The following is a 53,076-nucleotide window of genomic DNA, read 5'->3' on the forward strand; positions in this document are numbered from 1 at the left end:
AAGTAAAATACCACGTACTTAAAAGGCCAAGGGCAACGAAGGGAATAGCTATGCGGAAAGGGAGACTTATCTAAGATTAACGCCGCTTGTCAAAGCATGAGAAATGTAGGATGCCAAGGTAGATCTGGACAGAGAAAATTGGTGTTCTGCTTCGGGTGAGCTGAGTCGCAGTCTGAAGCGTTCCTAAACCAGCGCCTTGCCAGGCGACCTGGCGGACCGGCAGCTTCTCGCCACGGCAGGGAGGAAGCACGGGATCGTCCCCATGCCACCCAGGGGGTGGCAGACCCCAAGCTAGTGTCCTTCTCCTCCAGGAGAGGCAGCACCACCACCCGTGGGACTGCTCGGAGCCTGCCACCAGCAGCAGGCAGTGATTCCTCACGTACGTGCGCTGTGCACCCTCCGGGCCTCTTCATGCTCCTGCCTAACTCTTGGCCGGACAAAAAGCTCAGGCAATGCGTTAGCCCAGACCCCAGATAGTTACGGTGTACAAAACCGCGTTATTGAAACTGCTGTCTGTTCGCTCGGGGATGCACGTGCACCTTAAACTGGAGATTTCTTAAAAACTTTTGGTGCATTCATAAAAAAAATGTTTTAATAGATGTGGGAGTCAGAAAAAAGAGGAGGGGGTGATTGGAGATGACTGTAGCGTGACTGCTTCCTGCCAGTAATTTCCAAAGTTATTTCTTATACAGTATGAAAATGCTTGGTATGTTAGCACTCTAAGTTAAGTGTCTCAAATGTGCATTTAATTTGGATTTAATAACAGCATTTTTCCTTACGAAAACTCAGTCAATTATTGAAAGCATTTCTTGAGGTTTAGCAATTATTTAAGAGGTGCATTTACTGTAAAGTAATTAACTCAAATGGCATGTTCATGGAAATAGTATATTTAAAACAAATTTAAATATTTGTTAGCAGAAGGAAATATTTTATACTACTGTAATTTGATAATCTTCACATTCATTGTCTTTAAAACTTTTTAGTATCATTTAACAACTTTATGGAGAATTCTCAAGAGACCTGAGGGAAAGACCCTTGGGGATAAAATAATAAGTGCTTTTAAATATGACACAAGTGATAGAGAATTTGAAAAAAAAAAAAAAAGTGACTGTTTTCAGTTAAAACCAGCTGTCCCTAGCTTCTTTCTAAACAGTTTATTTCTTGCAGAAAAATAAATAAATAAATAAATAAACACAATAGTCATTAAAATTAAAAATTATGAAGGAAAGGCAGGAAAACAGGAAAAATCCTGGTTATTTATTTTCCAACTATTTTGATGCTCACGAGCAGACAATGGCCTTTTTTCTGAGCTGCCGTTTTCTTTCATCCTCTCCCAGCTGTCTGCCTGGTACAGAAGATGTGGCCGGGGTCACGCAGAAAAGCCGGGGTGGCTCCCTGAAGCCTCTGTCACTGAAGATTTCAGCTGAAGCCCTGTGGAGGACAGGTCCCCTCTTCATCGCCTCCCGTCCCGCGCTGGCTGGGGCAGGGAAGGTCCCTCCCAGGACCACACCGAGCATCTCCCTGTGATGCAGCAGGACCGAGGTCCCACCAGCTTTTGGGAAAAAACATTTACTGAATTTCAGTCAAGAATTGAGAACACTGTAATGAGTCCTCCTTAATCACCAGTATAGATCAAACTCCTCTACAGAGCTCACTGCATGGAGCAGGATGGGCAGCAGTGACAGAACGGTGATGCAGTTTCGGTGTGACAATTAGATGCAATTAATAAATGCAGACGTGACCTGTCCTGGCACTGCCTGCCCCACTGTGGGCAAGAAGTGCTCCGTGCTGGTGGTGGGTTTGGCCAAGCCCCATTCTCCCTTCTGTGTAGGCCTTCTGTCCTGGCTCACTTTCTCCCATCACCAGACTTTCTAATCGTTTCATCACTGCTTTTCGCCCCCATGCACCACAAGTCTCCTCTCCCTGCCCCTTGCCCAGCTGCCCCAGCCCCCAGCCCAGGAGGGCAGGCCGCCGGCACCTGCAGCGGGGTCAAACCCTGGCACCAGGCTGGGATCGGCCTTTCCAGGCAGGTGATGCTAAGGGCAATGCTGGCTGCGTGCTTCTGCCAGGACGGCAAGAAAAATATTATTAATTTTTACTAATGCTATTAAATACAAAGGACTGAGGCACGGGGAGAGCCATTTTTAAAGGACAGTGTGCCCTGAACGAGAGGGGGGGCAGGAGGGGAGGCTGGCTGTGGTAAAGCAGGCATGAAATGACCTATTAGGGAGATTAAAATAAACCCACTTCAGCACAATGGGTGTAGTTACATCATTACATTTATTGGGCTTTACATTTATTATTAACACAGATATTTCTCATTACTGCCTGCAGACCTAAATTCATTTCTCTCCCTTATCCTTTTAATTCTGTCATGCTCCTTCTTACAGCATCTGCTGCTAATTTAAAACAAGGAAACAGACAGGACTAGAATAGGTGCCTTGGAAATTGCCCCCGGACAGCTTCCATTGGGCGGGCAGGGATGCTGAGTTTCCGACGGAGCTCCGGTGCCAGCCCCGCAGAGTCCCGCACGCGGCAGCGTCGGGAGCGCTCCAGCTGTGCATCGAGGAAGCCCAGCGCTGCCTGTGGATCGGCTCCCCGGGGGCAGGAGCTGCCTTCAGAGCACAGTGTCTGTGCGGCCCATTCCCAGGAGCAGTGACATAAAGCAAGTCAGCCTGCCGGCCTGCACGAGGCTGTCCATTGGGGCGTACCCAGGTTTTCAAGTCAATGGGCTCTTACGTTAAACTCGGGTACGCTGCACCATGGAGGGAAACCCTGGGCAGCAGGCGTGCTGGACACTGCCGTGCCTGCTGAGCACCGTGTGGCCACCAGCACCCGTCCCGAAGGTCTTGGGTGCAGGGGGCTCCTGAGCAGCTTGCCCTGCTAAACACACAGACCAGCCGCATCGCCCGTGCTGTGCCGTGCAACCCCGGGGGGTCTGGTGGTTCTGAAGAGAAGGGCTACCAATAAACTGTTGTCTTCTTCGGTACTCATTTCTAGTATCTGTAGTACAGTGCTGCGCGATACCTTAGGGACACACAAGGCAGAAGGCACAAGGCAGAATACGCGAGCGGTTCTCGTGCACGGGCAGTCGGTGCCGAGTCAGTGAGCTGCCCCTGGCAGGGCGTGCGCCCAGCACCCAGCTCAGCACCCACCTCTGCTGCCCGTGTTCCTCCTTTTCTGCACCCGCTTTGCAGAAAATAAATGTTTGTGGGGTTATCGCAGCAAGGAAACTCATTAATTTGTTCACGTGTGCGGTACTAATTACAGAAGATGCACAGAGTCCTGGCTGTTCCCTTACCCTCCCTGAGGGCTCGCTGGCAAACGCAGCATTGTTCGTGGGGGCACTTACAGCTGTAACACCCAGCGTCTGTCCCCCCGTCCCCCCGTCCCCCCGCCCCCCGGCGGTGCCGCCATGAGGGCACGCTGAGGGGCGCTCTTGTCACAGCGATGGCGCGGCGCGGGGCGGGGACATGGCGGCGTCCTGCCCGTGGTCGGCCCGCGGGCCTGTCGGAGCCACCTGCGTGTTGGTACGGCTAATTCTGCAGGAAATAGGGCGGGTTCTTGTTTGCTTGCTTGTTTTTGTTTGTTTGTTTGTTTGTTTTGTTTTCCTCTCCTGTGGTGTGGGGTCAAAGGGCCCTGCTGATTGGGAATTCTCAACTTTGGACGACGCAGTGGCAAATGCCGTGGATCACCCTGCTGGGGTCCCCCCGAGCAGGGGCTGCACAGAAATCCCCATGGCTGTGCTGCACAGGTGCAGTTTTGCTGGCTGTGCCCCCTCTGTGCATCAGGGAGGGAGCAAGGCTGCTCTGCCAGAGGCGTTCCTGGCTGGCGCTGCCCGTCCCTTGAAGCACCGCTCATAAAGTTCTTTCTTTTGCTCGGAAACAGAGTGTGCTTCTGCTAGGGCATGTCAGAAAGGCCCTTCATGTGTTTTTGAGGTATGGACGACGTGTTTGTTTGCATTTATGACGTGCAATATCTGCGATAAGATGCAGCTCTTTGCTCGCTATGAGAAAAGTAAATGAATTCCTGCAGAGTTTTAAGATAAAACTGAAAACTTCTCCAACATATTCGAGTACGTGTAGAAAGAAGCAGAAGAAAGTCTGCCTGTTCACAGGCTGCCTGGCGGTGAGGACACGGGGTGTTCACAGCGCACTGCTCCCCTCCCAGTGAGCAGCCGGCTGGTGGTACCTGTGCCAGCATTTTTAAGGCTCAGGCTTTGAAACTGGCCAAGCATATCCCCGCTAGCACCTGAACCTTTCCCAGCTGGAAACACCATGCTTCAGGGCGTTTGTTTCTTCTCAGCACACACCTACTCGCAGGGAGCAATTATGAAGCCAGGTTTTGGGGGGATGCTCCTCTGCAGCTCTCCTCCATACATGCCCCATGGGGCTGGGTGGCAGCATGGCCCCCGGTGCCTGCCCCCAAGGCACAAAGCAGCCCCCGGGGCAGAAAGCAGCCCCCGGCACAGCACTGGGGTCACTTTTGCCCACCTGCTCCAGGTGTTCAGCAGAGGGAACCAGGTAGCCTGCTGTCTGAGAGTGGGGCAGCTGATCCCCAGCAGTGCAGAAGCCTGGCCTGCCTTCCCTCAAACATGGCTCGCTGATATGTTTTAATGCCAAACTGCGTCCCAGCAACCTGCGTGTGAGCTCCAGCAGGAGCAGCCTGTGCCTGTGTTTGGTACCAGCGTGCCAGTGTGCATTTTGCAGACCCTATGTGGGGCATGTGGTCGCTGAGCAGCAGCGCATGCTTTCTGCCTTGACTTTCAGCATCATTTGTGCAAGTCTTTGGTGTTGGTACGTGTACCGCTTTGTAAAACACACCGGTACATTGCAAAACCTCAAAATTCCTTTGATACAACATCTGTTTGTTCCAAGGCAAAGGCACAATCTCATCACTGCTAATTGCAAAAGCTACGAAAGCAAAAAACAAGACATGGATCCACCTCACGCAGTGAGTGGCGCAGCGAGATTCACACTGCTGCTGGTGATGCTACAGGCTCACTCCCTTAGCTTACCTGATACTAGAGACTAAATTGCAAGCCTGGTTATCTCCACCTAGTATTTAAATAATTAGCAGGAAAAAATGTGCTTTGTTAGTTGAGAGAGAGATTAAGTGCACAATATCACTGCTAACTCAGTGCCCCTGGGCTGCTTGCCAGCACTTTTGTTAGTAACCAAGCACAGGATTAACCTGTAATAACACAGCCGGGCTCACAAGATGATAATTTACGGATTTGCTCTGAATGTTAGCAATTCGAGCCGTCTGAAAATTACAGAATTTAACGTGTTTAGGAAAGATTTTAGAAAATGCTTGGAAAAGACAACCAGGTGAACATCCAGAGTGTATGGCTGAAGAATGAGAAGGATTTAAGGAAAGGAAAGTGTGAGTAAAACTGAAGTAACAGGCAGTGAGCAGCCAAGTTTCCCAACTTCTCTTAGTCCTGAGCTTGTTTTCATACCTTACTCTCCAGATGCCAAACAAACCCCATTTCTAACCTGTTACATAATGTTTTAGCTCACAGCCAGATCCGTATCTTGTTACATACATGTCATTTGCATGTATATGTGTATATATATACATACACACATATTTTTCTGTATACACACATTGATATATATAAAGGAACGGATATTAGGGGGGCAGAATAAACCAGAATAGATTAAGAAATGCCACATTAAAGTCATCCGTGCATCCCCTTGTCCACACTGAGCACGACACCATCTATATTTACCAGCTCTCACATTATCTTTCCTACGTGCAATATCAGTTGTTATTTGTTGCCCGGCACAAAGTGGCCTGGAGATAACAGGTTGGATCCTCCACACGGGGGATGTCTTGCCGTCAGCGCTTGGCCGGTGTCGGGTGATCTCTCTTGGCCTTCAGGTTAGGGACAGAGGGGACGGGGTGTGAGAACATGTCCCGCTTTTGTGGACCCCCTGGCTCGTGCCGCCACACAGAGGGTCGCTGTCTCACAACAAAGGGCTGGCAAACGCAGGTGAGCCTCTGCTGTCATCTGGTGGGGGGACAGGGCTGGAAGCCCCCGTGGTGGTGCCTGCAGACACGAGGTGTTCTCAGCCCCTGGGCCCCATGAACATTGCAGCGGTCAGGGCTGGGAATTACATTTGTTCCAGTGACACAACTTCTGGATATTGGGGTCTTTACTCTGGTTCAGGGGCTTTTCACACGCTGAGAATTTATTGTTTGTTTTCCAGGGTCGTATTTTGTAAGAAGCAAGAAATGTTTTGTTCTCTGAAGAGCAAACTTTACTTTCATTTGACCGTGGTTCCAGTCGGGTTTGGCCAAAACAAGGATCTCTGTTCTCAGCCAGGACCAACCGAGGTGGCAGAAGCTACATTCCCCTTACTTTACCCCAGGTAATGCCTTTCTTTTAGGGCTCGCTATTAATTTTAAAATTTTCCATTTAAAATTTCAAGGTGGTTGTTCTCTTCAGCCTTGAGCATTTCACCTTCCATCAGCAAAAAATGAAATTCAGCAAAGCCAGAACAGCTGGGTCTGTCCCCCAGCCCCAAGTACCACTCTGCTAGCTCAAAGGGAACATTGTGCAGGCAAAACCCATCATCCTGAAACATGACATTTCCAGCTGTAGTGCCAGGTACCTAGGGATAGGATTTGGCCCTAAAGTACTTGAATCATCCCATGCTAAAGACAGGTTTTTGTTTCATTACCTTTGATGGGAGTTGCATCAGGCTCTGCAGGAGCCAGAGCTGCCCTTTGCATCTTCTCCATTTTATGGTAACACACTCGTAATTAAATCTTATCTAAAGTGCTCGAGAGCAGTTCTTGAAATTATTTGTGGGATATCACATGCTTCTTTATGGGCTATATTTGTCATTGTTATCTGTGTGCAAGCAGTTTCCAGCTCTGTGCATGGCCTGCAGCTGGGGTGGCAGCAGATGCCTTGCAGGCAGCCCCACGCCACCGCGGAGCTCAGCTGGGGACAGCAGCACGGCAGCAGTGCCACGGGACAGTGGGTGCTGGGTTCGGACAAAGCCCAGGACAACAAAGAACAGTCGCCCCACTAATTGTCTAAGTCCTCCCAAACTTGCTTACCCAGCGGTGAGTCCCCATCCCGCTGTTGTTCACAGTGGGAAGCTGTCAGGGCTTGGCTTCCGAAAGACAGCAGCAGCGCTCCGGGTCATGCGGGCTGGGACGGGGTGAAGGATGCTCCACGTCATGGGCACCGGGTCCTCTCCTCTTCAGCCCAGACCCTGACCCAGCACGGAAGGGTTACCTTCATTCTGGGGTGAAGGTAGAGCCTGCAGCTCAATCCCGACCTGCTGACCAGTGCTTTTTTACCAAAAATCAAAGTGCTGGAATTAGAGAATATTTTGCAGTGTAGTAGTTTGCCAAATATAGTTTTTCTCTAGTGAGGAATATTGATGAAATTTCATCTGACTGCGATTGAAGTAATACTTCAAATGTGCTATATATAGGCCTTTTTTTTTTCAGTTACTAACTAGAGCAGTGATTGCACAAAGGCCTGGTGGAAGGAAGCTGGGGCTGTTCAGCCTTCACCATAAGCTCCACGCTGGTGCCTGTGTCCGTAAATCACTGAATGTATGCCCTGGCTGAGCACTTTGGCGCTGTGACACCAAGTGCCCATGGGACGACCAAGCCACTGGGAAAAGCTCTGCACTTGCTTTGGCCCGTATTTGTAAAACCCAGCAGAAGACAGCCTTTGTGATGTGATTAATGCAGCAGCGTACGTGAGCTGTGCGGCAGTCACTACAAAAAGGCCATTTAAATAATAAGTTTTCTGAGAAGGACAAAAGGGGTAGCAGCACTTCATCTATATTTATGCTGCCACAAATGCGTGGCAGATGGCAGTGCTTTTGTGTCTTCACACTTTCAGTGATGTTTAATTACATTTCTATAAATAGCCAGTTTTATGACTTGCGGTCAGATGCTCTTTCATCGTGGTGGGAAAATAAGTAATAACAAGCACGTCGAGAGAGCTGGTGCATTTTTCCCCTCCCTTCAGGCAAGCCCCCTGTAATCATGGCAGAGGATTTTCAGAGGTCAGGGTTTCTGCCAGGTTTCCGCTGTGCTCTGTGTTTTCCCAGTGAACTATGTGGAGATGATGTGCGAGCGCGGTGCCAAGGCAAGAGCTGGTGCTGGTGAGTGTGGCAAGGAGCACGAGGAGCACAAGGAGCACGAGGAGCACGCTGTGCCCACCGCTGTGGGACGCATCTGGGCGCGAGGCCGAGCCTCTGCCCTGCGAGTGCTGCCCGTGGGGGGAGCAGAGGTCGCCCTCCCTGGAGGGGCAGTGCTCCAAATCCTGCTTGGCAGTTTCCCGCAGGTGCCAGCTGGCTTTCCTATTTATATAGCTCCCCGCCTTTAGTTGGAAATACCGTAACGTTTATTTTATCAGAGATAATTGTAATTCATTCCCTTGGGATTTAACTGCAGATCGAGGTTTGTATGCTAACCCCAGTATTTATCACCCAAAAAAGGGCTGGGTTTGCTGGGCCAGTGGCCTGTGGCTGCGTGGCCCTGACTTGGGGGCATCCCTATATCATGGCATGTGTGTATAGCAGACAGGCATGCCTACAGACATGTACATGCATGTACAAGTATGTTCATATGTCTATACTATGTATATATAGGTATCCATGTATATATACACATATATATTATTGCCTAAGCATGGTAAGTCTCACTCAAATGAAATGAATACTGGCTTTTTAAAAATTGAAATTGCAGCCTCCTCACTATTTTGAAGGAAAAGTAAGTAAAATAATAATTCACAGCTTGACACATGCTGACTGTCATGTGGAAAATATGGTTTTTCTCATAGAGAAACCTTGGGACGGGGAAGAGCGTGACGGTGGAAGCAGATTTCCAGGCTGAAGAGCACACAGAGGGCAATCGTCCCCAGAACGCCTCGTGCTCCGCTTTTACTCCTTCTTCATTAAACACTCTGCCGCGTGAAGATCAAATGGTTGTAACGAGGGGAAACATGTCAGAGCCACGTCTTCTCGAGAGGCGCCTGAGCTCTGCCAGAGCCCACACTGGTGCTCTGTGCGGAGCACCTGGGTGAAACGAGCAGGGCGTGCTGTGGGGGCTGCAGGGGGGAACCGGGTGTCAGAGTAAAGGCAATGTACTGCTTGGTTTTGAAAAACTGGGGAGAAAGATCTTGAGATTCAAGCTAAATGGGAAGCGAGCTGCAAAGCAAATTGAAAACCAGCATTTAAGCTTTTCAAGCCACTTATTTCTCATTTATGTGTAAATTTTTGACTCTGGGAAGAGCACTTGTAAAATCAGCTGTTCTGCTTACAAGGCTGCGGCTCTCACCACGTGCAAAAGGCATTGGTTCAGCAAGTGTCTGGCTAGAGCCAGCGGTCGGGCAGGTCGTCCCAAGGGACACACCAGCATCTCACTGCCCTTGCTCTCTGCCCGAGGGCTCAGCCCTGCGGGTTTCAGCACGGGGTAACAGTTTGTGTGAGCAGGAACAGATAACCACAGAGAGGGAGATTTGCAGTTTAATGAAAATGTGCTCTGAACCATGAAAGGCAACACACGATTTTTGAGATTATGAGTTTACCAGTATTTATTAAAGTATCAAAACCTGAAATAAAAATAATTGAATTACAGTTTCCAAGAAAGCTTCATTTTATTTTCTGCATTTCACTGCAGGTCACCATGAAATGTTTCCAAATGCGCCAGGAGCATGTGCAGGGCATAAATTACAGAAGCACATCCATCTTTGCTGTGTCTCCCGCAGCTGGGCGGGCTGCTGCCTTCCTTGTCCAGGCACTGGGCAGCCTGCGGGGTGGCGGGGAGGGCTGGGGCACTGCGCTGCCCCCAGGAGCAAAGCCACGGTGTGGTGCTGAGCTCCAGGTCTGCCTGCGCTGCGCAGGTCGTGTGTGCCTCATCTGGTCGGGCAAGGTATCTGTCGTAGCGTGTACTATTGGTACAGAGCCGTTGTTTGGCACAGCACTGTTTCTGTCTCGACATAACAAGTCAGTAGTGCTCAATAAATGCAGAAGAAAGTTGATTGGGGAGCTCAGCATTTACGGATAGCTCTCGAGTTCTTGTAGGAAGGAAAAGCTGAAGCTCTGCTTGCCGGTGGGCAAACGCCATGGTGTGGCCTCTTGCAGGCTCCTCTGTTTCACTGTCTGTAAAACTGGTGGTTACACCATCAGCTCACGGGGGAGATGGGTTCCTTAATGCTTGGGAGCACTCGGGTACTCAGTGGTGAGCAGCAGGGAAGACCACAGGAGAAGAAACACTTCTCCCACCAGCTCAGGACAGCACGCCGTCGGTAAGGCACAGCCCCCAGGCAGGACGATGTACCTGCAACGTGCCGCGAGGCCATGGGGGCACCGTGTGGGGTGGATAAGATGTGAGGTCCCTAACCACACCTTCAGAGGGACGGTATTGCAAACCCGTGGGCTCTTCAGGGGAGAAGGCGTGAGATAATTGACGCTGCTAATTGCTTAGCGAAGCACAAGACATTGGCTTAATTTGGTGGTCAGGCCTAGCCAATACTTGTAGATATTGACTGAAGGATAATTATGCTAAATCTTCATCAGAAGCAGGAGGCTGTAATCATAAGTTATTGGAAGCTGGCTCTGCCCACGGGGAGCCCCACCGACAAGGGAAGGAAGATCTCCTTGTGCCCTACACGTCTGCTCTCCTTCCTGCAGTCACCGGTATTAAAGATCTGACTGTTTTTACAAGATCAAGTAATTTATATTATTTTGGATTTCCTTTTTTTTTTTTTTTTCCCAGATTTTTTGGATGTTGTTTTAGTGTCAGTAATCACCTAGCAGCCGGTGATTAGGTGACTGTGACCTTAGTTTTCTGTGCTTAAGTAACGATGTCACTCCTGCCCCAGAAGAGGAACCACTTCACCCTTGGTCTGGTGCAGAGCGCCCAGGACTGGTGGGGCTGAGCACCTTGCAGCCACTGGTGGCTCCTGATAGTCCTGGGGACAGACAAGGGCACCTTCCCTTCAAAAATGAAATAAATAAATAAATAGGAGAATAGTAAATGTGCCTGCAAAGAGGTCTGCAGGTCTCTTACTGTGAGCTGCCAGCCATTTAAATAAAGGGGGGCGATTGATGGTAATACAGTTAAGTATACCTGTACCTGTTTGTGGCAGTGGGAAGCGCAGTAATGATCCCACAGGGATGCTACAACTGACCTCAGCCTTGAAATCCTGCACTGGCCGTGTCCCCTGGCCAAGGAGCCTGTCTTGTGCGCATTCCTCGTCCTTTTGTAGCCCTTCAGTCTCGCAGCCCCACGGCAGCCCTGACAACCTCGCCACAGCAGCCTGGCCTTTCTTCGCTGGGGACGCTGCTCTCTTCTGTGAAGCAAATTAAAAATTTCAGTGATGAAGTTTTTATTAGAATCTTGTAAGAAATCGTATGATTCGTGCCACAGGGAGGAACAGATAAATATTTGAGTATTATTGTGTTTAGTGAATATCTGGCTTGGGTAGCAACCCGCTGTGCAAAACTGCTGACTCCTCACTTGGAGCACCACGTCTCCGTCACGGACACAGCCATCGCCTTGCAAGGGCTCGCCATCATTTCCACACGCACTGCTTGCTCCTGCTTATTTAGACAGGGCCTAGCAGCTTGCTATCATGTCTTTGTTTTCCTGAGAATGCAGGAAAAAGTGGCCACCACTCTGCTAAGACAAAACCCGTTTAGATGTCGGTGTTCTGCCTTGTGCTCCCCGTTGGTACCCGGCCTCTGATGACACAGCAGCAGTGCAGGAGGGCGGGTTTCTGACCGCCTCTAACACACGTCTCAGACCAGATTTCTTCCATTTCGTTTACAGCAGAGCAGCGTGACTCGCCAGAAAGGTCATGCCTGAGGATGGGCTTCAGAGGAGAACCACAGCTCATGCATAATATTCTCTCTAAGAAGAAATAGAAATAGCTGAAAATGCCTGAAAGACGGGGGAGCGAACATCGATATTTGGTTTGTAGTTTAATGCAATAACGAGTTCTCTGCAGAAGACTGGCACCCATAAAAACTAGCCAGAAGTTCATCAGCCTCCCCAGTGCAGTTTTACAAAGCCAGGAAAGAAATGCAAGGCCGTTACTGTTTCATCTGAGCCCGGTCTGCTCACTCGGGTAGCTCGGCAGCCCTCGGCTTGTGTCAGCGCAGACCTCAGCAAGCAAGGGCACCGGCGTGGCTGCGTAGGGCACAAACTGCAGCAAGGCAGCAACAAAGCCAGCACTTAGAGGAGCGCTCTGTGCTGATTAAAGTGACTTCGAAATCTTTGAGTAGTCTCCTAGTAATTACAGGAGGCCATTAATTGCGTTGGCCTCCAAGCTGTAATTCAAAGAGAGAAAGCATTCCCGGGGATGTTCAAGGCGGCATGAACTGGAATATAATTCACCGTTCACAACAAAGGAACTTGAAATAGACGTGAAATAAGTATGGATATATAATATATGACAAACATGCAACACGCCATGAAACAAAGATACATGTGACATAACTAAAGAATCTGCTTCTGGTGATCTTGCTTGAGGACTGAGGTGTTTGTTGGTTGGGTGGCTGCCCTGTAGAGGCCAGTTTTCCCAGAAGCTGTGCACACACTCCGGAGCCCCAAACGGCCATGCCAAAATACAGTGCCAACTGCTATACACAGAGTAAAGCAATTCTTAACAAGGGAAACTGCAAGCTTTCAAAGAAGATTAAAGTTTTAAGAGTAAGGTATAAATGAATTACTAAAGACTAGAGATATGTAAGAAGACTGGTGATTTTAGAATATGTTTTGCATGTAACTTCTCTGTGCTGAGCTATTAGAGTGTCATTCCCTAGCAGTTATATTGCCCTTACAGACTGCTGTACCACGCACTCTTTTTGACAGGACTTTGATCGAGTGCAATGCTTTGGGAAGTGGAGAGGAGAACAGTATGGATGGACGGCTCCGAAATGCAGAGAGGTCGGGAGAACTCCCGTTCAATATAGTAGAGAGGTTGCTTTAAGAAATGGTAGAAACGAAATGGAAAAGATAGCATTAATAGGATAAATCAGTGGTTAAAAATGATTTTTAAAAGAGAGTGTTTATTGTTTGTTAATTCATAACATAAAGTGCAGTCTCTGCTGTAACGTGAAGGGGGGCAGCATCCTATTCTGCATCGCTCTCCAGCAAAGTAACAGCTCAGCATTACTCAATAGAGCTGAACTCAATTCAGGTGAGACAAGAAATTGCTGGCCACTGTGAAAATAAATGAGTGCTCGAGCCATGAATTGTACATCCTCGGGGTGAATTGGCGCAGACCCCGGAGGTCAGCGGAGACGTCGAAGCACATTGTGGTGACTGAGACCGCTGCGGCTGGTAGGGCTGGAACGGCCTCCCCAGGCCCTCCTCCTGCCCCAGCGTGAGCTCTGGGGAGGTGCCGGTGCCTGAACCCGAAGGGTACCACGATTAAAATAAAGGCAATCAGGGGAAGGGGGTGGGATGCGTGCAACCAGCCCAGCACCACCTCCGTGCCATCATGCGCCACGCTGACGGACGGACTTGTTGGTCAGCGGGTTTGGGGACAGTAGGGGAGAGAGAGGATGGCTGCAGTGTGGTATACAAGATAAACCACAGCTGGTTTATGCTCACGTACAACTGCTGGCAGATGGCTTTCTAGTCATTTGAAGTCACATCTTGCTATGTCTGCGTGTGCCAAATTGTTCCTGTCATTGTCTTCTGGCTCTCCCCTTCTTGATCTCTTTCTGAAAAAAATGCACTTTATTACAAAAAAGATGTTAGACCTAAATATATATATATAAAAAAATCTGTTACACAGCAGAGCACTCTCTCTCTGACTGGGATTTGATTGATTTATTCTGCTCCCTTAGAGAAACTCTGTTAATTGCCTTGTTAAAATAATTTTGAATGGTAATTGGTGAAGTTTTCATATTTGGAAAGCACAGCCCAAACCTGTATGTCTCACTGTCAGAGCCTATAAACTGATCTTTCTGGCTCGGCAGCATTTCAGGGCCGGGGTGTTTTGGTTAAAGAAAAACAGTCTGCCCCACTTTTCCTAGAAAAAGCAGACTTGTAATTGCTCTCAGAACTAATTACCATGCTGGGTTTGTCAGTGTGGCCAGTTGACATTTTAGCTACGGCGCTGGATCTCTGGCTTTGACATTAATGACATCTCATGAAAATGCTAATGTGTTCAGAAAAGATGATCCTGCTTATTAAATATATTACACGGATTTGCAGAATATGTTGTTGAAAACATGTATTCCCTCAATCAAAGATAAGTATATCTTACGTGCTTTATATGACACTTCTGCTAATCTAAATTAATCAAGGCCAGATCTTTGATTAGATCTTTTGCTGTTGGAGCTAAAATTAGGCTAAAGAAGACACTGTAGTTTTTAAAATATACATATTCAACGTATGTAAGTTTTAGGAGTGTTACTCCCAGATGAATATGGCTGGATTTTCCATGGCTTACTTTAGCAAGGAATCTGGCAGATGCAGCCCCTACAATCTGCTGGATGAGAGCTGGGATCGCGGCTGACCCACGCATCGCTCCACATGTACCGGTGCCAGTGCTGGTGCTGGTGCTGGTGCTGGTGCCTCCATCCCTGCCAGGAGCAGCGGTGCCACAGCCCATCCCTGCAGCCCCTGGGCACCGGCACCCTGTGCCTGCTGCCTCCCCCCCGCAGCCGTCACGCTGCCTCGAGGTGGGCTCTGCGCAGACCAGGGTGTCACTGACAGTGTCTGCTGCCAGGGATGTGCAACCAGGCACGGAGCGTTTTTGAAGGACCAGACCCAGAAAACGCACCACGATATTGTGTAAGGAAAAAAAAGATAAGCAAAAAGAAAACCAAAAACCAACAAAGCAAATTCCCACACTTCAAAAGTCTCGCGGATACAAATTCCAGCTTTAGCAGGAACAGCAGCAGCTGATTCCCAGCAAGATTTATCAGGTAATTTGCCAAAATTCAGCACTTCAGAAGTGCAAATACTAAGTCCAGGAAACTACAAAGTTAAAAGGCATCTTAGGATAATCATAGGCTTGCAGAAAGTGGTGAGAATCAGAACAAAGCTACCAAGTAAATCTTAATTACCAGTAGATCTTAATTACAAGTAGATCTTAGTTACCAGATTTTACTTTCAAATTAGCCTTGGAGGTAAATTCAGTTGTGTGAATTCCTAGATCGTCTTTAAAGGGTCGTGGTTGGGTCTGAGAGCAGGACTGTGTCATATGCGCATTAGTTTAAAGGGAAACGTGACACATTCAAACAGCCAAGCGTTGCCGTCAAATCTAGAAGAAAGCACGTACCAGAAGACAGCACCTACCATTTTGTGCATACCCTACCATGTTACGCATAGCGTCACACCAAAAGTAATTACAGAATTCGGCATACTTGCTCGTGGAGCAAATTACAGTTTCTTTCTGTCCTCTAGACTTGCAGCTTCTCAGCACGAGCGAGCCATGAAGCAGCTCAGCCCACGCCAGCTTTGTCTGAGTTAACCTCACCACCGCCCTGCCGACCTGGGCGATGCCAACGCTGCTTTGCACTGCAGGCACCGGGCAGAGACCTCCTGCCTCCAGCAGAGGGTGGACACGCTGCCCTGCTGCAGGAACCTGGTGGTGCTGGGCATGAAGTCATCGATTTTTATTGAGTCATGCAGCAAGGTGAAGGGTACTGCAAGGATTTCCCATGGTTCAGATATTTCGCTCCTACTGTTCTGTGCTAGGGAGGAATTAGTGTAGTGCGTAGTGCGTAGCCGGCAAACCTCCCAGCAGAGCCATCAACAGTGCAGTTGCTCCAGAAGAATTTATATCACCAGATCTAATGAAGTGGTCAGGGCTCACCTGAAAATTAAATATCTATTTTTTTTTCCAGTGAAATTAAATATAATTCACTAAAATGTTTTGTTTGATTAGGAATTTTCTGGATTTGGATTATGTTTTGTCCTATGAATCGTATTATAAAAAATAAATTTATAGAGAGATTTTCGCTAAATATCTGATTTTATTGCTCCTGACACATTTTGTTGCTTTACTAAAGCATGTTCTGAGTTTTAAAATAATTGGGTTTTGAGATTTTTTTTTCTCTCAGCAACAACATATTCAGGTGGCCATTGTATTTTGCACTAACCACTAACTCCACTAACACAATGTATAGAAAATGAAAACCAAATAGTCCTTACATATACATATAAATTAATATATACGTTATAAATAAATATCCTACCTGTGTAGAGGGATATCTCAGGGGCAGAAGATGATGGGGCAGTGCCATGGAAGCACGGTGCTGTGTGTGCCATGGGCATTACTAGCTCCTGGTGTCTGGCTGCTACTTGCAGCTGGTATGGCCAGCTCTGGCATGAGAGATTTTGGTAGGACCAGTTACTAAACCCTGCCTGGGAGTAAGAACAATACCTGAAAATTTCCCTTTGCAATTACACTCTTCCCTGGGTGGCGAGGTGAGATGAGAGAAGGGCAAAGGGGGCTCTGGCTGAGCGCGACGCAGGAGTCAGCACTCATAGCACTTGTACGTGCCCAGGAGGAGCCCCTCAAAACTTCTTCCAAAAAGACGTTTCACTTCTCAGGAAACATCCTTCTTCTGAGTGGTTAGTGGTTGCGTTCAGATTTCATCATCTTCTGCAGAAAGGAAAGGAACTTTAGAGGCAGAGCAGACAAAATGTAAAAGGTCCACGGGAACTTTCTTCCTTCCTCTTGAAAAGAACGTTTGAGGTTCAGAGAAAATGCCAGAGCTTGGGAATCAGCACGGCTGAGCCTTAGAAAGGGTCAAGGGTAACAGAGCAGTGAAATACGGCTTGTGTCAAGAGTTTAATTAAACAGGGAACGATGCAGAGTCCCTCAGATCATTTTATTAGCAACTCAAGGGGGCCTTCTCTTATAACGGGTAATTACCAAAACATTTCCTTTACATATTCTGAAGGAAAAAAATGAGTATACTCATCTATCACCTGGTTAATACCAAGGATTGTAATAAATATGTACAAGCCATTATCAGGGTGAAATATGATTACTATCTTCTCAACTCTTTAATCGTAAAAATGACTCTTTCAAAAATCAATCTTGTTGCGTGTTTCCAAGCAGCAATACAGTAAAATGTTAATTACCTCACACCATCATAAAAGCATCTGAATGGTAAAGCTACAGCTCAGAAAGGAAAGATTGGCATCTGCTGAACAACACCGGCAGGGCATGGCCCAGCCAGCCTCGCTTGCACCGCTTGGGTCCGAGGGAGCAGACGTGCTGCATCTAACGGGGAGAGGCTGCAAAGTGCAACACATCCTTTTCAAACACAGCTTGCACAGGCACTGGGGACTCACGGTGTGTCCTTCAGGTGCTGAAAAACGGGGGACTGCAGGTAAGAGCATTATTAATTAACCTGCCCTTCGAATCCAGCGAGTTCAAGTCCCTTCTGCCTGGCACTGCGACCTGGTGGCTAGTGTTTTTTTAAAGGTTTCGTACTTGTTTCCTATGGCAGCTGCATAACCCCTATCAGGCTGCACAAGAATTTTGGGTCTCATGGCGATGATGAAAATTGAAATGTACCCAAGAAAATATTAAACAAATTAATTTTCAGTGGCAACTGGAAGAATCCACATGGCTCTCCTGTCAATGAATGAGATTTATCTGGTAATCTGCTGGAAGTGTAGGTGAAGTGCAAGCTCTGTTGACCTCATTCAGGTATTTTCCTATGTGATACAAAAAGTATCTTAAAATGTGCTACAAAGTACAGAGAAGTGATTTTTAAAAAAGTTATTTTTGTCTTTAAAATAGAAACACCTATTGGGCAGAGCATCTCATTACTTTAATTTGAGGGATATTTAATGTAAATTTAAGCTAAGGTTTATAAATCCTTTGCATAGACCACAATGAAGATTTTTACATGTGGGTATTTTCCCAAACTATTGTATCTGAAAATTTATTCCCCTTCAGTGAAAAAAAGTGGCAATATAAAAAACACAGAAGTCCTGAAATCCGTAGTCCTGGCCTACTATTTTGCAGAATAGTAACATTTTACGTACATTATATACTGTATTGCACTATATTCTCTACTGCTTGCTTTACTGCACAGTGACATGACAACAGTCAGGTGTTCAGCTGTCACAAAAGCACATCTTATTTTTATGTTGCTTTGCAGAGAAAAAATGTGGAGGAAAATGTTGAGCAGTTTTTCAGCCAAATCTGTTTTGTTTCCATATTAGGATGTAACAGCCTTGGGATCTTTGACTATAAATACCATGAAGCATGCCAACACCTGGAAGCACAGGAGCCCTGGGCACAGTGTGGGTGCTGAGCACAGCAGCGCTCCCCGCACGTGGCCCCTGCTCTGGCAGATGCGACAGAAAGCCAGAACTCCCCATGGGACCCCAAAGCTCTGCCGTAAGGACTTTCAGGACACCGTTGTCCTTGTTTTGTGTTGGATATGTCATCAGTAAAGGCAAGGCTGCTGCATTCCTGATGTTTAATATTTATCCACGTTTCCTTGCCCCCAGTGCAAGGAATGCAAGGGGGCTGTAGTTAGAGGGCAGGTGGTTCTGCAGGGTGAAGGAAAAATGTGTCCCACAAGACCCAACACACACTCTCTAGGGGCAGGTACTTTTCTCCACTTGGGTGATGGGTTTCCTTTGGGAAGCAGGACCGCTATTCATTTTTGTATGAGTCATCCATATGCAATAAAACTCCGGAAAGGTAGAAACCTCTTATTCTCATGCATAGGTAATGAGTAAAGTTATAAATATCTAATAATATTTAGGTATCTCACGCATTCCTGGCTTAGCACTTCTTAGGTCCTGCATTCTCTCCTCACAGTACTATCTCAGTCTGCCTTCCGTGGAATACAGGGATTGTATTTTGAGAGTATGAATTTCCTTAATTAATAAGATGTCAGCTAAAAAATACCACTCGGGATTGCTAGGGAAGGTCATTTAATTTGTGTATCAAAACTAAAGAATTGAAAACAGAGGGAAGATGACTTAACAGTTAATTCATTCAAAGACATTTTATGTAATAGAATTAAGCTAAGGCCTGTCAGGAGAAAGATGTCAGGAAAGATTACAAAACACTCGGCTATCTAAATTCACAGTTGTCTGTAATTCATAAATCAGCTCCCCGTGATAGAAGATGTATTTCAGGATTTCTCTTTGCTGTAAAAATGTAGGGATGACATAATAAATCAGGCCATGGATTCACAAAGACTGGCTTGTGGTACTCATTTCGTGCAGGGTAATTTGTCCTAGAACACACCGCGTGGAGCTGAGGGTGCTGTGCAGAGCTGCTCCTGAGGGATGCTCTGACCCAGCCACCGCCCCAGGCCGGTGACCACCTTCAGCACCCCTCCTGCCACTGCCTGTCTCACGTCTGCTTGCTCAGTTTTTCCTTCTGTTTGGGCAACTTCAGAAAACCTGCACATGCCAAGCTCCCCTTATACCTTCCAGGTTAAAATAGTGCTAGGCAGCTATTTTGGATACAGAAGGCAGGCAGAGCAAAGAGAAAGCATAGCAGAATGGTGTAAAACCTGCACAGTCGTTAAAAGGGTTCTTGCTGATTAGCTAATTAGCTCAGCTGGTCCCCCCTAGGCTTTAAGACCAGGCCCAGGGGGTAGGGGAGGCCTGGGGCCTGTGATGCTGTTGCTGTGGGGTCAGGGAGGTGCGTGGTGTCTGGGGGGTGCCCAGAGGTGGGCTTGCTTCTCTTTGGCACTGCTGTAGGGTTAGTGGTGGCCTCGTAGCTAGGCTGTTCCTGGGGGACCAGCAGACAGCTCAGTTTTTGTGGGTTTTCTATTTCAGAGGTGCTGAGGGAAATGAAACTTGGTTATGGCTAAGAGAGACTTACAGAGCAGCTTTGGATGCAGGCTTTTGCTCTGACTCTGCACGCCTACTTCACAACCTCATTAAGTGTATTTTTTGGTAGTGATTTCTATTGTTTGGAGCATAACTGGAGCTCTATGACAGGCTGAGCTAACCCAGCTAATGAAGCTCTGCCCCTCCAGAGGAGTTGGCAAGCGGGCTGGGAAGAGAAGCCAGGAGACCAGGCCTGTGCAGCACGAGTGGCTGTGTTCTTAGGATGCTGATGGAGGCTCGAGGTGTGAGCAAATAACTTCTGAGTTAAGGGGAGATCCCTTGGCCTCAGCCCTTGGGGCAGGAGGCACGGCCAGCAGTGACCCTGCAGCCTGCCCGGCGGGGCTCGTGGCAGGAGGAGAGCAGGCAGGCGCTGCCAGCTGAATTCATCTGCCTGGGTCAGGGCACAAGGCTGGTTCTTCAGTTTTGGGAGGCTGTAGGTCTTTCCTTTTTATGCTAGTCTTTTTCTGTTTTAAAACCAGACAAACTCAAAAGCTTTTTCTTACTGCATTCAGTGAGTATCTTGCAAGAGTTTGTGTTCTCAGCCTCCTTGTCTTCCAAACACTGCTCAGCGCAGTGTTTCTCCAGAAACTCCCAATTTTCAGACAGGCAAGTTTAAAAGCAGGAACAGTGTGGCTGTGGGTATAGCTCTGTTTCCTGCAGCTTGAGGGACAGCCCGTGGAGTGCCAGGCCCCCTGTTGTGCCCTGGGGCACAGGCTGCTCGCAGAGCTGCACTCAGAGGTACTGAAGAGCTGCCTAATCTTGCACATAGAATTCTTTCTTAAAAAAATTAATTAATTAAAAATTCTCTAATTTGTAGCATATTTCTGTTAAAACAAATGATTCCAATCAGAATATCTTGTGTGGAATATTTGCTGAAATTTCCAGGTATAAGTGGAAAATATAATTACCAGCTTCATGTAAAAAATGAAAACACTGTTTAGGCTAGAGGAGATTCAATCTGTTGAAGTACATTTCAATCTCCATCTGATGCTAAATAGCTATCTGCATTGCAGATAAAGCTATATTTGCATGCAGACCTGGATGTTGTCATCTCTTTCTGCAATTGTTTTGATTTGATGTCCCTTGTACAGACTCATTAGCCACCTAGAATATCTTAGCATGTAAGTATCTCTCTGGAGGCAATATTCAAGACCTCTTGAAGACCTCTGATTACTTTGTACAAGTGTTTTTCCTGCTTTGATGGAGCTTACTGTCTTGGTCACTTTGATTTAATCTGGAGTGAACACAGTCGGTGAAACTTAATTGAGGGGCTGAGAAAAGGAGAAGACAGGGACTGATTGTAGGCTTACTTTCTAGGCAATGAAAATACTCTGGGATTGTGAATAAAATTGCTTTGGAGAGTTTACAGGTTTTAAAATCAAACGGAAGAGCTCTCCTTCATCTCTACAGAAATCATGAGCTTTCCAACCTATGTTTCATTATTTATTATTTCTTAAAAAAAAAAAAATCAGAATCCACTTGGACTGTAATTACTTCAGTCCAGAAGGACCTTAGGCCTTTACTGTTAAGGCAGATTACTTCCAAAATGTCAATAAATGTGTATATAAGGACCTTTCTGAATACCAAATGGAAACTATGGAATGATTTTCTTTCAGTAGCAGTATTTGGGCTTTGGTTCCTCGGTCTTAAGACTCACAAGAACTACAGAGCCTTTGGTCTTGGATAAACCTCCACTTCTAAAATGAGTGAGTGGAGGTGTATTGCAGCCAGTTTATTCCACTTTTCCTGTTATTTGGTGTGCTGTGTACATGTATACTATCATTTAAAAACAAACTAACAGCTATGTGTGTAGACAAGAGGGGTGGTTATTACAGGAAGTGGATCACTTCTAAATTTAGTTTATTTCTGTGGTCTAGGCTACTCAGAGTAACAAAACGGGTGGATAGCTAGCTTCCCCAGCTTCAGGCTGGAACCTCCTCTAAGCTTTTTCTCTAGCGGGCATTTTTCCCTTGTCCTCCCCAGTGACTAGCTCTGAACAATAAGTGTTGCTTGCAGGTACCCATGACACAGCCTTGCTCATTAATTTGGTACTGAACTACAGCGTATTTCCAATTGTTAGCAGCGGCACGCGGCACATGTACACAACTGTTGCTGCAGAGCATCAGTAATCAGATCAGCCTGGAAAATGCAGGAAGGGGCCATGCTCATTTGCATGTAGTTCTCTAGCTGAGTAATTAAAGAGTCTGTTTGGTAGAATTGCGCTTTGATTCAGAGGATGATGATTCCTGGTGAACATCTCGTACACAAATGGGAGCAACACTGGAACATACAGGATAGCTCATTAATACCAGAAGAGATTAAAACAAGTGTTGGGGTTAGTTGCAGTGAAATCCTTTTGTGTTGAGCTCCACCACTAGCAGGAGTACTCTGGGACTAAAAATTCCCAAAGAGGTTTGGGATTGGTTTTGAGGGAACTGTTTCTGTAAACTAAGCTGAAATTAGTATTGCCGATAAGTCTCCTTTTTCAATATTCAGGATGATGTGCTGATTTTATGGTTTATTATGTAGGTATTCATGTGAAAAATGTTGTTTTATGATGTTTTGACATGTACATATCTGAGCAGGAGCTACAGGTCTTGGGAGCTTATTTTAGTCCTTATCAGGCAACTGATATTGCTAGTAAAAATCACTGCATTAAGTGTTTTTGTTTGCTTGTTTTTTAATTCAAAACCCACCCATCCCTAGAACCAGACAGCCTGGGCAGGACCCCTGGGATGTTTATCTGACCTCTCCTGAAGTGCGGCCAGTGGGACCCCAGGCTGCTCTGCACCTTTTCCCTCCCCAGGGGTGGAGATGCTGCAGCCTCTGTCCTGGCACTTGACAACCATCCCATGGAGTTCAAAAGATTTCCTCCAAATGCTCTGTAGGACTGGCAGGTTCCTTGGGCTTCCGCTTGGTTGTAAACAGCTATGAAAATGCCCTTGCAGGGACATCTGTTACAAACAGAGATCTGTGTAAGTGCCTTCGCCCACTGATGGGTGCCAGCCCGCCTTGGTCTGCTTTCCACTGATGGGGGAACCTGGGCAGGCACCATCCTTGGGCAGGTGCCACCAAAGGTAAGTGGCTGGAAAAATCACAACGCGACGGAACTTTAGGGGGCAGTGCGACACAGGGAAATTAACTGGGACCCAAACAGCGAGCTGAGAACGTCTTATGTAAGTGGAAAAATGATAACACCGCTATTCCCCATTGAGAAGTGAGCAGCAGGAGATGGGGGAGAGGTGGTTTTCTTGGGGTGGTGGGGAAGAAGGGGTTGGTTTTTAATAAGCTAACGTTTGTTACTGAAGTTTCAATGTTTGAATTTAGCTCATTCTTATTTTGGAAACTTCTTGCGTGATCCACCTTTTAATTTAAAACAAAATCAGTGAATATAAAAATCGTTTAGAAGATGGTATAGTTTGAGTCTAGGAAAAGTTATGCTAATGTATTTTATTTTATTGTCTTGGTGGAAAAAAATTTGTGGTCTCTTGTAATCAGTGAGCTATTTTTCTTTTGGCTAATGTTCTTTAATTTGACTTTGGTTTTATTTCCAACAAGATAGTTTTGTACTTTTGAGAATGTTTTCCTAAAAGACATGAACAGTGTTTCTTTGCACTGGTGGTAGGTTGCTTTGCCTGCTTCTGCAGACAAGTTCTTATCTGAAAGGGTTAAGTGGGGTGATGAACAACGCTGTCTTGTATGTGTGGCCCTAGGTTTCAATATGCAGCACCTTGGCTTCTTCCAGCTTCGGTGCTGGAGGTGTCATAGCAGCGGGGAAGCTTGGAGCCCTGAGTATCATACAGTGCTCAGAAACATTTCCTCCCCTTCCGCCCCATCTCGATGATGTACTTTCCATGCATGGTCAAAGGCAGCATCTGACCTCCGTGGTTTTATTTTGTACTGAACGTAAGCCAAAGGACTCGGGTCTGAAAGCATTGAACATGGGAAGCTGAAGGCAGCTTGACGTGTGTCTTCAGAAGGACTTTGTAAAAATACCAAGAAATGGGATGTAGTCTATTTACTCTGTTTATAGTCAGTTTGCCATCTACAAAATGAAGGTAATAGGCTGGTAGTTACCAGCTGAAGTTAATAGACCTTGTAAAAGAAATCTGTAATTTTTTTGCTGAATGTAAAGGGCTATTATCCTTTAGATTAAGACCAGCTAGTTGCAACTAATGAACTATATCCCACATAATGTGCAAGATGAACTCTTACAACTGTTATAAAGAGAGCTTCGGTTAATCTTCTAATTACGAAATGAGTAAAATTATTTCTAATAGCGTATAATTTTGTGGTCAAGCAGATAATTATCTTTCTTGCATAAAACAGTGAAAATCTTCTTTGGGGTAAATCAGTCTGTGTGCTCACTGACTTTGTCTGGCCCACAACTCATTTGTCTCTGTCCTCACTTAACCCTGAGCCGAAGCTTGGTGGCTTGATGAACTGGGTCTTTCCACAGAGCCTGGCACTCGCATTTAGTCTTGTCTCATCAACTTCAGTCCTGGCCTTTATCAGTGCTACTCCTGATGGTCCTAACCCCTCTTCTTCCTCTGTTTGTTCTTTTCTAAACAGCTATTTCTCCTAGATGCTAGTCCTTAAAAATTAGGCTTTAATATAAACTGGTAATAGCTCTTCCCTTGCCAACTTCATCTGCAAAAGTTGCTCGTCACAGGAGCTCCGACCCTGACCCTTGGATACCACTGAATTGTGTGTGATGCCTCCAAGTGTTGAGCAAGCTTTGATATCTTTTGGATTGAGGAGGGAGAGGTGGGGCAGGGAAGGGACTGAGCAAACAAACTGAAATAGCAGCAATAAATGTTGACACACAAAGCTCTCAACCAAACAAGTTCCCAACGGGGGGAGGTCTGTGGTGAGACGCACAGTGAGGTGGTGTTACGTGAGATGGGGAAATCTGGGTGACATACTGTCACTTCAGAGTAACTTTGTGGATGCGTAGACTCAAAGCAATTGCTTCATCAGACTGATGAGAGGCTTTTTTTTTTTTTTCAGTAAAATGGCCCCAGGGCTGAGCCTAAACAGTGGAAATGAGAGAGACCGAAGACAGACTGCCCTTTGCAAGTGCGACCCCTGTGCACCACGGAAAGCCAAGATTTCCAAGTTCTGGGACAATTCCACATAAAGGATAAAAGGCAAGTGGCTGGTTTGGGGCACTCTGTCGAGCCCAGAGAAGTCACTGTTTTCTGGTTTGAGGCTGACTTTGAAAGCCCTTTGTGTTCAGGAGGTGCTGAGGATGTACATCTCCTTGCGCTGTGTGGTTCGACATAATTGGTTCAGTTTTTGTTAGGCAACTGCTGGTTTTATCCTTATTAACATTTAACACTGCTTATAAATAAGAAATGGGTTTCTAATAAGTTTCTAATTAAGGTGTTTTCATTTAATAGCTGCTGAGTGTTTCTGTGCTTCCTGGTTTGTTTTTTAACACCTTGTCTTAATGATTATAGAGTTTGAGGGACTAAACTCAGGAGGAGGAAAACTTCCTAGCACCAATTTAAAGGGAACCTCCAGAGACCATGCTTTGAGGCAATGCAGGAGGTGGTGCTGAGGGCTCTTTGTACTGGAGCTGTGGATGCATCCAGTGAGTTATTCAGGGCACAGTGAAAAAGGCATGCAGGAAAATAAAGGCAGATGATTACAGTAAATAAGATTTCCTAGGGCAGCTCTGCTTTCCTCAGTGAACAGCCTAGTAGAGGACAGAGCTACTGCTTTTGTGAATAAATGAAAGAAAAACTACTTTTTGAATATTCTTACTTGTGAAAGTAATTCTGAGTTCTAGCACTTTAAAAAAAAATGCAATCTCCAAAATACTTTGAGTTATTCAAAGGCAGGTTCAACCTCCTTGCAGCACCTTTTATTATCTTTGTTGATTTAACTATTATTTCCCACAAACAATCTGATGTTTGCACTGGAGAAACATTGGCAAGGCAATTACATGGTCTAGTCTTTGTATTTCCAAAAATCTTGTGCTTTTTAAGGAAGCCTCAAATAATCTGACGCATTTGCTGTTACACATTTTATGAGAGTTTTCCCACTGCACACATAAGGAAGGTTATTTGCCTGCTTTTCTCCTCGGACTAATAACGCCATACAGTGAGTGTCGCTCTGCTGTGCAGCCAGGTCGCAGCCCTGGGCTGTTGGGGCAGTCGCTGCTGTCCAGAGCCACTCGTTTTGCAGCTGATGTAGTGCTCGTGAAGCAAGGCATCGGCACCGCCAGCCTGCCTGCTGGACCGTGCTGCCTCCGTGCTCCTCGTGCAGCATCGGGGGATGCTGGGGTTCGGCATGGGCAGCCTGGGCAGGCTCGTGGGGGGAATGCTTGGCTTCCCTGGTGAGCTTATGGGCATGCTGCCTCATTTTCTCCTCTTTGTTAGGAAATAACAGCTAACTTGCGAAATATATGAACGCCAGACAAAAGCCTGAAGTTGCAATAAACTTCGGCAGGCTGACATTTTTTGAATAAATGTTAAGTCTATTTCCATGTAGTTTTCAGTGTACTTTTATGAAAGTTTAATCTTCTGTGAGAGCCTTTCTGTGGGCTGTATCTGTGCACAAATACACATATACGTGTGCAAACAGACAGGTGTAAGGACACACACAGGCTTTTGAAAAGTGAGCCATGCCATTTCAGAACACAAACAGACACCAAGACTTGTCTGCCTCTGCTTTTCCTTGTGCTTCTCCCTCTTAGGAAACTTTTTAACAGCAAATAAAACCCAAGAAAACTGCCTCCCAGATCTGTTAATGCTCAGTTATAAAGCAGGAGTTGTTAAAGGTGTTATTACTGGTCTGAGGGAGGTGTACCTGCCTGCTGAGCTGCTCCCTCTGCTTTTGGAGTGTTTTATGAAGTGTATTGCACTTTGTATTTCTTCTGCACAGGTGTTGTTCTCATTTGTCAAATTCTTGAAGATCTGAATGTGTTTTTTATAACTTTTTGCTATCTGCAGTGTTCCATCAAGCTATGAGCAGCTACGTATGTGAAGGGACAACCTCTGGAACTTGCTGTTAAGGGGTAGCAGAGGTTAACTTTGTATACAGGACTAAAGAAAAAGTCCCGTTTCTGAGACAAAAACTCCAGAACTGTACTTGTTTCATTGTTTTTAGTTTTGTCATAAACTGAGAAATAGCCACAGGAGGTCACCAGCTTGCAAATTCCTCAGCAGGTTCCCCCTTAAAAGAATAATTCCTGCCATTTGAAGCGGCAGAGATGCAGCAGAGCTGCTGTTATGCTGCTTTTGAATAAGGTAATAATCATATTAAAGTAATATAGTGTATAATGTGGGGTTATACCTAGCATTGTAGACTGAACAAATATTTTTTCCTCACAGAAAAAGACTGTTCTATTGTTTTCAATAAGAGTTTGAGGCTTCAGATGGTTTGAGGGATAAATAAACATGTTTAGTGTCTTGCTTTTCAAGTGCAAAAATGTAGCTAAACTGAGATTCCACCTACAGAAACGCTGAAATCCGCTCCGAAGGCTTCAGCTCGTGGACAGCTTGTGAATTGTGCTCCCTTCGGTCTCTGCACATCCCCAACATGGACTTTGAGGTTTTTCTTCAGTGCTAATTTTTTCCTTGCCTGCTCATGAGTGCTCTCGCGTCCAGAGGACGAGGGGCAGATGCGGGTGCCCTGCAGCAGTGCCCGGGGGGCTCTCCGGAGGGGCTTCTCCCACCACCATGGGGAACTGCTCTTCCAGCCCTGCACGGCGTCTTACTGCCAGGCCTGACGCTTCTCCTGACAAAGCCTGGTGATTAGGGGGCTTGTTGGGAGGGCTAGCAGCGCTTGGATGGTCTAATTGCAGAGGGAAACAATTGTAGTGACCAAAATATCCTTTTCCCACCCTAAGAATACTGCTAGGCAGCTGCTCTTGGAAATGAAGTGATTCATCTCTGCACTGCAAAAATGGCTTTTTGATGTTTTCTATTTTCAGTTGCCAACACTGATGTAATTTTTATAGAAATTTATTGCTAAGAATGGCCAAATATAAGGATTTTTCCCAGAAAAAACAAATACCTGAATGCCATTGCTTCCCATAGGGAAAATCTACTAGATTTTTTTCCTTATTCTTTGAGCTGGCTGGAGAGTGTACTTGTGCTTGCACTTGTTCCAATCTTAGACTTAATTTCTGACTCTTGACAGCTGACAATTATTTGCTGTATACTGCTATTTTCATATTGGGGAAAAAAATACTGCAAACAATGGATGTATGGGAGTGGTGGACAAGGCAGTATAGCGTGATATATTGTAGTGCTGTGCCTTAGCTCGCAGTGGGCACTTACCCTTGTGATGTACATGCTGCTTGGCAACTACGGAGTGCGAAAGCTGCTGCCTGTGACCCAGGATGGATCAGCACACGCAGGCTGACACCTGGCACCTCTCCTCTGCAGCACAGCCAAGCCTGCACAGGTGATCTTGCTTGCTATTCCTTTTTCTTTTTAAAATTACTATTATTTTTTTTAATTTACTATTTAAATTACTAATTTTTTTTTCAATTTGCTTCACGGTGGGTAACTTTGCTCTCTAACAAACCAGCCAATCTCTACATGTCGCTGTGTGTCCCATCTGCCAAGTGGCAATGCGGGACCACGACCCGCCCTCCTGCAGGTTCTGGCAAAGCTGCTTGTGGCTGGCCAGGCTGCACGGGGTGCAGAATGGGAGCAGGGCTGCCGGCGTGCTTCAGGGTGCTTGCAGGGGACGGAGTAACGCATAACGTACAGTGAGCATGCAGTGTTCCTGTCTCGTGGGTTTAGGCAGCTGCGGCTGGAAGTTGCACCAATAACGCTGAAGGGCAGTCATGTTTTGAGATACTTGAATTAATTTTGTTCGGTGTTCCCAAACTGGCTTTGGTTCATTGCCTTTATTCTGTCCCTGCTCTGCAGGATTTACAACCGACTCCAGCTGCAGGAAGTCCCACAGGGCCAAGTGGCCCCCAAAAGTGCATCCGTGCCCCTGTGGTGCAGCCAGACGTACTGACGGGATGGGACAGCTGGGGCTGGGAGAACCTTGGCCCAGGTTTGGGTTTCTGTTCCTTTCTTCACCATGTGGTTGTGCTCAAGTGTTTAAGAATTCCTCCAAAGCCTTGAGTTATTTGCTTCTGAGTGCAAGAATATGCCTTTTCTCAAATAACATGCACCCTTGTTCAGTTACCACTGCATTAGTGGTTTTCATCTTTGGGGCACTCACTTCTTTCGCTGTTTTTGTGCTTGCAGAAGTGACTTTGATCACCTGCTGCTGATCCTGAAGCTTATGCAAAAATACCTTTCTTGTAACTGGCAGAGATGGTGGGGGAAAACTAGGCTTTCTAAGTGTGAGCGGTGTGTGTGGAGAAGCCATCCAAACTGTACAAAGCAAAAATGATGTCAACATTGACCATTATTTGTAGGAAAAAATCTTCAGGCCATTGTGGATAGCTTGATCCTGTGTGCCCACTGGATCAATGTCAGAAGAAATAAAGTATTTCTTTTACAAAGAACTAAATTGGTGGTGTTTCTGTATTTTAAATGTTATTCTGACAATGCTCATTCCTCTTATCTAGGGTCTAAAAGACTGCAGTAGTGATAATTGCTGCCATTTTTCTCTAATTTGTTGGAGTATGAAGTGATTTCGACTGGGAAAATTAAGTAGACTATGATTTTCCAGTTGAGAAAATGACAGAAAAGGCACGCAAAATGTCTGAGCAGGATATATAAAATGGTCAGTGTCACAGAGAAGGCAATAATATGAGAAAGAGGAGAAATAAAATTCACAGGAAGCACAAAGGACAGCATGGGGGAAAAATAGGTCCTTTCGTAATACACAATGCAGTTTTGGAACTCCATCCCCTGCAAATTTGTTAAAAAGAAGGATTTTGTAAATGATTTAAATACAGAGGAGACAAACTCAGGAAGGATGTGGAAAGAGCTGCCAAGTGCAGCGCCCAGGTCCTCTGAGGGCTGGAGCTCAGTGTTCAAGCTCCTGGTGAAGCTCTTGGGCCAGAGGCAGGAAGGCGAGAGGGTGAGTGTTTGGGGAGGGACTTCAGCTGGCTTTGTGTACAGATGGGGACAAAAGCTGTGGCATTTGACTTGATTCTACTTTTTCATTTACTTTCTCCGAGGCCCAGCTCGGTTGGAAGTGTGCTCCGCAGTGCTGGGAGAGTTCTCAGCAGAAGCAAATAAGCGCTCTGTAAGCAGAGTGTGGATAAGCTCGCCGGGGCGGTGCGGTGTGCTTAGCACCACGGGGACCTCTCCAGGAGACCTGGGGAGCCCTTGGGTGCTGTGGGCATGGGGAAGTGGAGATGGGCAAAAATCCGACCGAGCAGGACAGACACAAGGAGCTCCCTTTGTGGTTTAAATTTCCCAGGTATTCCTTTTGTGCTTGGGCGCTTCCTCTTGGGAAGATCCTGCTGATGCTACGCGCCCCCCAGAAAGCCATGGCTCAGCTGTGGCTGTAATCCAGAGTAACATTGAGTGCTACATTAGCAACAGAGGAAATACAAGTTAATAAACTCATAATATTAATTTTTCATCTTTGTTTCCTGGGCTTATGATTATTCATTAAAGGAATTGTAGCTGTTTAAAAAACAAACAAACAACAACTGATTTTGCATTATTGAATACGTGGCCCAGCAGCACATGTAAAATGTGAACGTTAGAGTCCATGGGGCTGCAGACAGCCTGAGCTGTGGGGAGCACTCTGCTCCTGCTAAATAGCTGGGCTACGCCAACTTGACCGTCTCTCTTTATATCATGTACATCATTTATAGCAGTCCTGCCTGGCTCAGGGCTGGCACAGCGTGGGGCCGGGGAAGTCCTGCCATGCATGTCCCCGCAGGCAGCCCCCTGGCCTTTGGGCTATGTGCTGTGAAACATCACTTTCCAAACGATAATCTGCAATCCAGTGAAGTGCACAAATAGAGGAATTACATCACATGCAAAATATGCCCCCTTATAAATGAGCATAATTCGCTGCAGTACTTCACATTAACAGGACGTTAAACACCGTCCCTTTTATGCAAGGTTGTTTCCATGGCAACTGGGAATGATTCCTTGGATCAGAAACATCTCTGCTCCGTGTACCGATTGTAGCAATTCTGTTATTTTCATTTTCCTATTAAAATAGGCAGTGTGTTCCCATGAGCACAGGGGATGGTGATGATCTCGCAGCATGAAACCTCTTCCCTTGCATGCAACCTTACAGAGGTGCCCGTGTTCTGCCCGTTTGCTTTTGAGAGCATTGCACGATTTTTGGAGGGGAGTGAGACCCGGAGCCTTGCCATCCCACTGAAGCCCAGAGGGGCTGCACGGTGACCGGGCGGGCATTTGGGGGCTCTGCTGCACCGCACGGTAACTCAGTGCCAGAGCCCAGCCCTCCAGCTGGAGATCCCAAGCTCTCCACATCACTGTGGGTGCAGGAGTCCGAGCAGGCTGTGGGTGGGGGGGCTAATTTTTGGCTGCTGTGCTAGGGGAGGTCCTGCAGCATGGGGTCTAGCTGGGGGCAGCCTCTTTGGGGCACTTCCCCGGGATTAGCTGCGTTGAAGCACTTTTCTGCCCCGTGCGGGGGGAGCACACCGACTGCTGGGGGCTGACTGCACGATGCCCCTAGCTCGCTGACACCAAGAAAGCCAAAGTGCTCGGAGCATCGCTGCTTCTTCCCTTCGGTTCCTCGTGTGGCTTTGCTTTTGTTTCCAACACCGAGTGGTTCCAAATAGCTTGAAAATTTCTGTAAATTGCATGTGCCAGCACTGGACTTGGAGCTGGTTGTCCTCAGACGAAAGGGAAAAGCAGAAATGGTTATTAAAGGGCAAGGTCCTGATGTCTGGACTGAGCTACTTAATGAGTGCGGTATCCATGACGGGCGGTGAGCGCAAAGCTAGCGTTTTATTGTCTGTTACAGTGAGTATTTAATAAGGTTTTGTAATGTTGTAATAATTGTAATGCTGCCACAATGGCAACAACTGCTGTTGCAAGGGCATTACATCTCTTGATCACTTTTTTTTCACAATAAAGTTATGAAATATGTATACAACAACTCTTCCTTTTAAAAGCTTGGCAATAGGGGGAAAAAAAATCCTTCCCTACTTTCTGTAGCTTTTGAAATATGCCTTAATCAGATTACTGAAGTACTGTGCATAAAATACGGCACATCTGTAACAAGGAATTATAGATGTGGAGAGATGCTTTGATAAATCATTGCTCTCCTTTATCAAAGGGCTGAGGAATATGCGTGGTGTATAGCTGTAGATGTTTGTCCTTATAGTGGATACTTTATGGTCTTGAAACAGCACGTGAATTACCTGAAAATATCTAATGAGCCTCAGTCCATGACCTGAATTACCAGGGAAAATAAATCTTTCCCAAAGACTATTATTTAAGTGCCCTTTCCAGCAGGAAGCCTTCATACAGCTGGCAAAGTCCAAAGTGTGTGCATGTATGCCTTCATTTCTGTGCTGACTTTTAGCTCAAATTATTTCTGCTAACTGAAGCGTGGAGGTGGGTGCCAAAGGTGGAGCTTGTCTTTGGGTTGTGTTTCCTCTTCGATGCCAGACGTAAAGGCTCTCTCATTTATTTTTTGGTAAATGCATTTCCACTGGCGATCACAGCCGGTGCTGCTCTCCCGTTCAGGTGAGGCGCGTCCCATCGCCGGGCTGCAGCAACTGGGCAGCCGGCGCTGGGTCGCCGAGGGGAGCTCTCACGGGTGGCAGGGCTGTTGGGTTATACAATCTCTTCACAAACAGTTATTGGCTAATTAGACTCATCTGTAAGCTCAAAATCTCCGTGGAATACAATTATCTAGCATATTTAATGCTGCCTGCTGTCCCGCTGTCCTGTCCTCTTTTCCCCTTTTTATAAACCTCTTATTGAATCAAGATAGACCTGTCTCTATAGAAACAGATTCTGTGGTTTTCTGAAGTCATTTCTTAAGTGTTTCATTTAATAAATGCTCTCAAACTTAAAGGCAGGGAGAAGATACCATCAGGAATAGGGAATGATCAGCTGTGAGTATCTCATCTCTGAGTTAAGGAAATGTTTTATCCTAATAGAGGGGAAAAGAGGGTAGAAAAATCAGCATGGGTTATACATATTTTTCATCAACACTTTAATATATATGAAAGAGCAGAAGTACTTGAATGGCTTTTCAACCAACAGTGACCATGTCAAATGTCTGAAATTTACTGGAAAATAAATACAAATTTAAAAGGGACAAATTGTCCTAAACAGCCTCATGCCCTGACTGATTCATCTCCCTGATGTCAGGTTTTCCCCCTCTCTGAAGACAATAGTTCAATGTTTCTGTAGCTGAATCCTCTGCTTTGCCCAGAAACAAGATTACAGCAGGACTGGATGATCTTAGAGATCTTTTCCAACCTAAATGATTCTGTGATTCTCTGAGATGAGTTATAATAAATGATAGCAGTTAGATTTCATACTCAGTTGCTGGTAACTGCTCTAGTTCATTTCCATGTGGACTTCGTTTCCCACCACTAAGCATTTAGCAAATGCTTGCTTTCCTTGGGAAACTGCGTATAAAACCCCGTGGCTGCTGGGTCAGCCTGGCGTGTGTCCCAGGCAGCGCAAAGGGAGGCTGAGGGGAAGCCCCACCAGGCTTTTCAGAAAAAGCTCAGTGTTTCTCTTCACAGTACTTGCATTTAAAAGTAAAAGGAAAAAAAAGGGGGATGGGAGAGGGTTTAAATTCCAGATGGTGGAAGTGCAGCAGCTGGTCAGTAACTGAGCTGTCCCCTGGGAGCGACGGAGCCTTGGCTGGGGACGCAGCTCTGCTGCTGCACCCTCTGTGCCGGGCTGGGGCGGCTGCCATGCACGTGTCCCATCCCTGTTAGCTGGACAAAGCTGCTCCGGCTGACCCAGGCTGCCGTTGGGCTCGGCTTACACGTCACCGTGCACCAAAAGCAACCTCCCTTGGAGAGCATCAGGGCACACGTCAGTGCGATGCAGCGGGAGCCGGGACCCGCACCCTGCGCCAGGCGCCTCCCGCAGATCTCACCTCTGGCACAGCAGCACTGATGCCACGTAGCAATCCTGTGTCCTCGGAAAATATTTGGGTAGTACCTCATTTATTCTTGCTTTAGGAGCAGATGACATGTAAACGTACACTTCTGTGTTTTAAGGGTATTATTTTAAAGGTTGAGTCGACGGCATTTTGGTTTACATTGAACTTTTCAGGGCATGCCTTCAGTAAGTGATAGGAATTCTAATAAACGCTGGCAGAGTCTGCACTTCTAAAACACCCTGAGAAAATAAATTAATGCGCTATTCTAGCTATGACATTAGCAGATGCTGTGTGGGCAGTTGTTTTACAGAAACAGTCGCACCATCTCTAATAGCATGATGAAAAGTGAAATAAAAAAATACAACGTTTCTGCTGCTGCAAATGACTAATTTAAAAGTCTTTATGCGCTACATTGTCATCTGCAGTAAACAAGGTCTTCTCATCAGAAGACTTTATTAACATTATTAATAAAGAGAAAGAAACCAGGTGGTATATATTTAAAGCAGTTATGCATTACTCCAGATAAAACAGACCACAGAGCATAACCTTACGGTGAAATTAATTTCTAGAGTGACCTCTGTAAGTACCTATTTCTTCAGAAGGAGAAAAAAGTGGGTTCTGTCCAAATTACCTCCTAGGAGTAGAAGCAGAACGGTTGGTGGAGGTTGGCAGGGACCTCTGGAGCTTGTCCGGTCCGCCCCCCCTGCTCGAGCACTTCAGCTTTCCTGGGGCAGGCAACAAAAGCAGCCGGGTCTCTCCACTTTGGGCTCCACCAGGCTCCATGGGGAGTCGGTGCTGCCTTTCATCGCTGTGACCATGCCAGCCTGTGTGCCCGCTGACAGCCTTTTTTTTTTTTCTGATTATGTGGTATCAGAATATTTTAAGTTTTTACATGAAACTTTTCTTCAAAATGTGTGCCTCTAACCACCAGGATAACTTACCATGAGAAAATTAGCTCTGCCATCACACTTGAACTGTACTCAAGTCCTGAAATTATCTGGTTTGAGCCATTGCATCGCTTTGCTTTTGTCTGCAGAGCTGAAGAGTCCTTCTTGATGAATTCCTTGCCTTCCCTCGGATGAGAGCTGGGAGCCTTTCACAACAAAGCAGGTTTTGCTAAACTTAGAAATCATTCTGGTAGCTTCCTCCGGGCACCCTTTTAGCTATCTTCTGTTATAAGCCAAGGAGCTGAAAACTGTTTCACGTTAGAAATCTAATCTCGCTCTTTGTAATAAGTGGCTTAATCCTGGCTTTTCTTTGTAACTTCTTTGAGAATTGCTTTAGACTGTGGTGTAAACCTGCTGAGGCATAGCCTCTAATTGCTTCTGGCTGGCTTTGAACCTTTCTTTTTTATTTATTTATTTTATTTATTTGTTTATTTTATGTGCTGTGTTTTTGTTTGATCATAAAAATAGTAATAATAAACTTGTTTCTTATTGGCCAGAAAACAACTGTTTTCTGGGCTGCCACAGAAGACACTAACGCCTGTTGAGGCTTTTGGTCTCTGGAGAGCTCCCAGTTCTCCACATTTTCTGACAGGCTTTGCACACATCATTGCACGTGCTGGGATTATGTCCCACAGTCCCTATAAATTTTGATGATTCCGCCATGAAATGACTCAGGGCAGGTGCTTCTGGCTTTGTAAGCTGAGACAGCATAATTTAGATATTTTGCTTTCTCTTACATGCTTCAGTGGATCATCAGCTTCAGGGAAATACAGATTCACATCCTCTGGTATCCCAGTCTGTTCTGGGGAAGACACTGCTCTTCTGTTGCCACCTCCCTCATCTGCTTAGTTTTTTTTACAGACGCTTACTCCCACGAAGCCTATACAAACGGGAGGTCTCCACCTTGAATTCGTAATGTGCATCAGCACAGGTTAGCATATGCAAAATTGCACGAGCTCTGCCTCGGAGCAGATTTCTAATTAGCCTTCACTCTGAGCGGGGCTCTTAATTGCAAACATGTAATTCTGGTTGCTCAGAGGTAATACACCAGCTGTCTGACCAAAAAGGTAATTGAGGGAAACACCGAGAGCTTCAGGCGTTAGTTCTGTGCTCTGATCGCTGCCCTCCCTGCTGCCTTTCCCCCTCACGCTGACCAGCGCTGCTGACTCCTCTCCCGAGCGCCCTGCAGATTTCTCTGCAGCCGTGGCTTTCAGCAGAGCTTCACGGGAAGCTTCTGAGGCTGCCATAGCCAGAGCTACGCCAGCCTGTCCCCTTCTGTGATGACATCCGAACGATACCCATTGGAGTAAAAGCAAAAATTTTATTTTTTTAAACAAAGCTTTTTCTAACTGTTCGGTTTGTACAGGAAAACCAGGACGTTTGCAGGGTTTTATTTGCATCCTCAGTGGGGAGAGGCTCTCTCCTACCAAAGTAATTGTGCCCATGTCTCATGCCTAGAATTCACTGGAATTTATTACACGGATGAAAGTTTCTCTACATCTCATGGAAGTCACAGCTTTCCTTCCTTAATTAAATTTTCAAAGATGAATTTTAGAAGGAAGCTCTCAATTTTTACTTGACACTTGGAGGCTCCGTTAGAATTTGCAAACTAACATATCCTTCCCTGAAAGAAACAAAGATTTTTTTAACATAATTTTTCTAATGGAGCTTGAAGTGACAAGTAAATAGGTTTTACTCTCATACATCAGCACCTTTTAATATTCCAGATATTACCATACAATAACTTTGCAAAATTCTTTCAATTCGATATAATGTGCACAATTGGAGCAGGCAGACTGGATGCAAATGACTGACAAGCCAGAAATAAGCAGGATGATCATCCTCCAAAGTGAGGGATGTGGTGGAGTCAAGTTCTTCCACAGCCCCGTTACTTGTAGGAGGACAAAGAGGGGTGGTTAACATCAGTTTACTCCTCATAGATTCTTAGAGGAAAAGAAATAGGAAAAGGAAAAAATAAAGTTTAACAAATGTCCTAATAGACTCTCTTAGTGATTATTATTTCTACCAAAATGTATAGACTTTCCCTGAAAACTTGGGTTCTGTTGTATCCCCTAAATAATATAGGGGATAATATACATTAACGTGCCCTGAAAGCTAGAGGAAGTAAAATCGCAGCTTTGTAGCCGGCAGCAGGAAGCCCAGAACGTATCTGGTGGATTAGGTGGGAACTGCAGACGTGAGCCACGGCACCAGCAGGTTTTCCACAAAGTTCCCTTGGGTTCCCGAGGAAGGCTGCGACAGGCCGTGTGAAGGAAACTGCAGCTCCTGAAGCGCCTGTGGCAAAATCTCAAGCCTCGGACCGTTTGTGTAGCAGGCTGACTTCAGGCACAGAACAAACGCCACGCCGTGGCTGCAGCTCCCCGGAGCAACCCGGCCGCGCTGGGCTCGCTGAGGAGCCTGGCGCCCTTTCCTGCCCTGAGAACTGAAGTAGTTAAGGTGTCCTGGGGAAATGGGAGTGGGAAATCTTTTAACTAGAAAAAGTATGTTTTTTAACAAATATATCCTATTCCAGCCAACGGAATCAATTGCCAGTTAAACCTGCTCACTCCAAATACGACTCAGAAAAGCCGTGATTAGCTCCTTATCCCATTCAAACCTTTTGTTCCTGCCCCAAGGTGACAAGCTGTTAAACAGGGAGGGAAGTGCCTGAGAGAAACATGCAATGGGGGCACAGAGAAAGGCAGGAAAGGTGAGCGAGCGTCTGCCAGCCTGTGGCAGCCCCCGCGAGCTGCAGCCTGCGTTTCCGAGGAGTGGGAGGCCAGCCTTGGAGGAGCTTCGGCAACAGAAAGCCCTGGGGAATAAACTGCTCGCCTCTCCATCCCCCGTCCCTCTGCGGTGCTCGCTGCCCTCTGCCGTGGGCCGGGACCCCCAGCGTCGCCCTGCCACGAGGGTGCCTGCGTCTCCCATGGGTGCCCTGCATCAGTGGCCCGGCCCTGGGTGGCCATCGGGCACGTCTGGTCCCACCGCCGAGCAGGTGGCTGTGACACAGCTTGCTGTGATGGATTGCGGGCGTTACGGTAAATATTTTGTTTGCCCTGAGAAATTCTGCTGCTGGGCTCACAGCGTTATTGAAAACTAATGAGCACGTCAGCAGGGAGCCGGTGTTTTGTCAGCTGGATGTATCGCCCTTCTGCAAAACCGAGGACAAAATGTAAAATAGCATCCTAAGTATGGTTCAGGAGTGTTTGCTGTGTTTCAGTCTGCCCACACTGTCCAGACGGGGTCACAGGGACTGGTGCTGGGGGTCTGGGAAGACCCAACGGTGGCTGTAACCTTCCAGCTGGATCGGGGAGGAAGGGGGTAGCTCTGGGGGCTGGCAGGGGGCACGCTCCTGGAGGGGCCTCCTCGGGCACCAAATGTCATTCTGGGGGCGAGGATCCCCTGTGCAGTGCTGCCTGTGCAGCCCGGGCTGCCCACCTTGAAAGTGTACCTGGGATTTACGGAGGTGTTTGCAGTCCCCTGTTCACAAGTGCAGCATTTCCATACTCACATGAGGCTTATGCTGCAATTTTGGATAGGAAACATTGCAAGGAATATCATGCTGCACCTGTGCTGGTTGCAAATGGGAACTTAACGTAGATTTTTTCCTCTGTTATAATAACAGCACGATGAACAGCTGATTTTAAGCTATGAGAAGAAAGGAAAATGCAAGTTGGAATACCTTAATTTTTCATTTTTGGGTCAGAAGGGCTTTTGGTGTGGCACACTTGTGTGTCGATATAGTGCAGAGGAATGTAATACCTTTACATGCACTACTGTGGATAACTAATATTTGTTTTTTCCTTCAGTTATAAATTTTAACAGGCACCTTATTTCCACTAAATAGTGACTGGTGCTCTAAGCAAAGTAGAAGAATTTCTGAGACACAAATTGTGCAGTAGTTTCATTTCTCACAGATGAATACATTACATTGAAAGCATTTTAAAACAGGTAAAAGGGGAAAAAGCTGAATGCCCTGGCATGGCCCCCCCTCCTGCCTGGGTGGCTCATCCAAACCTGCCACTTCACAGGGTCAGAGGAAGCCCTGCGTGGCTTTCGGGGTGCTTTTAGACCATAAAGAAGGCCCTGTGCGAAGCTAAAACCCAGCTCTGTATTTGGGTTCCCCATCCCTGGGTGGGAAGTTGCGTGGGCTGGGGACATGTGGCTCAGTGCCCTGGCTGTCCTCGGCCCCTCTGAGCATCCCTAAGGGAAAAGTCAGAGGGGCGGGACTGCGCTGTGAGCTCTTGGCCAGGCTTCAGGGGTACGGGTGGCAAAGGCTGCGAGGTCACTGCTCACATAGGGGGAGTTTGTACAAGCAGATGTCTCAATTGCATTAAAGCTAATGATAATGGGAAAAAAAAATCTTTTTAGCAGAAATACAGCTTCTTCCTTCCTATGATCATTGCTGGGTGCAGTCAGCATCTGCTCCGATCGATGCCTGATCTGCCTTGGTATACTCAGAGGTTCGGGTTAAATTGCTGCTATTACAGCTGGGCCGCGTACTCCATTTCATGAGGCTTACTGCTGAATCTTCATGTGGAAATACTTTGTCCTGATATGTTCTTACATACAGCTATATAGGTATTTCTTGCTGTGGTGTTTTTTTATTATTATTATTATTATTTTCTTGTATTTTCTTCAGGCTGCAACTCAGCCTCACTGCCCAAGAATGATTTTTATTTCATTCTGAACCCTGCAGAGTAAATCAACAGCAAAGCAAAGTTTATGCTGCTTATACGAGGGACAAAACAAAGTCAGGATCCCATTGCACTCAGTGGCTGCTGTGCTCCCTGGCAACAGGCATTAATTAACCTATTTCCTAATGATGTCTGGGTGCCTCATCAGGGGGAGTGGGTGCATGGGGCTGGGCTGCTCCTGCCCCCCGACGGGGTAATCCCCAGGAAATACAGAGCATCCATTGCCCTGCTCAGCTCCACGCCGTGAACCTGCACAGAGCCCAGTTAAAACCTGAGGGTGTTAAGGAGGCTTTATCCATTGTCTGATCGCTCGTTTGCTCTTTGGAAGGCACGCAGGTGTCCACAACAGGCTTCTGTGGCTGTGCCCAAGCGGCTGGCCAGGAGCTGCAGCGGGTGCTTGTGCCTGGGGGGACGGGTTGGGGAAAGGACTAATTCTGTCTTCAGTTTTATTTACATCCTACCTTTACTGTCAGCGCAGGGCGTTTGGCACAACCCATCCCCAATGAGACCACACCACTGACAACCCCTTGTTCCCTTCTCTCCTTCACTTCTTTGTCAGCTGAGTCCTCTCCCCATTTGTTTTGTCTCCATCGTGCTCATACAATTTACCACCCTGAGCGAGAGCGCTGCGGTAGCAGTAGTCCGGTTTCCTGGAATTTAGTATAACATCGCATGGAGCCAGTCTCTCGCTTTAATCTTAAACCCTTTCATCTTGATTAGATACGGTGATATAATTTAATGTGTCTCAGTATACTTATGCCCTTTTTGTTTCAGTAAATTATGTATTTCAGAGTTTATACAATCATGATTCTTGCCATGAAATGTAAGACACCATCAGCAGGCTGCACTCTCACAAGCTTCTTTAAGCTGTTGTGAATTTTTGTGTCCTCCAAGTCCTCCAAGTGAGGACTTCAGATTTTGCTTGCAAAACACCAGGCTCCAACAGTGGTCATTTTCCTGATAATGACATGCCTTAGCAAGAACAGGAGACATCTGTGTTTTGTGGCAGAATGCAGTGCAAAAACATGACGCTGTGTAGTTCTAAAACTATTCCTCACTTTGCTTTTTATCCACTTCCACCACCCATGCGTGCGCTGCAGGTTGCAGCAGCACCAGGGGAGCCTGCACTGCTGGTGACACGCCGAGGAAGCAGATTATACCTTTTTTATCTGGAAATGCAGGCATTTATATCAATGTTTAAGATGTTTATAGGTTGAAAAAAGATGCAATAAAGGTTCATTTAAAATACTGCAATGCCACTTCTGTCCAAACAGATCAATTTAATGGTTATTTAGTAGAAATAAATTCAGCCAGGCATAATGGAAACAGCAGCAGGAGAACCTAAATATAGCAGCAGCAGCAGCAGCAGCCGGCCCTGGTGCAGTGTTTTCCTCCCAGTGCTGTGCTGTATTTTAACTGGTGTATTTTAACATAGGTGTGGGCAGTGTGTAAGGGCGCTGCGTGGCTCCCACCCTGCCCGCACCGGCGAGCAGCCCCGCTGTGCCGTGGATGGGAGCGAAGGTGGTCGGACCTGGTAACAACCTGGTAGATAACGGCTGCATTTAAGGGGTGCCCAGGAGCAGTTACCAGTCTGAATGTACAGGGGGTACAGGGAGCAGCCTAAATATGTATGGGGCTTGTAGGAAAATTGCATAAAATGATCATTTAGCTGAATAAAAGATATAAAATGGGGCTTTCTTAAATGCCAGAGGTTTGGAGTATTTATGGTTTCCTTGCTATAAATACATAACTCAGGGACAGTTTAGCAAAGCAAAGCAAATTGCCAGCTAAAGCGACAGAGAGCTGTGCCGGGGGCAAGTGCCTGCATCGTGCCGATGCTCCAGCGCCGGGGGGGCTGCGGTGTGCAGGAGCCCACGTCTGCCCCCGGCGCCCCGGGGCCTCCCCAGCCACTCAGCATGCTGAGGGGTGCACGGCGGCCAGCGGGCAGAGCCTCTGGTGGGATGGGTGGCTTTTCAAGCAGGACCCGGCTGCATCCACAGACGAGGCGTTTTCCTGCTTTCCCCGTGCCGGAGGCTGCAGCGTGTCCGGCCTCGGGTCCTCTGCTCCGGCAGCTGGAGTTGTTGCTCTGCCCTGGACCTGCTGAGAGCCCAGCTGGGAGCTGGGGGACAGCTGCCGGAATGGGAATCACGAATTCTTCCCTTCAAACCACACCGGGGCTGCGCCTGTCCTGCACCAGTAGCGCTGGGCACTGCATGTCCAACGCAGTCCCCAAAAGGTGGCAGTTCAGCCCCTAAATTCATTTTGTGTTACCATGATGGAGGTACCTGTTAGAAGGGGACTTTTACCTTCTTTGCGAAGGATGGATTTTATTTCTACCAAAATGTTTGCGGCTCACTGAGCAGAATTAATCTATAATTTGGCAGTTAATGTGTCCACAAGCTCTCATGAAAGAAAAAAAACTTATTAAACTTAATCGGGTTTTAGGTTTTCATTATTTCTGCTCTAATAAACACAAGAAGCCATACTGTGGGAACACAAAACGGAGCGTGCTTTGTCGGGGAGGGCTCCGTGGCCCCAGGTAATGCTCAGCACTGCAGCAACGCCTGTGGGCAGCACCTGCAGGCACACAGCTGGCCTTCAGCCCGCCTCCTGCTGCATGCCTATGCACACACACACATATAAAATATAAATACATGTAAAATATACCTGACATTAATATGCTAGCAAAAAGAATACATATTTTATTATATTTATATTTCATACATCTGTTTCATCTATATACAAATATATACATATATCAAAATTGCAGTTTGGTAGCTTTACTCCTTTCCCAAGCAGCTGTCAATATTAAGGACCTTGCTAAATAGTTGCACAGTCAGAGAGGAAATTAATAACGCAGCCAGATATTTTAAATTGTCTTTTCTTTTTTTTTTTTTCTTATGTGTCTAGTGTGTACATGGAGGAGAGGTCAAAGGCGGGTAGGCTGTGCAGGGCGGATGTCCGGAGCGATGTGATGGCTCTGTTAACGGACAAGACCTTTCTAAAATAGTAGAAAAAAATAAGGTACCAAACGATGTTTTTTAAAAGTCTGTGGGAGCGAGGGGGCAGTTTCACGAACACCCATCCCCATCGCATCTTCGCCGCCGTGCGGAGCCGGGTACCACTCGCCGTTGCCATGGCAGCGCTCAGCATCTCCGGCCGTGCCCGGCAGCTCGCCCCATCCAGGAGCCCGGGCTGCTTCCCCGCCCCGCAGCTCGTTTGCTTTCATAACGGTGAAACAGCAACAAAACCTGCCGCTTCGGTGTCATGTCTGAAGTCGTTACTTAAACGCCAAAAAGGATCCCTGAAGTATTATATCCATACGTGTGAATTGCTGGTGGAGAACACATGTAATTAAATGTTTTTAGAAATTATTTGGCAATTTGGACTTAGTATCTACAGACAATAGAAATGAAGCTACTGAGATGTCAAGAAAAAGCAAAGAGAATGGAAACATGAATATATTTAATTGTAGTGAAAAGTTACAGTTGTGTTTAAAAAATGACTTTTCGTACTTGAAAGAATTTTTGTATGTTTATTTGTAGTCATTCGTTTGCAGCACGGTGCTGGAGTACAGGATACAGATACAGCAGCACCAGGTACTGGGCAAATGACCTCGAGTGATGTTGTGTGCTACCTACTTCTTCACAGCACCAGCAACACCCTCCCCAGATGGCTGCAGCCCCGGAGTTTGCAGAGAAACCTTTTAGATGTCTTTGTATAAAGAAAACTTCGGAGGCCTTGTGGTGGTGCTCCACTGGGAAAAACGGTTAGCCTCTGGGAGCCCTGCTCAGACCCTGAGCATCGCAAAGCGATCATACAATGTCTACCTGTAGTACCACTTTGTGCCTAAAGAACCATGTAGATAGGGTATATGTGGGTATGTGTACCATCAGGTACACACACATACACACGCACACACGTTAAACAAACGTCCCTCGCATCCCTCACTGCGCTCCTTTGGCATCATGAGATGGACCTCCGCTGGTTGGTGTGGGTACCAAACTTACCAGCTGGTTTAGCTTCCAAACATTTTCTCATTTATTCGTTTTCCCGCTCATAAAAGGCACAGGGAATATGTGTTAGCCCCACGCTTTGGGGAGGTAACTTACTGGGGGACTTCTGGCAGCTGCCAATGGCATTAACAGCCTCCTCTGGTGGAGAAAGGGAACTGGTCATGTGCAGGGACAGCAAAGGATTACAGGAACTGTAAGGGTTTGGGGATACGGTTTTTATCTTGCATTTAGTTTGATTTGACTTTAATGTTCAGAATATTCTTAAATAAAAAATAAATAAAAATTGAAAAAGGCAGACATCAGCTAGAGGAAGAAGCAGGAGCTGAATCTTTACTGACCAACACTTGCACAAGTGGCCGGGAAGTCAGAGTGCGGCTGTGCTGGGAGCTGCTTTGGGCCTCCTGAAGCTTTTGTGACCAAAACTAATTCCCAGTAGTGGGTATTTTTGCCTGACCCTTCACCCCCTCATTTCCCCCCCGTTAGCTCCTGCTGTTTCATGTTTCTCCCGGCGATGGTGTTAATTACTGGGGGCTGGGAGCAGAACACCGCCAGAGAGCCGCTGAGAGGTCTGATGTGTCTGCCTGGGGTGTGCGAAAGTTTGCTCCCCGAGGTAATTAAAAAAAAAAAAAAAAAGAAGTGTTTTCATTTCAGTAGTGCCATATGGACAAGTGTGGCAAACAGACCTTTATAACTCCTAACAGCTTTGTGTGGTTGTAGTTGAGCAACTGTCGTATGACCTTTCAGAAAGGCAATGATTTTCCCATAAAAAACAATGATCAGAGATGTTTCATTTTCATATCTCACACAAAACGCTTAGAGCCATCAGCATCTTCCCTTTGACAACCTGCATTTCCTTGCAGTGTCTCGTTTGTGGCTTCCTCTGCTCCAGAAGCAGGTTGGGGATTTAATCCCTCGTGCCAGGGCTCTGTTTGAACACTGTCTCCTCGCCCTACAGGAGGGTGCCCCTGCTCTCACCTCCTATTTGTCCTTTCCTGAAGTTATTTTGGTTATGCTGGGGGGAAACTGCTAAAGCAGCCGTTACTTCCAGACGGTACAGTTAGCCAAAAATAATGCTTTCGAGTAAAACATTTCTCAGCATTTTCAAATTTATCAGACGCTAATTGTTTCTGGACACGTTGGTAGACTGTCAAGCCATCAGATTTCAGTAGGAGAACACTGGTTAAAAGACGGCTCGTGGTTTCAGTATGAGTTTTGACAGGCGTGCCAGCAGAAACACGAGATGAAAAACCAGTCGAGTTACAAACTTCCGAAATAGCAACGGGGCTGAAGCTTCCCAGTCGTTCAGAAAAAATAGAAGTAAGGGAAATCAGTAGGAAACCCGGTCAGTCGCTGACCTCTGGGCTGGGAGCCGCATTCTCCCTCCACGGGGACCTCTCATCCCCAGGACGTCCCCACCAGCACTTGGGACATGGTGGCACGGAGCCCCCAGCCCTAGCATCAGCCACTGCTGTGGTGGGTGACCCACGGGGGTCCACTCTGATTTCTGTGTCGCTGAGGTTCCTTAACGGGTCTGATAACAGCCATGTGTGCTTCAGTGCTCGTTTATAGAGACCAGCCTGGCATGCCCGCTGTCCCCGAGCAGCACCGTGTGTTCGCCTCGGGCAGGCTGGGCGTTCTGAGGAGCTTGTGAGGCAGAAGTCTCCGCTCTGGGTGCTTAATAACGGCACAAAGTGGGCAAATGAACGTGTGGTTCGAGTTTCTTTTAATGCAAGGTTTTCTACAAGTTTATCTTTCTAGGATTAACTATTGACGGAGTATCTTGTATAGCCCAAATTATGCTGGAAAATAAATTTGATGTGGCTTTCATGTCGCTACCTCCTGAAACATTTGTAAAAAGTCTGAAGTGTCATTTCCGAGGACAGGTTAATTAATGGAAAAGTGATAAACCAAGGCAGCAAGCCTCCTTGCCCCAAGCCTCCCACCAAACTAACGCTTGATGCTGCTTGCCAATAAATGCCAATAAACACCAATAAATTCGGGATTCAGCTCTGCCAGCAGGACCCTCTAGTGACAACGCTGCCCAGGAACGCAGCAGGGTGGCACAGGGATGGCGGGGGGGCAGCAAGGGGCGACCCCCAGCAGCTGCCCCCTGTGCTCTGCAGCAGCCCTGCTCTCGCTGCCATAGCAGCAGCAGCGCTGCGTCATCCTGGGCATCCTGGGACCTGGAAATGCGGTCCCCAAACACACGTGGCAGCTATTCAGAGACGTTTAGGTTGGTAGAGAAAACAAATATGGCTTGATGGTTTTTTAGAGCCGCAGCAAACCCTTAGTAAAGTGTGCTGTTATGAAAATATCTCTCAATTCATGAAAATATCTCTCAATTCAGCTCGGGGGCATAGCAAATGACTGGCACGCTCAGAGCGCACTCCAGCTGTGCTTTGGAAGGGACGGTTACAGAAAAGTGCTTCCCTTCATCCCGGTGCCCTCAGACACCCCGGGAAGCTCTTTCTTCCTGGGTACCCGTGGGACCTGGGGGTAATCTCCTTTTTGTTCCTGCTCCGTGCTTAATAATTAATTTCAAAGTGCAAAATCAAAAAGACTGGAGGAAAAAAAGGGCAGCTGTTGCTATGGCACCGGACCAGCTCCTGCTCCAGCGCTTCTCCTGCCCGTCGCAGTGCCGGGCCTCTCGTGCTGCTGGAGCACCGCGGCAGGAGGAGCCGCTGCCACAGCGCGGGGCACAGCTCCAGGTGGGCACAAGGTGCTGGCCCCCGATCCTCGGGGACATCCCCAGGCCCTGTGGGGTCCGGAGTCGGATGTTCTCTCCTCTCCCCGCAGCCCCACACGAGGCCGAGGCCGGCTGCTCACCGCGGGGCCTCGTGCTGCGCTGCGAGGCGGCGTGGGCCGTGCCAGGGGCAGGGTGCCAGCGCGGTGCGAGGATAAATCCGCAGCCATAAATAAGGGGCGGATGCTAAAATTCCCTGCTATTAATACAGTGCATTATACCGGTCTCTTAAACGCTGGAGCGCGTGGGCGGCGCATGTATAGCTAACAAATCGTGCTCCTACTTTCCCATAAGCACATGTACTGTGCTTATTGCTCCTCCAATGTGCCTTTTAAAAAATCCATCTGGTATATTAGCATTTCTTCTAATTAATGTCAACTCTAATCACAGCCACCTACATAAAAATACAGCTCTACACAAAATACTGGGAAAAGCTCTCTTACAAAAAGCAGCAACATTTCAAATTGGACTGGCTGTGCATAACAAAGCAGCTGTCAGAAGTTGTTATTGAGCAGAAAAAACTGGGAAGTGCACGTAATGTTTTATCAGATGTGAACTGCTTGCGAGTGCCTTACCCCGCACACAGTCTAGGATGAAAATGAGAAGGCTGGAAAGGGTTTTAGGGAGTCTAAAGAGGATTCATTAGAGATTTTACAAATCAGTCACTTTTATGGGACGTATCCATGTTCCTGCCCTGGATTATGCATGATGATGTTGACTTAAAAGATCCTCGTGAAATATTTGTGAAAGACACCTGCAATAGGGCTGAAAAATGTGTACCTAGAGAATTCAAGCCTGGAAGGGATCCTGGTGACCAATTGTCTCCTACAGAGCCCATGCCAAAAGCATTGCCAGCACCTTTTCCCTAAACCTAGAGCCACTGCTTTTAAGACCAGAAGAGCCTTAATGCAGCCTTCCTAGGCCAAACTCTCGGGAGGGTTGTTCTCATGGCCAACCGCCTCCACTCGAACACACGGAGAATGGCTGGCGCTGTCCTAGTGAGCTGATGCCGTGCCCACAGCACGAGGGGGCTGCAGGCCCCTGACACCTCCTGCCCTGGGAGCTCTGCCCCCGGTGCCCCCAGCAGCACTTCCCAGGGCCCTGCCTCTGGGCGCTCGGGTGCCTTCCTGCCGTGCCGTCACAGCGTGCCTAGTGCGGGGCAGACTCTGCAAAGAGGGAGCACGGGACCAGTGCGCACTAATGGGAACAGCAGCGTGAAAACCTTTCATTCATCGCCCCCATAGTCCGTCCTCAGCAGCACCCTTTGAGATGCCTTGGGTGCTCGCTGACTGGCCTACCCTGCAGGCAGGTGTCACTTCACTGCTCCACCAGAACAGCAACGAGGCAAAAAACTACGTCCGTAAAACAGATAAGGTTGTTACTTGGTCAGAGGGACAAGATTTCTGTCCCCTAATCGAGAACATTTAGCAATGTGCACACATACGCATGTGTCTATAGTCTGTTTCCACCGATGATGAAGTTATGATGTCTGTTTGAATAATGTGACACATTTCCCATTTCAGCAGCTTGTTGCTTGTTTACAACTGTTACTGACACCAAAACTTCCCAAAGGCAAAGCGCTTCACTGAAGCAGTTTGTTTGGATCCTGTTAATATCAGCATCTCTAATTCTGCTTCGGATATAGTTGGAAGGCAGGGCAAGCAGGCTCACCGACAGCCCCAGCAGAAGGCGATGCAAGCAGAGAGGTCCCCTGCAGAGCCCTGACGCTGGCCAGCAAAGCCCCTGGGACGGCTCCAGAAGGGGAAAGAAATTGGGGATGTCTCTTCTGACGACAGGAACGCTTTCATATGAAATTGTGTTTTTTCACCTCTAAATCTATGGGGTTATTAAGACACATTATTCATTTTTTGAATAATAAGCAATGCGATTAGTGCCGCTAATAATAATGGCATAATAAACTACTTTGTATTTTAAATAAATAAATAAAATACCATGTATTTTTAAACAGATAAAACACTGTGCGTTACTAGTTAAATTATGCCAATGGCTGGCTGTGAGCTTTAACAGCTGCCCTCACAGAGGAGCCAGCACGAAGATGCAGAGGCCCCAAGCATCCCACGTTTCTGGCTCGCTCTGGTGAAGCTCCTCAGAAAGGAAGCTGCGGATGGCCCCGGTGCCCTGGCACGGCGCGGCGGCTGCCCCACGCCTCCTGCATCGCTGCTAAGACAACGCTGGACCATGGCTTGGCACCGTGGTAGTGCCCGAAGGGTGCGCTCTGCTGCCCGGTAAAACCACAGCTTTCCAGTCAGCCCGTGCCTTTAGTCCTGGGGGGGGGGGGGGACTGGGTAATCATGTGCCTGCCTTTTCAATATTTTATTTCTTATTTTTACAAGTAAGGCGAGTGGTAAGCTACCATTTGAAATTGTAGCACATTTAAATATTTCAATTCTGCCTCAATCCAAAGGGCAATCCTCCTGAGTGCTTCGCTGAGGTTTCTCATATCGGGAAAGGCATTATCTAAATATTCATTTGAAATATTAAAGATTTAGGACAGGCACAACGGTACTCACTCTGGCTGTGAGTCGTGATGTGAATCATAAGAAGACAGGAGTTTATTTGTTAGGTTTTTATTCCAGAAAAACTTGCATTTCTCACAAGATACTGAGATTTAAAATAACATTAAGAACAATTTCAGTTCCCAGTGGTTTACAAGTGTGTAAGGATTGGATAATATTTCCATTTTAAAATCTCTAAACATCACATACAATGTAAAATATTCTCCTTCACAGCTCCCCCGGTCTGGCTTTAGATGAGGAGTGGGAGTTTCCCCTTGCAGGTACCACCGCGCATTGAAACTTGCTGAATTCTTTCAGGTCTGAGCATCGAAGGGGAATATTTCAGAAAATATATTTTTATTATAACCCCCCACCCCTGAAGAATTATAGACTGTTTAAAACTCCTGTCTGCATCTGCCTCCTTTTGTATTACTATGTTTGACATGGCAGCTATGGACTTTTTAGTATGATGTTTCTGGCTCTACAAGTCCAAAATTGAAAAACATCTTCCTTCCTTCCTTCCTTCCTTCCTTCCTTCCTTCCTTCCTTCCTTCCTTCCTTCCTTCCTTCCTTCCTTCCTTCTTTTTTCTTTTTTCTTTTTTTCTTTTTTCTTTTTTTTTCTTTTTTTTCTTTTTTTCTTTTTTTTTTCTTTTTTTCTTTTTTTTCTTTTTTTCTTTTTTTATTTTTTTCTTTTGTCTCTGACATGGTTACTCCTGTGTCACAGTTATTATTAACTGGGCTGGTACAGCCTATAACTTCCATATGCAGCTTTGCCACAGTCATTTTTCAAAGGCTGAAGCCCGTGATCTTCTCCATGAGTCTCAGCTGATGATCTGCAGGAAATTAGATGCTGTATTTTACCTTTGGTAGTGGAGACCTTGCAGAAAACAGGAAGCTGAAGACAGCCAGGACCATAACACATTTATTCTGATCTATCACCATAGAAACAGATAATCCACAAATGGTCCGTTTCTACAAAAACAGGTTACAAGATGGAGCGGCAGTCAGGCTCCCCCACCGAACGGCACTTTGCACTCCATATCAAATGTGTCTGAGGAAAAAATAATTTGGAAAAAGGGGTGTACGTGTATTGCTTCCCCTGCCACCTCTGGGTGGCTGATGCAGGGTGCACAAGGAGTAGCCCTGTGCGACGGGCCGCGTGGGCTCTACCTGCAGTAATCAGCCACCCGTGACAGCAGGGACAAATAAAATCCTCGTGATGATCCTGTATGTAAACTGCGGTGTATGAGGGCCAAGGAACACACGGAGAGAGTATCAGCAGAAAGCTTTAGCGAGCTGCGTAACAAACACATGGACACTGAGCAACCTACCTTCCCATCTCGTCTTCTGCTGAAGGCTGACCTCCCCCCCCAAAAAAAGAGAAAAACAAAAAGAAAAACAAAAAGAAAAACAAGAAGAGAAAGAAGAAAGAGAAAGAAAAGCAGGGGTGGCTCTGGGATCCCGGCAGCTGGGGGTGCTTCTGGTTTTGGCTCTTTAGAAGGAGTCTGCTTGCTCCAAAGGGCATAAAGCTTACTGATGCAGAGAGCGAAAAGTATAAATTGAGTTTTCATCTCTGAAATCCTTTCCATCTTAATATGAAGACCAGATATTTATGCAAGCAACAAGCTGACTCCTCCGGCAATTGACCTAACTAAATGTTTTAGCACAGCAATAACGTTAATGTTTGCTTATTTCTGTAAGTGGAAGGAGTGTCCTGAAGACACTCGTGTGGGCAAGTCCTGTCCTCCCGCGGGAGAGCAGGGCCCAGCTTTTGGCCCCTGCAGGGGAAGGATGAACCCACACCGGCGGTGTCTCCAGGCACCCCTTGGGCAGTGGTTCAGGTGCCACCTCCTCTTCCTCCTCCCGTTCCGTTTCTGCTGCTGCCCAGCATGCTTTCCCTGCCGGCAGCTGTTTGCTCCCTGTGTTTAAACCAGCTGGGAGGCGTTCGGGTGCTGAGGGGCACCGAGCGATGCTGCCCTGTCCTGCACTCCGGGGACTGCATGCAAAGGGTTCTCCTTTCCCCGTTGGTCCGGTGAAAGGGCTTTGTTCAAACAGAATCTGTCCTGTGCTCTGTGCCCCTGCCTGGGGGTGCTCCCCTGCAAGGCAGTGACAAAGGGGGCAGAAAACCAAGCGGGGCCACAAACTGCTGTTGGGAGAGGACAGCCTGGAGCCCCCGCCTCGCCTGGCAGCTCCTCGCTCCTGGGGCTCGCGATCCAAGCGCCGCAGAGCTCAGGGACACCGCTGCTCCTGGAGCTCCTCTGCAGGGTGAGCTGAATGGCTCGTAATTGCGTTACCACGCCCGAGTGTCTGGGCCCAAGGCAGAACGGTGTGCGTTGCTTGGAGAGCACAAGAAAGTGCCCAAGGATTTTCAAGTCACTTCTGGAAAGAAAAAGACAGGAGAAGTAAAAAAGACAGGGGCTGACAGCGAAATCAGCACTTTTATTTTTATTTATTTTTACACATCCAGTTGCTTATAAGATAAGATTTTGATGTCTAGAGTTAACAAGACAATAAATGGTCTCCACAACACCCAGACCTACAAGCACTTTAAAACATTCTTCCACTCTTGCCTTTCTGCTCCATTACCTTTGGTACTGAAGTACCAGAGCAGTAGCTGACATTTCTTATAGAGTGTGCCATTTCCTTAGCACAGATTTCCTGAGGGCTAAGCAAACTCGGAATGTATGTACAAGAAGAAATATAATATAAAATACATAAATTATGCAATGGCATTAAGCTATCAATATAGAGGCCTTGTGGTCTAGTAGAAAATGGTGTGCATGCAGAATTGTAAAGGACTGCTTATAAAATACTTGTGCCGTGCAGGACCTGCAGTGTAGCTAATACATGACACCCAAATTTTAAGACATAAATATTAGGAATATTATTTAAAAATAAATAAATAGCTTTCATCAGAGAAACTGTTGTTTCTTTTTTTCTTTTTTTTTCTTTTCAATTTAAATTACAAATTATGCATTAGGAAGGGGCCACTGAGTTCTCTGAATGTCTGTCAATAATGTTTAAGACATGTCTGACGTGGTATTTCGTGTCCTCCATGAAGTGCTGTTCCTTCACTGACCCTGCTGACCAAAGCCACACGGTGCCAGCCCTGCAGGGTGACACTTGCCAGCAGGAGGGCAGGGAGAGCAGGAGGAGGAAGAAAAAGCTCAGCCTGGCGCCACCCTGCAGCTATCGTGCATCCTTTCTCACCTGCATTTTGAGCTCTTCCAAGCTGGAAGTGCCGTGGCATTTTTAGCCCCTCCATAAGGCAGTGCACATGTTGTCCGCCTGCAGCCCAGGATTGAAAAATGACTTAATCACTACCTGACCTTGCAAGTGTGCAGTCACTGTGCCATGCGTGCAGCCTGCCTGGTTCTGCCCCGTTGCGTATCGTAAAAAGTCAGTGGAAGAGAAATTAATTATCTTCACTCAGCTTTTCATTCACTTATGCCACAGGGGATGGCTGAAGCAGAATAAATGACTATATTCCTATAAACAGCAACGGAAAAGTGTATTTATGCTCTTTGCATGCACGTTTATTTATATTTCAGAACTTGATAATCTCATTACCGAGACTGTAAGATTTAACAAATTTGGTAGAAAGATGGAAGAGACAGACGTGTTTATGAGATTTTTCTTTCTGAATCAGTCTCTTGTGCTTCTCTTGGCACCTGGCACTTCTGCCGCTATGCTCTGTGTCACGTTGCTCCCATTCCCACCCTCATCATCTCATGGGGCTGGCAGAAGCGCCGCGGTCCTCTTCCTTCCGCTGAAGCCACTCGATCAGGGACCTGGCGATGTGCGAGGAGCCGCTGCGTGCAGTGCCCAGCCCATAGACCACAGCCGCTGCCCCTCTGCTAGAGCACCGTGCTTCTGGGCACCCCAAAGCCTGGTTAAACCATCACAACAGGCAGAAAAACCATTCCTAAATCGACTTTCTAGTGTGCCACGTTTACTTTTGGATTATCTTAGTGTACACATGTTGGCAGCTTTTCTTATCAGCGAGGAGAATTTAGGACTAGAGGACTGAAGAATTACCAAGTAATATCTCTGGAAAAATATGCTAAGGTTTATCCCCAGTTTACACATAATTAAATAGATAAAACTATAATGTATTATTTAAAAGAAAAACAAAACACTTTTTAGTTTTATAGTCCTATAGTTTATAAGTTTATATAGTTTAGTTTTATAGTCTTAAATGGGAACTCTACTAATTCATTTAAAAAATAAATCTTGCTATGAATGTAGATATATCAGTATCAATCAGCATCACATATTTTTGTAGCCTTCATCCTTAGAGTGGAGTATAAGGACGTTTGTGTTCACCCTTAGGGT

At 46.7% G+C, this 53,076-nt stretch overlaps 1 long non-coding RNA gene across 12 annotated transcripts; it reads left to right on the forward strand.

Annotated features, from left to right (window-relative positions):
• The first annotated feature begins 3,414 nt into the window (after positions 1 to 3,414).
• Positions 3,415 to 29,316, forward strand: LOC310901402. Of its 12 annotated transcripts, XR_014585768.1 has the most exons (7): positions 3,415 to 3,530; positions 6,216 to 6,377; positions 15,409 to 17,348; positions 18,193 to 18,370; positions 24,838 to 24,977; positions 27,294 to 28,245; positions 28,719 to 29,316. It is a non-coding gene; the product is annotated as an uncharacterized lncRNA (long non-coding RNA). The 12 variants fall into 12 exon arrangements; XR_014585769.1 differs by lacking the exons at positions 15,409 to 17,348; positions 18,193 to 18,370; XR_014585771.1 differs by lacking the exons at positions 3,415 to 3,530; positions 6,216 to 6,377; positions 15,409 to 17,348; positions 18,193 to 18,370 and adding an exon at positions 19,556 to 19,636 and having other exon boundaries at positions 28,719 to 28,851; positions 29,049 to 29,316.
• The last annotated feature ends 23,760 nt before the right edge of the window (positions 29,317 to 53,076 follow it).

Source organism: Anser anser, assembly GCF_964211835.1.
Source record: "Anser anser genome assembly, chromosome: 6".
Taxonomy (NCBI): Eukaryota; Metazoa; Chordata; class Aves; order Anseriformes; family Anatidae; genus Anser; species Anser anser.